We start from the raw sequence: 72,089 nt of genomic DNA, 5'->3' as shown, positions 1-72,089 counted from the left end.
TGCTCTTACCCGAATTTCGTGGTATACTCAAACAACGTTCAAAACTTCTTGATTCTCATCGTTTTCTCCATTATAGATTCCCCTCTTTTTAATACGTATGTTCACTTCTTTTTACTCCTCATTATTTTATTCTTTTCTTTTCTATTTTTTTCATTTGTTTTCTCCCAACAAGAAGTTTGTTCTTGTGCTATACATCGTTAGCACTATGTCCTTGCATTTCATTCTAGCTTTCTCAATTATATTTGTTTACGGGTAAAATCAAGCTCGATATTCGATCGAGCTTCCGAACTCCATAATTAGGCCAGGGTCAAAATATCTGTGATCGGGTTAAGTTGAGCTCGAAGATCGATCTAACACCCCACACGATCGGCCAAAGATCGAAACATAGTAATTAAGATTGAATCCAAAGCATTGTCAAAATTAGCTATCAAAACCATCACATTTGCCCTCGAATTTACCGAAGGAGTAACCGGTCTTGTTTCCAACGGCCTTGAAGAAAGCTTTGCAAAACTCATCCAACAGGGGTCCGTAATTCTCGCCATTAACCAGTCATTATGGCGGTAATCACAGAACGACTCAAAAAGGGAACCAACGGTTAGCAAATCAAGGACGTTTGCCTTTTATAGAACAATAAAATAATACCTTAAAAGGTAGATCTCCCCTAATATATAAAGGGGACTTGACAATTCATTAGGGACATTGTAACATATACTGATAAGCAATACATTCTCTAAGTTCTTACTCTCCGATATTTTTGTGTCAATAAAAGTGTATTCAACTAAAGGGTGGCTTGCTTCCTTACGTTGAAATCATCCAATTCACATGGTTTGCAGTTAATTTATCGTTATTTATTTCAATTGCAATATAATTTATCGCTTTGTATCAAGTTAATCCGTATATCCTTCAAGCCACTAACAAATTCAATTGTTATCCGATTTTGAGGGTAAAACGTTTGGCGCCCACCGTAGGGATAAGGATAATAGTGATTGTTCGATACAAATCTCCATTACACACACTACTTTACGCTTGCTCTTTGAAGTGTCTTTGATTTCATGCTAAAAATGTCAAACTCTCAATTTGCACCCCTACATTTCGATAACGAGTCTGGTCATCAGGGTGAGAATAACAACATGGCGCCCGACAACGTAGGGCCACCCGCTGGTCCCGTTGGGATTCCGAACGCAGATTCGATTGATGCTAATTCACATGTGGCTACCGATGCAAACCTTCCTACCGACCCTGAAAATAGCGTCGGTGGTGGGGCTCGATCGGCAGTTCAAAACACACCAAACAATTAATAAGAAGGAATCAGCCTACAAATGATCTTCGAAATGCTACAAGCTCAACATGTGGCGATAGCTCAGTTGCAGAGCCAAAACCAGGTGCCGAGTAGGGTTGAACCCGATCCTCCCCATGAAGTCACCCGTAGAATGAACCGGTCGTAGAAAGGTTAAATGTACATAAATCGGGTACTAACCCCGAGATTATAAAGATGCTCGAGGAGCTAACAAAGCAGATAGAATCAGGGGAAAGGAAAATCGAAACAAACAACAAAAAGGTGGAAACCTACAATTCTAGGGTAGATCAAATCCCAAGAGCACCTCCAATACTGAAAGGACTAGATTCCAGGAAGTTTGTGCAAAAATCTTTTCCTCCGAGCGCGACTCTGAAGCCAATCCCCAAGAAATTTTGTATGCCCGAAATACCTAAGTATAATGGAACAATTGATCCAAACGAGCATGTAACCTCTAATACAATGCACAATCAAATGGAATGACTTGGAAGATGACGAGATCAAGTCTATTCTACCACTATGAAAATTTGGGGAGACCCTATCAAAGGGAGCAATGATATGGTATCACAACTTACCTCTTAATTCTATCGACTCATTTGCTATGCTTGTAGACTCCTTCGTAAAAACACATGCTGGTGCCATCAAGGTCGAAACCAGGAAATCAGACCTTTTCAAAAATAAACAGAAGGATAACGAGATGCTCAGGGAATTCGTGTCCCATTTTCAAATCGAACGAATGGATCTACCGCCAGTCGCCGATGATTGGGCTGTTCAAGCTTTCACTCAGGGATTCAATATTCGGAGCTCGGTGGCTTCACAGTAACTGAAGTAGAATCTGATAGAATACCCTGCTGTTACTTGGGCCGATGTACATAACCGGTATCAATCGAAAATCTGAGTTGAAGATGACCAACTTGGGACCCCTTCAGAGTCTGTTTATCCCATCAGAATCCTCGACAGAGTCAAGAGAGTCATCGATCATTAACAAAGATCAAACAGGGATCGATATCTACCATATAAAGGAGATCGGAGGAGCAGTGGGTCCGGGCGGAACCCCATAAGAAACGAAAGGAGAAATGACCAAGGTCGATAAAATCAGGGTCTTATGACCAAAAATAGCTTCGACAAGTCCATCGGTCCTAAAGAAGCACCAAGTCTATTGGAATACAACTTTAGTGTCGATGCTGCCAGCTATCGGGCGCATCAATGATACCAAATGGCCTCGACCTCTACAATTCGATCCAGCTCAAAGGGACCCTAATCAGATGTGCAAATATCATGGCACTCACGGTCATAGAAAAGAAATTGTCGACAGCTGAGAGAAGAAGTAGCCCGTTTATTCAAAAATGGGCACCTTCGAGATTTCTTGAGCGATCAGGCCAAGAACCACTTTAGGAACATGGATTCTAACAAACAGACAGAATGAGAGGATACCGAACCGCAACACGTCATAAATATGATAATCGGTGGAATCGGCATCCCATAGGGGCCGATGTTGAAACGCACCAAAGTATCCATCACTAGAGAGAAATGAACTCGAGACTACATACCAGAAGGAATTTTATCTTTCAGCGATGAGGATATAGAAGGGATCGTACAGCCTCATAATGATGCACTGGTAATATCTGTACTCATAAATAAAACTCGAATTAAACATGTGTTGATTGATCCAGGTAGCTCGGCCAACATCATTCGGTCAAGGGTCATGGAGCATCTCGGTCTACAAGATAAAATCGTGCATGCAGTCCGAATTCTAAACGGGTTCAACATGGTATGTGAAACCACTAAGGGGGAGATAACGTTACCGGTCAATATCACCGGAACCATACGAAAGGCCAAGTTTTATGTGATCGAATGAGACATGAGGTACAACGCCCTTCTCGGAAGGCCGTGGATCCACAACATGAGAGTAGTGCCCTCAACTCTTCACCAAGTGTTATAATTCCCAACTCCGGAAGGGATTAAGAGGGGGTTAAGACAATCTATGGGGAACAACCGGCCGTAAAAAAGATGTTTGCAGTCGAAGAAGTGATTCCAATATCAATACTCGCAACATCAAAGGAACCGGATTCGGGCGCAAACCAACAGTCTAAATAGTAATCACCGATACCGGCCACGACCCAACCAGGTAAGCAGGGGACTTATGAAGATGATGATTACGGGGTTCCCCAATCCTTTATAATCCCCGATGACTCCGACGCAACTAAATCGACTGTCGAAGAGCTAGAATAAGTTGTATTGGTCAAACATCTACCCGATCGGAAGGTATACGTGGGCACAGGGTTAACTCCCGAGCTCAGGAAAAAATGTATTCAATTTCTTGTAGCTAACATAGATTGTTTTCCTTTGCCCAACATCTACCGTATGATCGATTCCACGGCCGGCCACGAGATCCTCAGTTTTCTCGATGCCTATTCCGGGTACAACCAAATACGGATGGGCCCGGGTGATCAGGAAAAAACCTCTTTCATCACTAAATACGGCACATACTGTTATAATATAATGTCGTTGGATTAAAAAATGTCGGTGCCACATACCAACGCCTATTAAATCAGATGTTCAAATAATGAATAGGAAAATAAATAGAAATTTACATTGACGATATGTTAGTTAAGTCCCTGCGAGCATAGGACTATTTAAAACATTTACAGGAGACCTTCATCATACAAAAATAGTACAATATGAAGCTGAACCCCGAAAAATATGTGTTTGGAGTTGGGTCGGGTAAGTTACTCGAATTCATGGTATCCAATCGGGGAATCGAGATCAATCCCGATAAGATCAAAGCCATCAAAGATATCACGATCGTGGATAACGTAAAGGCCGTGCAAAGGTTAACCGGGCGAATAACTGTACTGGGATGATTTATTTCGAGGTCGTCCGAGAAGGGACACCGATTCTTTGCTCTGTTAAAGAAAAATAATAATTTCTCGTAGACCCCAGAATTCCAACGAGCTTTGAAGGAACTCAAGAGATACTTATCGTGCCCCCCGCTGCTTCACACACCAAATACAGACGAACGACTGTACTTGTATCTGGCGATCTCGGTAAGTGGAGTCCTAGTTCGGGAAGAACAAGGTACGTAATTCCCAATTTACTATATTAGTAGGACCTTAGGTGAGGCCGAAACTAGGTACCCTCACCTGAAAAAACTGGCCTCTAGGAAGCGAAAACCGTACTTCCAATATCACCCGATATGTGTCATAACTACTTACCCGTTGTGGAATGTTATGCATAAGCCCAAACTCTCGGGCCGATTGGCCAAATGTGCTGTAGAAATAAGTGGTTACGATATCGAGTACCGACCTCGGACCGCCATTAAGTCTCAAATTTTGGCAGAACTTTTGGCAGACTTTATACCGGTCCTAATACCCGATATCGAAAGAGAGTTACTGGTTAACTCCGAAACTTCCCCGGGAATCTGGACCCTATTCACGGACAGCGCCTCAAACGCAAAAGGGTCCGGACTGGGCATTGTGCTAAAGCCACCAATAGGTAATATAATTAGACAATCCATTAAAACTGTGAAATTGACTAACAACGAGGCCTAATATGAGGCCATGATTGCAGGACTTGAAATAGACAAGATCTTGGGGGCAGAGGTGATCGAAGCCAAGAGCGACTCCCTATTTAATGGGACAATCGAGGTCAAAGAAGACCGAATGCAAAGATACTTGGAAAAGTTACAGGTGACATTACATCGGTTCAAAGAATGGACTTTGCAACATGTACCTCAGGATCAAAACAACGAGGCCGATGCCCTCGCTAACATGGGATCGTCTATCGAAGACAACGAGATCAACTCGGGAGAAGTTGTACAACTTATGAGATTGGTGGTGGAAGAAGGCCACGCTGAGATCAACTTGACGAGCCTAACTTGGGACTGGAGGAATAAGTACGTGGAATATCTCAGGACCGGAAAACTTCCCTCGAACCCAAAAGAATCGAGAGCCTTGTGTACGAAGGCAGCCCGATTTAGCTTGGCTGAAGACGGAACCCTGTTCAGTAAAACATTCGATAGCCCACTTGCGATATGTCTAGGGTCGAGGGATACTGAGTACATTTTGATGTTAATCCACGAAGTTACCTTTGGAAATCATTCGAGTGCCAAATCACTGGTTCGTAAAATAATCTGAGCCGGTTACTATTGGATCGACATGGAAAAAGACGCAAAGGAGTTCGTAGGAAAATGTGATGAATGTCAAAGGCATGCTCTGATGATTTATCGAGCCGGAGAACTACTACATTCGGTCTTGTCACCATGGCCTTTCATTAAATGAGGGATGGACATCGTTGGCCCCCTCCCATGGGCACTCGGTAAGGCTCAATTTTTTTTATTCATGACTGATTATTTTTCTAAATGGGTGGAAGCACAGGTATATGAGAAGGTCATAGAAAAAGAAGTCATCAATTTTATCTCGGACCACATCATATGTCGGTTTGGAATACCGGCCGAGATTGTGTGCGACAACGAGAAACAATTTATTGGCAGCAAAGTAAGCAAGTTTCTCGAAGACCATAAGATCAAAAGGATCTTATCCATTCTCTATCACCCTAGTGGGAATGGACAAGCTAAATCTACCAACAAAACCATACTCCAAAGCCTTAAAAAGAAGTTAACTGACGCCAAAGGAAAATGGAAGGACATGCTACCTGAGGTCCTCTGGGCGTACCGTACAACCTCGAAGTCCAGTACTGGGTCCACCCCATTTTCTTTGGTTTATGGAACAGAAGCTTTAATACCAGTCGAGGTCAGAGAACCAAGCATCAGACTCCGATATGCAATGAAGGAATCGAATGACGAAGCTATGAGTATGAGCCTAGAGCTATTAGATGAAAGGCGCGAAGCCGCCCTTGTCCGGCTGGCCGCCCAAAACCAGAGGATCGAAAGGTATTACAATCGAAGGGCCAACCTTTGACACTTCAATTCCGAGGAATTGGTACAATAAAGGTCACGCTAAGCACCCGAAACCCGAACAAAGGGAAATTGGGGCCGAACTGGGAAGGACCGTACCGAATTATCGAGATCACCGGGAAAGGATCCTACAAGCTCGGAAAAATGATCGACGAGCAACTACCAAACAAATGGAATATAACTCACTTAAAGAGATATTATTGTTAAGGTACCAACAAAGGATGATACGAGATCCTAGGTCTGAAAGTATGCATTGCGCTCTTTTTCCCTTGAACCGGCTTCATCCCAAATGGGTTTTCCGGCAAGGTTTTTAACGAGGCAACAAGTAAATCGTGCTAACTTAAAATTGAAGGTCGGCTACGAACCGGTGACAATGATCACAACAACATTCGAGGCCTATCTTCGGTCAGCCCCGAACACTGGGGGGCAATATCGTCGGATATCAAATTTAACAAGGGAAGAAACTTCGTGATTGAAAGGTCTCGATCAATAGGATTTATTATAAGGGACAAATGGTCAAATTAACCGTGCCCGCTCAAATCGCTCGAGCCCTGGCACAAAACATGTATACATGTACAACTATTATGCACAAGAATAAAAAAGAAGACTTTTCTTTACACATAAACATCTTGTCCTAAAAAATGTTTCTTTCATTTCTCAAGGAATTCCCTACACCCGATCCTTAAGGTATCGAGCCCAAGGGCTACCTTAATAAGAGTTCGAACATCCACTCTCACTCAGGGATTGTAGGCATTGCCTAAATTAAAAGGCTAAGGCCATTCCCGGGTCAACAAAACCCGAGAGCACAAAAAGCTTATTTGGCATTTCCCGAATTAAAAGGCTAAGACCATTCCCGGGTCAACAAAACCCGAGGGCACAAAAGTTTATTTGGAATTGCTCGAACTAAAAAGGCTACAACCATATTAACATGGCTCGGAGACATCCGAGAATCGTAGCAAAAATAAGGCCTTCAAAAATTTCTTTTACATAACCGGTTCTAAAGGCCACCCTCGGCAAATCATAAACCTAAACTATTTTGGGAAAGGTTTTGGTAACATTGAATCCCTACGACGCCTAAACACAAAATAATGTTAAAGAAAAGGCTTGTTCAAACCTTAGAACACAACCTAATTATTTCACGCTAAGGCATTTCGACCTTTGCGAATACAAATATAAAAGCAAAGGAAATATTCAAAAGCTGTGAAAAGGGATAAGCCTTAGATATATAACAAAATTTCTTTTTACAACAGTTGAATAGCCCCGATACATATTTTTACAAAGGCCGAACGGCCTCAACAAAAAGATAGTACAAAAAGGCAAAAATGCCTAAAAAGATCCTAAACAGCCTAATCTTCACCGGGGGCCACGTCGTCACCTACGAGGTCTTCGCCACCATCGGACTCACGTGACCTTTCAGACCCCTCGGAGTCTTCCTCGGGATAAGCCAGCTACCTGGCCTTGGCTTCGTATATCTTGGCATTTTTGATTTACGCCAATACGTTAAAGTTCTGAGCATGGACTCTCTCGAGGGCCTCCCTTCGGTATTGCCACCTCGCATGCTTCACCATGTTTCTCTCTTGGTCCTGAATCACCTCGGCATCAGCTTTATGTTGGGCCACCTTATCATCGGCCTCGTACCTGACCACAACAACCTCTGACATGGCCGACTCAAGCTCTTTAGCTAGATTCTCTTGACCAGAGATAGCCGAGTTTAGCTTAGACTGAAGACCATCGATCTTTTTGGCATGCACCAAGTTTTTCTCCCTTGCAGCCCGAAGCTGAACCTCAGCCAAAGCCAACTGAGCCCGAACAGTCTCCTTCTCTGAGGCCAGGCGATCCATGTTCTTCTTCCATTCTTCGACCTTAGCTTTGACCGTATCCACCTCCCCCCGAAGCTACTCGATCTGGTCAAGCTTTTTTTGAACCTGCGGGTTCGGATCGTCAGCCATTGTGCCTGACTCATCATGACTAACTTCCAAAACTCTTCTTACCTGCTTGACCAAGTCGACATGCTCCTTCCGAGCCGCTTCTAGCTCTGCCTGGGATTTCTCACTAAGAAGCTTGTAAGTATCCTTCTTCTGAGTGAGCTCCCGAGTCTCTACCTCTTGACATTTGAACTCTTCCCGGTATTGGAGGAAAGTCTCGTGATGAAGTACCGAGGCCTGCAAGCACAAAGAAAATGTTATGATTATTTAATAAAGCGAAAATGTTACCAAGGCCTGCAAAGTACATAATAAAGGAATATTTGAAGTTACTCGATTCAACGCCTATTGAGCTTCGTTGAAATGGCAGAGTGCATCCATCTCGTTCATCTTAGCTTGATCATCCTCAGTCACCAGGCACCGAAGATAGCTGGCCACCCTTACGGGGGCGAAAAGGACCTGGGCATCCTCAGGAAGGGAAAACAAATGGTGCGTTTCCGATCGGGATATGCACTCGGGGCAGGGAATCGATCGACCAATTTCGGGATCGAGGAAGGCTCACTTGCTTCAGAGGGTGAGATCTTGCTCGGTATCTTTAGATAGCCAAATCCAATGGCATCCTCCGTGGCCGTCAAATACACGTCATCGAAAAAACCACGAAAAGGGTCGTTCGATCTGTGGGCTCCCTCGATGGGGCAGTTTTTTGTTGTTGCTTGGGCCTCGTTAAACATCTACTCTGTGAATGAGGGTGATTCAGCAATCTCTATCGGACCGAGTGCTTCCTGCGAGGCTTTGCCCGTATCTCGGGAAGCCTCAGCTCCTACCTCCACCCCGGACTCATGAAATTCGGCCTCGCCTCCCCCTTGTTCGAAGGCCCCTTACCCTTCGAGCTGCGGCGACATACCTTCCATGAGATCAAAGTCTTCTCCTTCCCCCTCGGACTCATCCCTTAGTCGATAGAGTGAGTCCAGGGATAGTGCTCGACCACTGGTGCTCCAATTGGGTTTACGAGCTAATCTTTTCTTTGGCCTCTTCTTATCAGGGTTCGGGGAACTCAGAGCCTTTTTCCTTTTCTTCTCTTTATCCTATCCAGAGTTAGGGGGCTCGATGAAGATATCATCATCACCGAACACAGGCCTCATCTCAGCATCTTTTGGTAAACCTGCAAAAAAGAAGTAAAAGCAAGTTAGAAGTTGATAATACGAAAGGGAAATTAAAGTAATTTGAGAAAACTATTACCATAGGAACGGGCCTCCCGTCGGCCCTTCGAGAGCTCGCACCCCGAATGCTCGAAATAAGGTCTTTGTTTTACGATGCCTTCGACCCATTCCTTGAGTCGAGGAACCGCATCCGGCATTCGAGCAACAACTACAGAATCGCATAATATAGATAAGAGGGGAGGGAAGATAACATCGAACGAAATCTTAAAAGTAAGATTAGACTTACGCTTCATATTCCACTTCTTAGAAAATGGCATATGCTCAGCTGGGATCAAATCCGAGGTCTTCACTCGGACGAAATGAGCCAACCAACCTCGGTCCTCATCCTCGTCAATTCTTGAAAAAGGGGCCTTAGTGGCCCGACGTGCAAGCTTGATTAATCCTCCTCTGTAGAGCCGGGGGATATACATGCACAGAAGGTGGTCGATAGTGAAGGGACATCCTTTGACCTCGCTCACAAAGAAGCGGAGAAGAATTACTATCCTCCCAAACGAAGGATGGATCTGATCGAGGGTCACCTCGTACCTCTTACAGAAGGCGATAATGACCAGATCTAAAGGACCCAGCTTGAAAGGGTAAGTGTAAACACTTAAAAAAACCTCCACGTGGGTGGTGATCGATTCCTCGGGGGTAGGGACCACTACAAGCTTATCGGCCCAGTTGCAATCCTCCTTGACCTTCTCGAGGACACTATCGGTGATCGAACATATGTACCTCGAGACCGGCTCGCACCGACCCGGTACCGAGAAGGTTTTCTCAACCTTGAAATCGGCTCCGGTTGGACACCCCGCAGGTACGAACATCTTTGGAGGGGGTTCTAGTGTCGGTTCTTCAGTAATAGCATGCGAAACGTTCTCAGACGGTCTCGAGGAAGAGGTATTTTCTTTTTGAGGAATGGATTTTGAAGTCTTTGCCATTGCTTCTAAATAGCGGGGAAAAGAAGGTACTGATAAAAGAGGAGGTGTAAATAGCAGATAGCTTATGAAAGCTTTCAGAAAATCGGAAGGGAAGAAGTTTTAAACTTAACATTTCAGAAAACTAGAAGATGAGAGTGATGAAGCTTTCTTAAAACACAATAGCAAATGTTTGAATGTAAAAGTTCTAATGAATGGATAAAATAGATATTTATAGTTTTCTCAAACGGCGGTTCACATCCTGTAGCGGCCGACCGTTAACTGACACATATTTAATGCCTTAAAAACTGGATCAACTGGACGTTTCAATAATTCTAACCACTTACGTCATGAATTCGTCGTCATGATTTATCGGAGTGAGAATCGGAAGCTCGTATCGTTTCTCGTCATATACTCTCTGAAAAACAAAGGAATATCATGATTGTGTCACTTACGTCATGATATATCGAAATGCGAATCTGAGGATCGTATCATTTCTTGCCATCTACTCTCCGAAAAATGAGGGGACTATCTGTATACGGGTAAAATTGAGCTCGATATTCGATCGAGCTTCCAAACTCCCTGATTAGGCCAGGGTCGAAATATTTGTGATCAGGTTAAGTCTAGCTCGAAGATCGATCTAACGCCCCCACTCATCGGCCAATGATCGAAACATGGCAATTAAGATTGAATCCAAAGCATTATCGAAATTAGCCATCGAAACTATCACATTTGCCCTCGAATTTACCGAAGACGTAACCGGTCATGTTTCCAATGGCCTCGAAGAAAGTTTTGCCAATTCATCCGACAGGTGTCCGTAATTCTTGCCATTAATCAGTCATTATGAAGAAAATCACGGAACGACTCAAAAAGAGAGCCAACGGTTAGCAAATCAAGGACTTTTGCCTTTTATAGAACAATAAAATAATATCTTAAAAGGTAGATCTCCCCTAATATATAAAGGGGACTTGACAATTCATTAGAGACATTGTAACATATACTACTAAGCAATACATTATCTAAGTTCTTACTCTCCGATATTTTTGTGTCAATAAAAGTGTATTCAACTCAAGGGTGGTTTGCTTCCTTATATTGAAATCATCCAATTCACGTGGTTTGCAGTTAATTTATCGTTATTTATTTCAATTGCAATCTAATTTATCGCTTTGTATCAAATTAATCCGCATATCCTTTAAACCACTAACAAATTCAATTATTATCCGATTTTGAGGGTAAACAATACTATTGTTCCTACAAAACGAATTAACTGTATTATGTTTGAAAAATGCATGTAAAATTCAAACGAATGACAAAGCTAATTAATTGTATTGCATATAGTTCTTTCTTGGTTTTTGTTTAATTTTTTTGATCCATTAATTACACATTATTTATTTATTCAAAAACATCATCGCGCGAGAATGTTATTTTCATTTTATTCTACCACATTTTAAGTGACCACATCAACATACAAATTTGTATGGTACAACAACATACACATTAAAAATAAAAATCATATAAATTTGATACATCTACAACAACATATAAACTAAAAATATATTTTATATAATTAATTATATAGTATAAAATTTATTTATAACTTATCTACAACTTTCATACATTATGTTTATCCAGTTAAATACAACTACAACATCATACAATTAAAATATAATTTTCATACAAATTTTGTACAATATGTCTTTTGTATGCATTTTGTTTATGATTTGTATATATTTTGTAAGTGATGTGTTCTTCTTCCTCTTTGCAATTCCAATCAAAACTTCCTCCCTTAAAACAATTTAATACATATCAACAACTTTATGTAAAACGATAGTATATATAACTTAAATACAAATTTCATACAACGATTCATACATTATACAACTATTTTTCAACTTTCATACAATACTCAAATAAAAAAATATATAATTACAACAGAATACAACTTAAGATACAATTTACATACAACTTTATTACAATTTCGTAAGTATATTGTATGTTATGTGTTCTTCGAGTTTTAATTTACAATTCAGCGTAAATCAAGTCTAATCTTAACCAAATACCCTTAAAATTGAGATACAAATAGTCCCAATTATTTTTTCCAACACTCAGTCCAAATAAACAATAGATTTTAAAAATTCAAATTCGAATTTAAAGTGTTAAAACTTTTTAATGGATGTCAATGGTGAAAAATCAAAACACCTTCAAAATTTATTAATTGACAATTTGAATTCGAACACCAATTGTAAAACATGAAAGGAAATTGTTAAGTTAAAACTCTATATTAAAACAAAGGAAATTCATTGATGAATTCCCTAAAAACGAGAGGATAAAATGCATAGAAAAATGAAAGAAGAAAAATTGGGAAAAGAATAGAGGAGAGAAAGAGAGATAGAGAGACGGAGAGAGAGAGCAGAGATGAGAAATAACTGATACCCTAATCAATTCCTAATATAAATGAATACTCAATAATAGTAATTTTTATATAATTGGTAAATTGTATATGCCTATGTAATTAAGTTAAAATTTGATTAGGTAGGGTAATAAAGTTTCGTATGTACTATAAGAAAGTAAAAATTTTATAGCTATTAACGCCGCAGGCCCAGGAGTACAACTTTTAAACAACCCTAGCTGGAATCCTAGTGGGGCCTAACTAATATTTTATTGAGAAATTTACGCGGTATGCCATCGCAAACACCAATTAACTCCATATACATTTATTATATTTATTTTACCTTGTATGCTTACTTTATAAAATTTTATTTACTTTTTAAATCTTTATTCTCATTATATGACATTAAACAAATCCCAACTTTTACGGAACTAGATTATCTCTCTTTAACGTATCCTCAGTCAATATTTTATTAACACCAATTACGAAAATCCATGTTTTGAGAACAAACGTGATTTGCCTTAGTTTTGTCTAACCCAGCCAACAATTTTAATCCTCACTACTGATAGCTGGCTCTTCATAGTTGTTCCAGTTAACCCATCACATCTTTATTTTTATATAGAATAAGTCCTCCTTACTTGAATTCGTCAATGGAATTAGACTCGATGGAACTCAATTGTCACGAAAAGGGTGATGATATATTTGATTTGAGTTTTGTATTCTAAATTAGAATATTGTGAATTTTTTAGAGTTAAATTGTGTATTTCATATTAGAATATTTTAATTTAATATGTTTGTTTTGAATAGTGTATTTAAAATTAGAATATTGTAATTTTTATTTATAGTTGAAGAGTGTATTCTAAATTAGAATATTATGGTATGTTCGATCTGAATAGTGTATTCCAAATTAGAATGTTATGTTTTTATTTAGCTTTGAATAGTATATTTTGTCACGATCCCAATTTTCCTCCGTAGGATGTCGTGATGGCACCTAGTCTCTAAGACTAGGTAAGCCTAACATTCATGTAGAAGTGACAGAAACAATAATTTAAAGTCTCAAAACTTTAACAACAACAACAACAACCCAGTATAATCCCACTAGTGGGGTCTGGAGAGGGTAGTGTGTACGCAGACCTTACCCCTACCCTGGGGTAGAGAGGCTGTTTCCAAATGACCCTCGGCATCCTTCCCTCCAAGAACTCCTCATCTTGCTCTTGGGGTGACTCGAACTCACAACCTCTTGGTTGGAAGTGGAGGGTGCTTACCATCAGAGCAACCCACCTTGTCTAGTCTTAAAACTTTAACAACTATATAAAATAAAATCTGCAACTCAACATGTACAATTTCCAAAACCTGACGAAATATAAGTCACAAACTCTAAGTAATAACACTGAATAATCTTATAGATCAATATCTATAAAAGGGTAATGAAATGAGGAAATCAAGGTAGAAGGGGACTCCAGGACGTTGGCAGGTATACCTTGAAGTCTCTACGCTCGGATTCAAATCATTGATGCCTGGACTGATAGGAGGTACCTCGATCTACATAAAAATATGTGCAGAAGTGTAACATGAGTACACCACAACGGTACCCAATAAATGCCAAGCCTAACCTCGGTAGAGTAGTGACGAGGTCATGTCGGGGCCCTACCGGAATAAATAAAAGACTGAACAAATATAAGGTAGTGTAATAAGGACAGTAATGAAATTGAAACAACAAATAGCATATCAAGGTTAGCTACACGGAACTAAAGCAATTAGTGCAATACGAAGAAAGATAATTAATAATATGCTAAGGAAACAACAACCAAAGACAAGTGCAAAAATGGATAAATTTCAACAAGAATCACTACTGAGGTACCGCCTCGTAGTATCAAATCACAAGAATAAATCACAATCTTTCTTTATATCACCGGGGGAGCCTTTACGTTATGTTTTCAAAATTATTTTCCCAAAATATCATCCCGCGTTTTAGCCCAACTTATCACACCGGATGACTTCTAGTAGTTCCCCTACTAGCCACGTGTATCAGGCCCACCTTATCTCACCGCATGCATTTCAACCCCAAACCTTATACCACCGCATGCATATCAATATCACAATGTATCACAAATCGCACCTAAAGTGCCCAATATCATAACGTGCCAGAGAAACAAAACAATAACACTATTTTCACAGTAAATAGCCCATGGCTAAACCACAATGTACACAAGAGTCTCAACAATAATAACCGGAATGAATAACTCAACAAAATGGTATTTCACAACTTGACACTTTTTCTTAATGTGAATCACATCCTTTATATTTCAATACCAATTTCAACAACAAGATATTCCCCGATTTAACAACTTCAAGTAAAGAGTTAAACGATCAAATAATGAATACGGGATAAAGGAAACAATAACTTCAATTAAATATGTAGAGCAATTAATATGTAAGAGAATATGACAATTAGACATGTGAAAATAGACTAGAAATGATGACTATAACATGTCAAGGTAACTCAATTACGGCATGAAAGGAATCTACATAGCTAAAACCGATAATTTCCATATTTAGCCCGTGTACACACTCGTTACCTTGCGTACACGGCTTTGACATATCACAAATCCTAAGGGGTAATTCCCCCACACAAGATTAGGCAAGTCACTTACCTCGAAATACGCTAACGCAATCCACTAGAAGGCCTTTCCCTCTGTTATACAACTCCAAACGGCTCGAATCTAGCCAAACAACTTCATACTATAAATATAAACTATAGGAAACTAATTCAAACAATGAAATTACGATCTTTGCAAAGAATTAAAAAGTCAACCCCAAAAGTCAACCCGGGATTGCACCTCAGAACCCGACCAAAATTAAAATATTCAAACACTCATTCGATAACGAGTCCAACCATACAAGAGTTACCCAAATCCGACCTCAAATCGCCTTTCAAATCCTCAATTTTTCGCCTAAGAAGTTTCACAATTTTTTCCCAAATTTCCAAATTGAAAACACTAATTAAAATGATGAAAACAATAATAGATTCGTATAATTTAACCAAAACCGAGTTAGAAATTCTTACCCCAATGATCTCTTTGAATATCTCCCGAATATACGCCTCACACCAAACTCTCTAAGTCCAAAAATGGATTATGAATCAAACCCTCAAAACTTCTCATTTTCTGCCTAGCGAATCCGCTTCTGCAAGCCTGGGGTCGTACCTGCGGGAAAATCATTGCAGGTGCGGACTCCACTTAAATACAGGAGTTCCGCTTCTGCGGACCATGGCTCGCACTTGCGAGCCTGCTTCTGCGGAGAAGGAGACTGCACCTGCGGTCGTTCCCAAAGCCCCCTCCTCCAATTCCGCTTCTTCGGAAGAAATGTTCGCGCCTGTGGAGGCGCACCTGCGCCCAGATGTCCGCACCTACGAGCCCAGCCTTGGGATCTCCTTTTTTGCTTCTGCCCCCCGCGATTCTGCACCTGCGGTCAATCGCTCCGCAGGTGCGATGACACCAGCAAGCCTAGGACTTCAACAATGAAGCTAAGTCCCAAATTGATCTGAATTCAATCCGAACCATACCCGGGGACCATGTCCAAATATACCAACAAGTCCCAAACTACATAACAGACCTAATCGATTCCAAAACAATAGAAAGAACGGCTGACCAATCTATCGAGCATTTGATCTAAGAAAGGAAGTGGAAAGTGATCATTCCTTTTGACTTTCTTGAGCTTGCGATAGTCCATACACCACCCTCAAACCAGTCACTGTTCTTGTAGGAATCAATTCATTCTTGTCACTGGTGACTACCGTCAAGCCCACCTTCTTTGGGGCGCATTGAACCGGAGAGTTCCATGAACTATCAGAGATAGGGTAGACAATCCTGGCATCCTACCACTTGATAATCTTCTTCTTGACAACTTCTTGCATAGCCTCATTGAGTCTTCTTTGATGTTCAATAGATGGTTTTGCTTCATCCTCCAACTTGATCTTATACATGTAAAAGGTGGGGCTTATCCCCCAAATATCGGCCAAGGTCCACCCAATAGCCTTCTTCCTCTTTTGTAGCACCGCTAATGTGGAATCTACCTGCACGTTAGTCAAACAAGAGGAAAGAATAACCGGTAAAGTAGAACAAGGACCAAGAAATTCTTGCATCACTTGATCGTCATCAAAAAGGAGCCTTCCACTTGAAGTGGGTAAATTCCCGCCTCTTCCACTTCTTGTGATAACTGCCATGGCGTGCTCCATATTATTACCACCCTTTGGGTTTACCACCGTGTCACTTGGTAGTGCCCCCTTAGGATGAGAATTTAGAGCTTGAGAGATTTGCCCCATTTGAACTTTTAGGTTGCGGATTGATGTATTGTGTGAGGCATGTTTGGCATCTGAATCGGCATTCTTTTCCATCATTCGCTTGAACATACTTTCAATATGCCCCATATTATTTTTTGAAGAACTTGCACCATGGAAAGGATAAGGAGTTGGGTTTCTCGGTTGTCGGTACATCAGGAACCTTTGAAAACCCGACCCCCGGTTGCCTTTATTATTACTCCATCCACCTTGATTGTTGCCTCCAAAGTTTCCATGGTTGTTTCCAGTCTAATTTCCTTGATTGTTTGAGTTCCAACTGCCATGATTGTTTTGTGGTCTCCGTTGTTATTGGCTTGGGTCTTCTTTGCCCTTGAAAATTATTCACATATTGCACTTCCTCTTCTTATTTATTATAGGAATCATCTTGCTCAAAACCACCATCATCTTGCACATAGTTCTCCACTCGAGTTTACACTTGTGGACCCTTGGTCCTGCTTTTGTTCACCATCATGTTTACTCTCTCCATAGCATTGACTTGCGTAGGAGCTTGCACTTGATTTAGTTGGGCCTTTGCTAATTGAGTCATGGTAGTTGTCAATTCGGAAATGGCTTGCCCATGGTCTTGAAACTCTTTATGAAGGTGAATCATATTCGGATCACCTTGTGGAACATTGGCCCGGGATTGCCAAGACGACGACGTTCTGCCATCTCATCCAAGATTTCACATGCCTCCGCATAAGGTGTAGTCATGATGTTCCCACCGGTTAGGTTATTCACTACACATTGGTTGGTTGTGTTAATCCCACGATAGAAGGTTTGTTGAATCATGTTCTCCGTCATATCTGTAACGACCCAACCGGTTATTTTTTCTTCTAGAATCCCGTTCCCCTAAATATGACTCCCCATATGTTCTTTTACTATTTTATGAGGGATGGTTAGTTCGGGATTTGGAAGGGTTCGGATTGAGATCGGAACACTTGGTTCCTTAGTTTGGCTTTAAAAGGCCAAGTTTGACTTCGTTCAACGTTTTAAGTAAACGACCTCATAATCGGGATTTGATGGTTCCAATAGGTTCGTATGATGATATTGGACTTGGGCGAATGTTCGGACCGAGTTTTGGACAACCCAGGAGCATTTCGGTGCTTAACAATGAAAGTTGACTATTTGAAAGTTTTAAAGTTATTTAAATATAGTTTGGAGTAATCGAGGTCTATTTGAAATTCTGAGCTAGGGAATAGTTTCGTATGGTGATTTAAGACTTGCATGCAAATTTTGGTGATATTCCAAGCAGTTTAAGTATAATTCGGTGCATTCGGAGAAATTTGGAAACTTGAAGTTCATATTCTGATTCAATTCAGCTTTGGGGTGCGATTCTTGGTTGTGTTGTTGATTTATATGTTTTGAGAGTTCGAGTAAGTCTGTATTATGTTTACAGACTTGTTAGTGTATTTATACGGGGTCCTGAGTGGCTCGGGTGAGTTTCGAACCACCCGGAGCTAAGTTGGAAAAACCAGATTTCCAATTCTGGTTTCCTTCTTCGCGAATGCGGAAGGGCTCTCGCGTTCGCGATGAAGGATTTGGGGGAGATGGAAAATTGTTCTTCGCGTTCGTGGATAGGGGGTCGCGTTTGCGAAGCATGGGATCCTAGGCCTACGTGTTCACGAAGGCCATATCGTGTTCGCGAAGAAGGACGAGCCTGGGCGGGGTCAGTACACTTTACCCTTCGCGTTCGCGAGGGAGTGCACGCGTTCGCAAAGGGAAGGCCAAGTAAGGCTTCACGTTCGCGAGGCCCCTGTCGCATTTGCGAAGGTCCTTTTTAAGGCCTGCGGAAATTTTCCTTCGTGAACGCGAGGCACCTGTCGCGTTCGCGAAGAAGGGGTCAGCAGAGCTGGGCAGAATGCCTTAAAAATGGGGCTTAGCCATTTTTGAGCCCATTTCTTCCATTCTTGGGCGATTTTGGAGCTTCTTGAGTGGGGTATTCAACTAGAAACTTGGAGGTAAGTTAATTCTACCCATTGTGAGTTAAATACATAGATTATGAGTAGATTATAACATGTAAATTGTGGAAATAAAGGATTTAGATGAAAAATCTAGGTTTTGACAAAATGAGATTTCAACCACGAAAATTATTATGGAATGATATGAAAATTGTATATTTGAGTTGTTGATATTATGGGAAACTATTTCCTCCGAAAATTTTCGGAATCCAGGCATGTGGGCCCGATGTGAATTTCAGGAATTTTATCAATTTGTGTTGGGAAATTTATCTAATAAACTAATTTCGAATTGTTGAGCATGTATTAATTAAATTATATAACATTTGGCTAGTTTTGGTTTTTTCGGCACCAAATTGAGGCTTTAACGTGAAGTTGTGTTCGGGAAATGAACTTTGAGACGAGGTAAGTCTCTTGTCTAACCTTGTAAGAGGGAATTTACCCCATAGGTATTTCAAATAAATAATTGTCTTTAATTTTGAAGGCTACATACGTACGAGGTGACGAGAGTCTGTGTGTAGCTACTTGCTATTGTCCGGGTAGTGTTTTGGACCCAATTCATGAGTTGTTTGGAATTATTGCATCATACTTGTAAATTTAAAAATGTCTAAATCATATTAGTAATTGTTGGAAAATTTGTGGAAGTTCGCTTATGAAATTAGTATTATTGTTGTATAAAACCCTCTATAATATCCAAGCCAAATGCTTATAAAACATTCTCCTCTTCTTGTGAAGTGGGCCGAATGCCTCGGCAGTAGATAGATGCATCTATGGTTCGTGCCGCTCGACCCTCGGCAGTGTATACATTATTCTGGATCGGTCCGTACGACCTCGGCAGAAATCGTGCTTAGTAATAAAAAAATTTCGGTGCTTTGATATTTATTTTATTGCAGCTTGTGAAGGTAAATGATTATTTGAAAATTTGTCAAATTGTGAAGAATTATTTGTTTCTGCCTGCTAAGGAGAATTTATTATTGATCACATAAATTGTGTTTATTTAAATATTTCTATCTTAATATTATTGACCCATAGTGAGTGTCAAAGTCGACCTCTCGTCACGACTTCTTCGAGATTAGACTTGATACTTACTGGGTATACGTTGTTTACGTACTCATGCTACGCTTGCTGCACTTTTTGTGTAGGATATGAGACAAGTACATCAGGCGGTCCCGCTGGTGCTCATCCCCATTATCCCGAGGCCTAGTGGTGAGTTGCCTTCCCTAAGCCGTTCCACAACACCTAGTGTCTCTTTATATTTGTATTCTGTCTATTTTATGTTCAGACAGTATTTTGGATTTTGTATAATCTACTAGATGCTTATATACTTGTGACACTAGATCTTGGCATGCACTTTAGTAGAATTGTGGGTGGAAATTTTTTTATTTTTGGTTTATTTAGACTTTTTATTTTTCTTAAATCTTGCAATTAAGGAAAGCTTTATTACTTGGAAACTTATTAAAAGAGAAAATAGATGTTTAATCCACTAGTTGGCTTGCCTAACAGTGATGTTGGGTGCCATCACGACCTATAGGTAAAATTAGGTCGTGATAATATCGTTGTTGGATCATTCCTTGATCTTTGTCCTATAATGCTCCCACATCTCGTGTAGTGGTTTATTCAGCTCTTGCTTGATTGCCAAGATCTCATCTCGAAGTCTAGCCATGTGCCCAGGAGAGAAAAACTTAGCAATGAACTTTTCCGCCAACTCATCCCAAATGTGAATTGAATGATTCAGCAATCATTCCAACAAATCTAAAAGTTTTCCCCCATAGAGAGAAGGGAAAAAGCCTTAGCCTCAATGCATCCTCGGAAACATTAGTTTGCTTGCTCACCCAACACGTATCCACAAACCCTTTCAAATGTTTGTAAGCATTTTGTAGTGGAGCACCGGTAAAGAAACCCCGTTGCTTAAGCAAAGTGAGCATCACATTGGTTATTTGGAAGTTTTCCGCCCTAATACGGGGAGGAACTATTGCACTAGCATAACCTTCGTTGGACAATATCCGGTGTGGAGCCGCTCTTGGTGGAGGTGGGAGTGGAACGAGCACATTGTCATGAGGTACCCGGCCTCTCCGATTGGCTTGTGGCTCAGAGGTAACTCCTCTACTTTCTCCTCTTCCCCGTCCAATTCCCCCAAAGGCAAATTTTCGAGCTCATTGTTCGCCATGGTTGTACCTAAGATTTCTGACACAAGTTAGTAACACGGAAGAAAAAGAAGATATTCCAAAAATAATCCCAAATATATAGCTAACACCATTTAACTCCCCGACAACGACGCCAAAAATTGATCCACATTCAATCCGCACTCAATAGTGAGTGGAAACGATCGTTGGAGAATAGTACCTAAGAAGAGTCGGGGTCAATTTTCACAGGGATTTACTATGGGTGTTAGGGGTATATACTTGACAAAAGCAAATGGAACAACTAAATTTCACTTCCAAACAACGGGTTTTAATTTCAAATTCTAATTTTACTCTAACAGTATTAAGCTAAGAGAATAAATTAGAAAGTGAATGGTTGTTTTTGGTGTTTTTCCAAATAGTTAAAAGAGCCTAGGGATGTGACCTTAACCTAGGTATTCGCCTAATGGGTTAAATATGTTAACACTTGTTTTGTTGATTGGGGTGTATTAAAGCTCTCAACTCTATGTTTCCTACTCAATACCTCTCGGTCATAGAGTGATTTTGCCCAATTTGGTTTTTTCAAGACCATATGGGTATCAAGCTAAATAGTTAATATGAATTCAAGTCGGGTTCTCACTCTCTTTAGTTCAAACCCTTTAATTAGGCTAATAAAACTCTTAATTAGCCCAATTTCTTTTTAGCCAAATTTTTCCAAACTAGGTCTCTCTTTCTCAAGCAAAGACCAAGTCAAATAGGCATGAATCAATATTTGCAACCATTAATTCTGAAATTAAAGCATAAACTAGGCTAAATAATCAATACCCAATCATAAACAAGCATTAAATTAAATACACATAAGGTTTATACACTTGGGTTGGGTCATAACCCTAGTAAGAATCTAGCTACTCATAATGAGAAATGAATAAAACAATAAAGAAATACTAATTAAACTCATAATCTAAGATTAAAATGATAAAATATGATGTTTAAATCCTAAAATAGTCACAAACGTTCTAAAATAGCAAAATCCAACGGCTACAGCAGCTCAAACTTCGAAACTTGACCTAAAAATGTGATTCTCGTCTATTTATAGTGGCCCAAAATTCGCTGACGAAAATGCCCCTCGAGAGGTTCTACGGCCGCATAATTCTATGTGCGGTCCGCAGATTTCTTTAGCTTGCAGGGTCTTAGATTCTGCAACCGCACAATTTTGGTCTTTGGCTGCAAAGCATCTTCTGCGGCCGTACAATTCTTGTGCGGTCTACACTTCAGGCAAGGCTTCAAGTCTTGGTCATTTGTACACTCTCTGAACTTTGAATCATTTATCAGTGCAGACCTTGTTATGCGGCCGCACAATTCATGGTGGACCGCAGATCTGCTAAAACTCTATTGGGTTCTTTCACTTGTTCTGAGACCGCAGAGGGAATTCTGCAGTCCGTGCTTTCTTCTGAGGAGCCGCAGAAATTCTTCTGCGGACCGCACTTCTTAAGTTCTGCGTCCCTTCTTTGCCTTGTGAGTCAGAACACTCATTTGTTTAGTCGGATTTCATCATAAGAGCCTAAACATCCAACATTCCTGCAATTTGCATACTTTCATTAGTTTTGGGAACATAAATAAATACTTTCAGACTAAAAACAAAAATCAAAAAGGTGCTAATTAGTGGTCAAATTCCACACTTATCATGTGACAACTACTTAAAAGTCTTTTCCTAAAAGACCCACCACTAGGCAGCAGAAAAGGGTTGCTCTTGACACTCCTTAAAAGGAGAATAAGGAGAAAAAGAAAATAAGAAGACTTGTGAAAAGTAGACGAGTTGATGAGGAGGATCTACCTCCGGCAAATATTGTCGAGGTTGAGGATAAAGAAGTGAATGAGGAACCTGCTTCTCTTATCCGTAAAACCTCTAAGAAGATTGTGTTTGTGAAACAGAAGAAGGTATCATCTGCAAAGGTTGTTGAAACTGGTGGTGAAGAAAGTGTTGAGAAGAAGGAGTCTGGTGAGAATGAGAGTGTGTTGGGAAGGAGAAAAGTGTTGGAAAAAAGAAGTCTCTCAAGGGGAAGCCAAACGGCAGTGAGGAACCAGGTTCCTCAAAGAAGGCTAGAGTTGATGTGTCTAAGATTGAAAGGAAAGCAAAGCTGAAAAAGAAAAAAGTCCTGTGGGGCAGAGTTTTTGACACTGATATTCTTGACAAGTCTGGAATGAGGCAGTTGGTTGAAATTTGCGACTTCCAAAAGTGGACTCATCTCTTTACTGTTCAAAGTCCAAAGGTTTATGAGGAGGAAGTTCACAATTTCTATGTTGATTTGGTCATAGTGGAAGGTGACACCATTTGTTTGAGGCTAAATGGGGAGGACTTTGTGATTGATGAGGTTGTACTCGGGGGCATTCTTGAGGTTCTTGCTGAAGGGCTCTCAATTGTGGAGAGAACCTGTTCCCTAGGTTTTAGGAAGCTTATTTTCAAGCCTCAAGCTGTTCAACAAGGGGAACGAGTGCACAAAAGGCACTGCTTCCAGAATACCAACTCCGTTCGAGTTGGGGAATAAGGTCGTGCTACCAAGAGCTGAAAGGCGATCCATTTCCGCTATAGCAAACTTGATTCTTTTGGAGGCACTGGACGGCTATACTCCCATCAATCTGCCTAGAATTTTGATTTAACACATGAAAAAGGTGGCAGACTTTAAGGATGAAAATCATGGGTTTCCATATGGGTTCCTGCTCATAAATGTCTTTGAACATTTTCAGGTCCCCTTGAGGAGAGCAGTTGTAGAAACTCGTAAGCAAATGTTCTCAATGAACACCTAGGAGGAATGCGAGTGTATTGACCGGGGGGGGGAGGGTAGGCATTAGTTCTACAATCTCTTAACTCATCGATGCTTAGAGTACTGTTAATGAGAAAATCAGGGGAATGAGGGGCCAGAATGCGATTCTTGAGGGTAAGCTCAATTAAGTCAGCAAGAAACCTAGTTCTATTAGTTCTCAGGGTGCAGAAGTGACTCGTTTGACGGCTGAGAATGCAGAGTTGAGAAAACAAGTGGAGAACCTGAAAGAATAACTGATCAATGAGCAGAGAGCTCCTAATGCTCGTGTGGATGGTCTCCTCAAGGCTCTTGCTCCCTCTTCCTTCCTTTCCTCTTCCAGTGCCCCTTAATTTATCCCTTTGTCAGTGCCCCTTTTGTCAGTCCCTGCCAAATACTACAATGTCCTTTTTGTTATATGCCCCCTATGCTTGTGGTACTCTAGTAATATTTAATTTGTGAATCTTTTGTAATTATGGTACTGCTACAATATTTTTTTCTTCCTTAAATTAATGGCCATCTTAGTCCTTTTTAAATGCATGTTATACTTTTGTGTTCTGTTTTTAGCTATGTTGTGTGGACACATGTAGCATGAGTTAACTTTGCTGGACTTATTCTTGCTTTTACTTGTTTAATTCTTTTTATGATGCCAAAAGAGGGGAAAAAATTGAAGGGGATAAACAGGTTCTCAGGGGGAATATGTGCTATTATGGGGAATAATGTGGTGATTTGATTCTGAGGGGGAATATCAATTCTAAATTTGCCATCATCAAACAGGAGAAAATTGATAAGTTATGTGCCTTTTGCTTTGATGATTTAACAAATTTCATATGAGTACCAGATAGAGAACCCGATACAACTAGCATCCTCCGCGTTCAGAACAACAAGTAAAATGTCTGGCACAAATCTTAATGAAATAAGTTAAGGGAACATCAAAGGGAACAAATAGATATCAGTTCATCTGGTTACAGTACAAGTCAACTCTTACAGCTGCACTGCACACACAACAGTACACACAACAGTACATTAGCATTGTTGAAGCATGTTGTGGACCGGGGTGGAGGGAGGTGGGCGGAAGGGGACTATAGCTGAGCTCTCTTCGTTGGAAAAATATATTGTGTATATAAGATCAATTTTTTTCGTGTACATATTTAGATGTTGAATTCCTGTAGCTTCTTCGCGTGTTTGCTTTTTAAATCCTCATGGTGAAGATACTGCTTCCGCTACCAGGTATTACCAGTTAATGGTTTTGAACCGTTGCTTGATTAATAAGATTATATGATGATGAATCAGAACATGATCTCCTAAAAGCTGATTGGACTACAACACTGAGTTTCACATCTTTACGAGCTTGTGCACCTCCTTTTTTCCTTAGCTACGTTTGGATTAATGCCGCTATAGGTACCTGTGGAGTTTCTTTGGGTTAAAAGCACTTGGACAACTACTAGTTGGAGTGCACAGAAAAGAGGTTCAAAACATTGGCACCTCAAACACATTAGTAACATCAGTTAGAGGTCCCTTCAAAGTCACGTCATGACGATCGGCCTTGTTCGTTTGGAGTATTAACAAGAATTCTAGGTTCGATCCTTTTGTTCTTTTCTAAGCAAGTTTGTGTACCTAGTTATGGCTATCATCGATTCTTGCAAGTTTAAGTTTTTTAGTACTCTTTCTACCCAATTTACGTAGTATTTTTTTTCTTTTTAGTCTATCCCAAAAATAATATAGCATTTTTGTATTTAGATAAATTAACTTTAAAATTTTCCCTTTATCCTTAATGAGATGAATTACAACCACACAAATATGTAATGCTTATTTTAGATCACAAATTTTAAAAATTTTCCTTTCTTTTACAAATTTCACGCCTAATTAAACGATGAAACATATATAAATTCTAACGGAGGAGTATTAGTTTCAACAGCATAATGAATGAAAGTTGTGTGCTCCTTTCTCCAGAATTTACATTACTGAGGCTCCAGCCCAATCACATCTCACATGTAGAATTATTAAACTACGGTTAGGAGGTTCAAACCTAATTTCCATTATGTATTACTTCCTCTGATTCATAATAAGTAACCTTTTGACATTTTTATTTTGATCTAAAATAAGTGTCATTTTACCTAATCAAGAAGCAACTAATTTTATTTTTCTAAAATTTACTCTCATTTACATATCCCAACATGTCAAAGTAACAATATGCCAATTTTAATTAAAGGTAATTTAGTCAATATACCTTTTTTCTCTAGAAGTTAGTATTTTGGTAAGAGTTAAAGGCTAAATAATCACTTATTATGAACTAGAGGGAGCATTGTTTTACTTCTAATAATATCAGATAAGATAATTCAAGAAAACAAAGGAACCTCTCAACGAATGACCCATATTATGCACAACAAATGGAACGACTAATAAATAGAAATAGAAATAGAAAATCAATTAAATATCCATTATTGCATTACAAACCTCGTACACAGCGAGAACAAATGAATTGAATATCAAAATGAACCGCTGGCTTGTTTATTTGGACACAAAGCTACACTTGCTTTTGAAATTGGACTCCGTTTGGAGAAGGACAAATTAAGTAGAAAAACATTATAATTAAACTGATAAATTTTAAGGGCATTTGCGGAGTGTTGTTATGAGTAGTAAGGTTGAAATAGCAAGGACAAGCTTCATAATTGCCAGAAGTCCCTGGTGGTACGCAATGACATCTATGGCAGCAGCTTCCACAAGCTCTGTTGCATAGATTTGGCCGAGACGATTTGCTGCACCTATATTCACAGGCTCCTGTGCAATCTGTTTAACCAGCACCCCAACAAAAGGAAAAGAATATAACTGCATCAGAAATTTAAAAACTACATATAGACACTAGATATATATAAAAACATTATACTCCTTAGTTTGTTGTGAAGGAAATGTCACATTACTTAGTGGTTGTGAAACTTGAGGGGCTGGTGTTGGTGCTGATGGCTTGCTGTAGTCAACCTGCGCCAATATTCCACAATAAAAAATGTTACTATTTCAAGATGAAAGAGTTAACAACATGATTGTGCGCTGCTATTTGAGATAAAATTAATTGAAGAGCCTTTTGAAGGGCATTAGTGAAATGGACAAGCACAAAGGAGGCAATAAGCAAAGCAGCAAATGCTTTTTCGAATGCCATTTTTCAGTAACAAAGAAATGGGGTTAGAAGGAGAAAGCTGAGAGCTCGGATATACTGAGCTTGGATGTGAAGCAAAAAGAAGAGTGGTGTATCATGAATTTATAGCACACCGAAAGAAAAAGAAAGCACCCCACCCTATGCTTTCTTGGGGTATATATAGCCGTTTAGGATTTAAAACAATACACGGACAATGTAAAAGTATTATGCTACTGTATTAGTTTAACTAGCTATAGACTATAGCAATAGTAAGTTAGTTATTATTTTTATTAGATTATATTGTAAATAGCTGCAATAATTATGCTCGGAGAAGATTTACGTACTATGCTACTGTATTAGTTAAAAGACTTGCGTAAAAATAACATCAGAGGCGGATTTGTGCTTGGAAAAGAGGGGTCACTAGAACCCGTTATTTTCGGCAAAAATTCTGAATATATAAGTGGCCGCATTTATATATATATATATATATATATATATATATATATATATATATATATATATATATATATATATATATACTTTCTCCGTTCCAATTTATATGAACTTGTTTGACTGGACACGTAGTTTAAGAAAAGAATGAAGACTTTTGGAATTTGTGGTCCTAAACAAGTCAAAAAGGGCCCCATAGTATTTGCGTCATTATAAAAGCTTCTCATTAAAGGTAGAATTGTAAGTTTGAACTAAATTGTTTCCAAATTTAAAAATGGATCATTCTTTTTAGAACGGACAAAAAAGGAAATAGGTTCACATAAACTAAACGGAAGAAGTATAAAACAGTCATATATAGTTTGCTTGAACCCTTAAGTCAAAAGTTCAACCGGGACACTGAATGAGTTGTTTGCTCCCTGATCGCCACTTATAAATTAGTACTTGATTGTGTAAATTTTTTTTTCCGAGTAACTAAAACTTAAACTCTACTCAATATGGCAACGGCGGGAACATACCTACTTGTCCCGTGATGATGCTGGCAAGATATGGGAAGTAGCTAACAAGGTCGCATTGCCAGCCTAACTTCACAGTGTGGTTATGCACGTATTAGTTATATATATATTAGTTATGTATGTATTAGTTATGTCGGAATAAGTAATGTAGAGATTAATTATGCATGAATAAATTATGAAAGATTGAGTTATGTTGGGATTCGTTATGCGGGGATTAGTTATGCGGTAGTTATATAAGGATTAGTAATATAAATGTAATGTGAGTATTATTTATTATTAGCTTACTTTATTTTATTAAAATTGTTAGTATAGTTTAAATATATATTTTTAAATAAAAAAATACAAGTTTGAATAAAGGGTATTCTTGTCATTTTGTGTTTTAATATAAGTATTACTAATACATGTATAAGTTATTCCACCTTATACCCTGCATAAATAATACATAAATTTTCTCATAACTTATACATGTATTAGTTATACGGAAAAGAAAAACATGAACCAAACATTGTATTAGCAATGCTACATTTTATGTGAAAAAGAGAAAAAAATAACAAAAATTGTATAACTTATGCTAGCTTCTATGTGGAGATTATTTTTTCTCCTTCTTTTAACCAAACAATGTATAAAGTTATCATAATTTTAATACATGGATAACTCCTCTCTAACCGACTACCAAATGACCCCAGTTTCTATATTGTGATCTTAGATTACAAGCACATATTTTACGATAGAATCTCCCAAGTTGCACTAAATTATTATTATAAGCTCATAAATTTTGCTAAACGACATATTTATTTACTTAGATCGCTTAAAATTTAGTGATATAAAAGGTCCTTAGCTGAATTTTTGTTTGACTATTCGTTGGCAATTGTCTGACACTGGTTTTATTTGTTTTGACAAATATGTTACAAAGATACGGAACCAAGACGAAAGGCAATAGTAAGCACTAAACCTGTTAAACGGGTCGGGCCAGCCCATTGTCAACCCGGTTCGGCCCCTTTCAACCTGGTCCGCTAAGGGGGTGAGACGAGTTGCTGAGGGTTAGGTGTTTAGCCGGACAGGAGCGGGTTTTTTTTTGTTAACCGATGCCTCGGAACCTGGTAAGCCTAGTAATCTACTATCGGGTTTTTACCGGGCTACAGTCCGATTACCGTTATGCATATTTTTTTTTTGATTGTTGCTAACGGTCAAATTAAAAAATGACCGTTGGGCAACAGTCATTTTTTGCATTTTTGGCCATTTCAACCTACCCCCTTAAGAAAATAGCCTCCCACCCCTAATAATTGATAAGTTACATTTTTAACCTTTTAAAAACTATAAATAACCCCTCCCCCCAATCTTCTTCATTTTTTCTCACAATTTGCTCTCTTACTACGTTCATTCTCTCTCAATTCTCTCTTGATAATATTTCTTATTGCTCTCAAGTTCTCAATTACTTATTATTTCAAGTTTCATAAAATATTTACTTTAGCCACTACAAAATTATAATTATCAAATATCAAGTATTCAGAAGAATACTAGGTAGGTCGTGGTAATACAGGTAGGCCTCCCCTCCCTATTAAGAAGAATCGAGATTAAGAAGTAAGTGTTGGCAATTTTTTGAAAGACCAGAAGAAAATAAAAATTATGTAAAATGTCAAATTTGTAAAGAAGTTTATAAACATGAGACCAGAGGTAAGCAAGGGGAACGTGTCAACTTCGTAGGCACATGGTAGATAACCACTCTATTGCATGGGGTGTTGATGAAGAATCTGGGCAACAAATTCTTCATCCGGGTACTGGCGGTTTAATAGGTAAATACGATATAGTGAAAGACCGAGCATAATTAGCTAAAATGATTGTTTTAGGTTGTTTACCTTTTAGTTTTGTTGCTTCACCATATCTTGTTACTTATATTCAAAGAATTTATAACCATTTGTTTAAATGTATTCCTAGAAGTACTTGTAGAGCTGATATCTTTATGCTTTTTGGACAATATCAGACATATATCCGTTAGTTGTTCGCTAGTCTTTCTTGTAGAGTTTCTCTTTCTTCTGATATTGGTCGTGTTGTTAATGGAAATGATTGTTTGACTATTACATGCCATTGGATAGATGATAAATTTTGTATGCAAAAACGTATTATTGCTTTTAAATATCCATGATGTTACTATATTTTACAATCTTTTAGAAAAAGTTTTGTGTATGTCATTTGATAATGCTTCAAACAATAATTCTACTATTATACTATTAAAATTGCATCTACAGCCACCACTTCCTGAAATATTTCATGTGAGGTATGCATGTCATATTTATAATTTAATTTTTAAGAGTAACCTTGAATTATTCAGAAATGAGATCACTTTAATTAGAAGAGTTGTTGGTGTAATTCAAGAAAATAATAGAAGTGCTAGATTAAATACATTTAAGGATAAATATATACAATATGGACTAAAACCAAGACTCATGCCTGAAGAAATAGTTACTAGGTGAAATTATACATATTTATTTTTAAAATATTGTTATAAATATAAAATGCGTATAATTGAAGTTGCTAATTCTCATTGTACCGATCCTAACCGTTTGTTAACATCTAGAGCTTGGGATGTCATTGAAGATGTTGTAAAAATTTTACAAAATTTTTATGTAGCTACACTTGAGTTTTCTGGAGCTTATTATACTACTATTGTAAATGGTTTAGTACATATAGCTGGAATTTCTCTTTTACTTCATAATTTTAAGAAGAGAGAAGGATATAGTTCTTATTGTTGAATCATTGCTAGATAAATTTAAGAAATATTTCTATCTTATTCCCCTTATTTACCTAATTGGTGCTATGTTAAACCCTTCTATCAAAATGATCACTTGTTCAGGTTATATGTGGGTGTCTTGTCTTAGCCTCGTCACTACTTCGTCGAGGTTAGGTCCGACACTTACCAGTACATGGGGTCGGTTGTACTGATGCTTCACTCTGCACTTTCTATGCAGATTTTGGTAACGGCTCAGGTTGATCGAGATTTGCTACTGGTCTGCTGTTCGGAGATTCAAGGTTGATCCGTCGGCGTCCACAGACGTTGAAGTCCCCGTCTATCCTTTATGTCTTATTGTTTTCTTTTGTTCGGACAGTTGTATTTCTTTCAGACTATTACTTGTTGTAAATTCTAGAATGCTCGTGAATTGTGACTCCAGATCCGGGTGGTAGTAATTAATATAATTTTATGATATTCCGCACTTAATATATTTCATCTTAGTTAATTATTGTTAATTACTGAATGGGAATAAGGAATTGGTTTAATGATTCTCTAACGTTGCCTTGCCTGGAAAGTGAAATGTTAGGCGCCATCACGGTCCAGTCGGTGGGAAATTTTGGGTCGTGACAATTGGTATCAGAGCACTAGGTTGCCTAGGTCTCACGATTCACGGGCAAGTTTAGTACAATCTGGAGGATCGGTACGGAGACGTCTGTGCTTATCTTCCAGAGGCTATGAAGTTTAGGAACAAGTTTCACTTATTTTCTTCTCTGTCATGCGATTTGGCTTTCTCAATACTGATTGAACTCTTCTACTTTTATTCTCTTGTAGATGGCGAGAACACGTAGCGCTTCCTCAACTGAGCAGCAGCCAGAGCCTCCAGTGACAGCTCCTACGCGGGGCAGAGGTCGAGGCTGATGCCGTGCCAGAGGCCGAGTCAGGGGCAGGGCTCAGCCTAGGGCCCGAGCAGCAGCCCCAACAGTAGAGCCTCAGATAGAGCTTGACGAGGAGGTTCCAGCCCAGACTTTTCCTGCCAGACTAGCTCAGGTTCCGGAGGGGTTCATTGCTACCCCAGTACTTCAGGACGCTTTGGTTCGTTTGGTGGGCCTTATGGAGAGTGTGGCCCAGACTGGCGCATTTCCCATGGCACCAGCAGTATCTCAGGCTGGAGGAGGAGCCCAGACTCCTACCACTCCCGCTCTGGAGTAGATAGCTCCCTAGTATCAGGCTCCAGCAGCTTAGCCAATCAGATTAGTTCAGCCGTTTATTGCGGCACAGGTCGGAGATGGGCCAGCTATGTCTTCTGAGTCCTTATGGAGATTAGACAGGTTTATCAAGCTCTTTCCTATTCACTTCAGTGGCACTCATTCAGAGGATCCCCAGGAGTATCTTGACAGCTGTCACAAGGTTTTACGGAACATGGGTATAGTGGAGACCAATTGGGTCGATTTCGCTACATTTCACATGACTGGTTTCGCCAAAAAATGATGGAGAGATTACTTGTTGACCCGACCAGTTGGGTCGCTTGATCTTACTTGGGACCAGTTCTCTCAGCTCTTCATAGAGAAGTTTCTGCCTATCACATTGAGAGAGGAGCATCGCCGTCAGTTTGAGCGTCTCCAGCAGGGCAGTATGACTATTACTCAGTATGAGACCCGTTTTGTGGATTTGGCCCATCATGCCATTCTTCTGTTTCCCACCGAGAGAGAGAGGGTGAGGATGTTTATTAATGGACTTGCTCAGCCTATCAGATTGCAGACGGCTAAGGAGACTGGGAGTGATATTTCTTTTCAGGCTGCTGCTAATGTCGCCAGACGAGTCGAGATGGTTCTTACTCAGGGAGGTCAGGGGTCTGACTAGAGGCCTCGCCATTCCGGTGAGTTCAGCGGTGCCTCACCTAGAGGCAGGAGTACTTTTGGTAGAGGCCATCCTCCCAGGCCATTTCATTCAGCTCTTCAGGTATCTCACGGTGCCTCAGGTGGTCGTAGCCCTCAGATGCATTATTCCGACTAGCTAGCCTACAGTGCACCACCAGCTCCTATTAGTGCACCTCCACTCCAGAGTCATCAGGGTGGTTATTCAGGTCCACAGGGTCAATTTCAAGGTCAGCAGTCACAACAGCCGAAGTTATGTTATACTTATGGTGATTCGAGGCACATTGCTATATTTTGCCCTCGGGCAACGGGCAGCTCACAGCATCAGAGTTCTCGTGCCATGGTTCCGGCACCAGTTGTTGCACCACCTGCTCAGCCGGCCAGAGGCAGGGGTTAGGCAGCCAGAGGTAGAGGCCAGACTATTAGAGGTGGAGGTTAGGCCATTAGAGGTGGAGACCAGCCAGCTAGAGGTCGTCCCAGGGACGTAGTTCAGGGTGGTTGGGCCCAGCCCCAGTGTTATGCTTTCCCATCCAGGCCTGAGGCTGAGTCATCTGACGCTGTTATCACAGGTACTGTTTCAGTTTGCAGTAGAGATGCTTCAGTTCTATTTGATCCGGGATCTACTTACTCCTATGTGTCTTCCTATTTTGCTTCCTATTTGGTTATGCCCCGTGATTCTTTGAGTGCTCCTGTGTATGTGTCCACACCAGTGGGAGATGCTATTGTTGTAGATCGTGCTTATCGTTCGTGTGTGGTCACCATTGGGAGTCTTGAGACTCGTATAGATCTTCTACTTCTCGACATGGTTGATTTTGATGTCATACTGGGCATGGATTGGCCATCACCTTATCATGCTATATTAGATTGTCACACCAAGACAGTGACCTTAGCCTTGCCGGGGTTACCTTGATTAGAGTGGAGAGGAAATCTTGGCCATTCTGCCAGCAGGGTTATCTCTTATATGAAGGCTCGACATATGATCGAGAAGGGGTGTCTAGCTTATTTGGCTTATGTCCGCAATTCTAGTGCGGAGGTTCCTTCCATAGATTCAGTACCGGTTATTTGTGAGTTTCCAGAGGTATTTCCTGCAGACTTGCCGGGGATGCCACCCGACAGGGATATTGATTTCTACATTGATTTGGCTCCGGGCACTCAGCCTATTTCCATTCTGCCATATCGCATGGCCCCGCCAGAGTTGAAAGAATTGAAAGAGCAGTTGCAAGATTTGCTTGATAAGGGCTTCATTAGACCTAGTGTCTCGCCCTGGGGTGCACCTGTGTTGTTTGTGAAGAATAAAGATGGATCGATGAGGATGTGTATATATTATCGGTAGTTGAACAAAGTCACCATCAAGAATAAATATCCATTGCCAAGGATTGATGATTTATTTGATCATCTTCAGGGTGCCAAGGTGTTTTCAAAGATTGATTTGAGATCTGTCTACCATCAGTTGAGGATTAGGGCATCCGATGTTCCTAAGACAGCTTTTCGGACTCGGTATGGGCATTATGAGTTTCTAGTGATGTCATTTGGGCTGATAAATGCCCCAGTAGCATTCATGGATTTGATGAACCGGGTGTTCAAACCCTACCTGGATTCGTTTGTGGTTGTGTTTATTGATGATATCTTGATCTACTCCCACAGCCGAGAGGAGCATGAGCAGCACCTTCAGATCGTTCTTCAGACTCTGAAAGACAGCCAGTTATATGCTAAGTTCTCAAAATGCGAGTTTTGGTTGAGTTCAGTTGCTTTCTTAGGTCACGTTGTATCAGCAGAAGGTATTCAGCTTGATCCTAAGAAGATTGAGGCAGTTCAGGACTGTCCTAGACCTACATCAGCTACAGAGATCCGTAGTTTCCAGGGTTTGGCAGGCTATTACCGTCGATTTATGGAGGGGTATTCATCTATAGCAGCCCCGTTGACCAGATTAACCCAGAAGGGTTCCCCGTTCAGGTGGTCATACGAGTGTGAAGTGAGCTTTCAGAAGCTCAAGACAGCTTTGACTACGACATCGGTATTAGTGTTACCCACAGGTTCAGGATCTTATATAGTATATTGTGACGCATCTCGTATTGGTCTGGGTGCGGTATTGATACAGGGTGGCAAGGTTATTGCATATGCGTCACAACAACTAACGGTTCAAGAGAAGAATTACCCTGTTCATGATCTAGAACTGGCAGCCATTATTCACGCGCTGAAGATTTGGAGGCACTATCTTTACGGTGTGCCATGTGAGGTATTCATGATCATCGGAGCTTGCAGTATTTGTTCAAGCAGTAGGAACTCAATTTGAGGCAGAGGAGGTGGCTCGAGCTATTGAAAGACTATGATATCACTATATTGTATCATCCCGGGAAGGCCAATATCGTGGCCGATGTTTTAAGTAGAAAGTCAGTCAGTATGGGTAGCCTTGCATATATTCCAGTTGGTGAGAGACCGCTTGCATTGGATGTTCAGGCCTTGGCCAACTAGTTCGTGAGGTTAGATGTTTCTGACCCCAACCGTGTTCTAGCTTGTACAGTTGCTCGGTCATATTTATTTGAGCGCATCAGAGATTGGCAAGATGACGATCCTCATTTACTTGTCCTTAGAGACATAGTGTAGCACGGTGATGCCAAGCAGGTTATTGTTGGAGATGACGGAGTTTTGAGGATGCAGGGTCGTATTTGTATGCCTAATGTGGATGGACTTCGTGAGTTAATCCTTGAGGAGTCCCACAGTTCCCGGTATTCTATTCATCCGGGCGCCGCCAAGATGTATCAAGACTTGAGGCAGCGTTATTGGTGGAGGCGAATGAAGAAGGACATAGTTGCCTATGTAGCTCAGGGCCTAAATTGCCAGCAGGTAAAGTGTGAGCATCAGAGACCTGGTGGTTTACTCCAGAGGTTAGATATTCCTGAGTGGAAGTGGGAGCGTATCACTATGGACTTTGTTGTTGGACTCCCACGGACTTAGAGGAAGTTCGATGCAGTTTAGGTTATTGTGGACGGGCTGACTAAGTCAGCGCATTTCATTCCTGTGGCAGTTACCTATTCCTCGGAGTGGTTGGTAGAGATTTATATTCGGGAGATCGTCCGTCTTCACGGTGTGCTCGTGTCTATCATTTCTGATCGAGATACGCAGTTTACCTTGCAACTTTTGGAGGGCAGTCCAGCGTGATTTGGGTACGCGGGTTGAGTTGAGCATATCATTTCATCCTCAGACAGATGGGCAGTCCGAGCATACTATTCAGATCTTGGAGGATATACTTTGCGCCTGTGTTATTGACTTTGGAGGTTCTTGGGATCGGTTTTTGCTGTTAGCGGAGTTTGCCTACAATAACAACTACCAATCGAGCATTCAGATGGCTCCCTATGAGGCATTATATGGTAGACGATGTAGGTCGCCAGTTGGGTGGTTCGAGCCGGGGGAGGCTCGGTTATTGGGTACAGATTTAGTTTAGGAGGCCTTGGACAAGGTCAAGATTATACAGGATCGACTTCGTACAGCTCAGTCCAGGCAAAAGAGTTATGCTGACCGTAAAGTTTGTGATATTGCATTCATGGTAGGAGAAAGAATATTGCTTCGGGTAACGCCCATGAAGGGTGTTATAAGATTTGGGAAGAAGGGCAAGTTGAGCCCTAGGTATATCGGGCCATTTGAGATCCTCGAGACAGTAGGGGAGGTAGCTTATCGACTTGCGTTGCCTCCAGGGTTATTCTCAGTTCATCCGGTATTCCATGTGTCTATACTCTGGAAATATCATAGTGACCCGTCCCATGTGTTAGATTTCAGCTCTGCCCAGTTGGACAAGGATTTGACTTACGAGGAGGAGCCGGTGGCCATTCTAGACCGGCAGGTTCGTCAGTTGAGGTCAAAGAGTTACCTTTTAGTTCGAGTGTAGTGGAGAGGTCAGCCTATTGAGGCAGCTACTTGGGAGTCCGATTCCGATATGCGGAGTAGATATCCCCACCCTTTCACCAGCCCAGGTATTTTTCTATGTCCGTTCGAGGATGAATGGTTATTTTAGAGGTGGAGAATGTGACGACCCAAAAGGTCAACTTATGTTTTAGAACTCGAATCGGTGCTCTTAAGCCTTAAAATATCATTTTTACCCTCCTCGATTTGCATGCGCAGTCCGGGCAGGTTTCCGGAAAGCTTTTATGTTGAAAACTAATGAAAATAAGAATTTTTGCCTTAAAAGTTGATTTTAGTTGACTTTGATCAACCTTTTTGGTAAACGGGCCCGGATCCATGCTTTGACGGTCCTGATAGGTCCATATCGAATAATGAGATCTAGGCGTATGCCCGGTATTGAATTCGGAGGTCCCTAGCTTGAGTTATGAATTTTGTATGAAAAATAAAAGTTTGGAAATTATTTGATTTTAAGAATTGATTGATATCTGGCATTGTTAGTATCGGGTCCGTATTTTGGTTCCGGAGCCCGGTATAGGGTCCTTATTATATTTAAGACTTGTCTGTGAAATTTGGACAGAAGCGGAGTTGATTTGACGAGATTCGGATGTCCAATTGAGAAAATATGAATTTTAAAGTGTTCTTGAGAATTTCATTTGATTTGGTGCTAAATTTGTAGTTCTAGGTGTTAGTTTGGCGATTTGATCGTGCGAGCAAGTTCGTATGATATTTTTAGACTTGTGTGCATGTTTGGTTTGGAGCCCCGAGGGCTCGGGTGAGTTTCGGATAGGCCACGGGATGTTTTGAACTTAGAAATTTTGCTGGTATAACTGAACCAGTTGCAGGCCTCTGATCTCGCAATTGCGAGATCAGGCATCGCAAATGCGAACATAACAGGGTCCGCAATTGCAAGGCTTTCATCGCAATTGCGATCAGAAGTCTGGGCCAGTAGTTCTCGCATTTGCGAAGTTACCTTCGCAATTGCGAAGGGAGTCTGGGAAGGGCAGGTTCGCAAATGCAAACATTTACTCGCATTTGCGAGGTTCAGTGGTCGCAAATGCGACACTTTCCTCGCATTTGAGAAGGCAGCGGGATTGTGAAGGGCATCGCAATTGCGATTGTTCCTTCGCAATTGCGAGCTTCGCATTTGCGAAGCTCAGGTCGCAATTGCGACACCTACAGCTGAGTAAAAGGGGCTTAGACGGGATTTTTCATTCATTCTTCATATTTTCAAAACCCTAAACCTTAAGAGGCGATTTTCCAAAGACCAAATCTTCCCCAAAGTGTTGGTAAGTGATTCTAAACTATTTTCTTTCAATTACCCATTACATTTCTTGAATTTTTAACCAAAACTCTAGAGTTTTTATGGTAGAATTAGGGGTTAGGGTAGAAACTAGGGATTTCGGGAATTTGGGAATTTAGACCTCGATTTGAGGTCGGATTCCACAGCCAATTATATATTCGGGCTCGGGGGTGAGTGGGTAAAAGGATTTTGGTCCGAACCTCGGGTTTTGACCAAGCGGGCCCGGGGTTGATTTTTCAACCTTTTGGAGGAAAATTTGGGAAATTTAATTTATGAAATATAATTGATTCCTTTAGCAATATTTGATGTTATTGAGTCATTTTTAAATAGATACGAGTAGTTTGGAGGTGAATTCCAAAGGAAAAGTTGTGATTGAGAATTTGGTGGTCTTCGGAGCAAGGTAAGTGTTGTGTCTAACTTTGGCTTGAGGGAATAGGTATTGTGTGAGTATTTGCTACGTGTTTTGTTGTTTAATACGACGTATAGTTGAGGTTACAAGCAGATACGTTGTGGTCGAGTCATAGCATGCGAGTGAAATTTCATTTCTTGCTAATTTGTAGTTTTAAATCTGGCTATCCATGCTTATTGTTGTTGTTGAAATATTGGAAGGATTGTATCCGGTGCCACAAGGTCGATAAAATTATGAATATTGATTCGAGGTTGAGATGTTAAATTGTGAAAGTAATCAGTTATGAAATATTGATTTCTTGTGAAACTACTCTCTATCTGTTGTTATTGATTCTGTGAATTGTGAGGAGGAGAGTAAAAGCATGATGGGTGATGCTGTGCATAATTTAATTATATTGTGAGGAAGAGTGTAAAGCATGAAGGGTGATGTCGTGCATAATTTCTTTATATTGTGAGGAAGAGAGTAAAAGCACGAAGGGTGAATTAATTTGATTCCGAAATAAAATGGTACAGTTAAATTTATACGTGGTTTCTAGATAAGTGAATTAATTTGATTCCGAAATAAATAAATAAATAATCAAAGAATTACACAATACTTTGCCTTAGGATATAGACGAAGTAGCAGAAGCAACAATTTCGGGAACATGGTTTTCGGTCTCAATAACAAAAAAAATCAAGAAATAAGGAGATAAGATTGGATTGAGTTTTGTATAGAGTATAGCATAAGTTTGCTGGAAAATTCTTCCCCCTTTGTAATGGCAACTGAGCTCACTATTTATAGCTATGAAGAAGGACATAGGGTCGTGCCCTTCTTTAACGTCAATTATGAGGGGCATTAATGAAGATATAACGGTGAACATAAATGCCAAATTCCTTGTAACGGGTAACTGCTCTTAATGCCATGTAATATTCTCTATTAAATAGTAACGACCCGACTTGTCATTTTAAGAATTTACACCCCATTCAGCGACTTAAGGTCTCGAGCAGCTTCGTAATATGTATTATGACCCGCGTGTGTTGTCGAGTTTGATTTTCGGAAGATTCAGAATTAAATTAAAATAACAATTTTCATTTTTGAAGCTTAAATGAAAATGGTTGATCATAGTTTGACTATTGAGAAAACGACCCCAGAATGGAATTTCGTTGATGTAAATAGCTTCGTATGGTGATTTCAGACATAGGCATGTGTTCGGATTTAGATTTGGAAGTCTGTAGGACAATTCGACGCATTTTGGCGAAAGTTGGAAAATAGAAGATTTTGAAAAGTTCGACCGAAGGTTGAATTTTTGATAACGAGGTCGGATTTCGATTATGGAAATTGGAACAACTCCATTACCTCATTTATGACTTGCGTGCTAAATTTGAAGTCATTCCGGATTGATTTGATACATTTCGGCGCAAATTATAGAAGTTGGAAGATTTGAAAACTCATAATTCGATTCAAGGTGCGATTCGTAATTTCGCTGTTGTTTAACGTGGTTTGAATCCTTGACTAAGTTCGTATTGTATTTTGGGGCATGTTGGTATATTTGGTTAAGGTCCCGAGGGCCTCGGGTGGATTTCAGAAAGTTAGCGGATTGTTTGGAAATTTTTTTGAATGCTGGTTTTTGGCAGCCACTGGTGTCATCGCAGATGAAATTGACCGTAGATGCGCCATTGCAGAAGTGAGGTTGAGGTAGCAGAAGGAAAATGGACAGGTCTGGGCAGTGGTCACAGGTGCGAAGAATTTCCCGGACCTGCGTGATCACATATGTTGTACATGGAGTGCAAAAGTGAGAAGCTTCGCAAATGCGCAATTGGTCATCGCTTCTGCGATTGTGCAGAAGCGAAGAGAACTCCACAGGTGCGAGGGCCTCTGGTCAGTTGACTTCCGCAGAAGCAGATTTTGGTTCGCAAAAGCGGCTCCGCGGATGCGGCAACTCGTCCCCCGGTACGAAACTGGGCACAAACATAAGGATTGAACTTGGTCATTTTACCATTTTCGTTTTGGATTTTTGGAGCTCGGATTTGGGCGATTCTGGATAACCTTTCACAAACTTGGTTGGGGTAAGTGTTCTATATCCTAAAGTGATTATATTTCATGAATCTATGGTTATATTAATCATTTATTTCGGAGTTAAATGGAAGAAATAAAGATTTTTGTAAAACTTTTCAAAAACGGGAATTTAAGATTTGGAGGACGATTTGTTATTGGAATTCGATAAAATTGGTATGGTTGAACTCATATCGGAATGGGTGATCGGATTTCGTGAAAACTATGTTGGGTTCCGAGAGGCGAGCCCTGCGTTGACTTGAATTTTTAATGTAAAATTTTAAGTTGACGTTTTATTATCCGGATTTATTTTCGATGAATTTTAATGAAGTTATACAATTAATTTTAATAGATTTGAGCTGTCCGAAGGTTAATTCAAGCAAGAAGGCGATTTTGAAATATAGACATAACTTCAAAAAAGTAAGTATCTAGCCTAACCTTGAGCGGGGGAATTACTCCTTAAGCATTGAGTTGTATGTGCCATTTGTGTAATGTGAAAGCCGTTTACGCGAGGTGACGAGTATGTACATGGTTTATATGTGCAATTATTATTGGTTGAAATTTGTAGACGCCCTTATGTATTAAATTGGAAAATTGTTGGAACTTAGTAAATCCTTGAATTGTCATGCCATATTCCTTGTTCGTCAAATTTATATTTTATATGATAATTTGATGTTATTTTCACTTGCATTTTTATATGAATTCCGTGTGTAGTTGATTTGATAATTTTCTTGGAATTAAATTCATTATGGAATTTTTATCTGCAAATAATTATTAAATAAGCTTAAAAAGAGGCGTTAATATATTTATCAAAATTTTGGATTAAAGAAGGCGTTGTCCTATGTTGAGTTACTTTTCCATCTCTATTGTTGTTTTGAGGTTTTATATACGTTGTGCTGATCCTTGGGCTATTTGTTGAAAACATTATTGATTTTGCTATATCTTTGGAATTGGTTGTGGTCATTAGGCAAATTGTGATATGAATTGTTTTATTCTGTTGTCACTTAAACACTCTCCTTGATGTTATTTATGCTTCCTACTTTGCTTGTTAATGATATACATGCGCTTGGTAAGGAAGAGTGTAAAGCACGAAGGGTGATGCTATGCCATTTGATTTATGCTGTGTCATTTGAGAGTGTAAAGCACGAAGGGTGATGCCGTGCTATTGAGAGTGTAAAGCACGAAGGGTGATGCCGTGCCATTTCATTTACATTATCAGGTGAGGATGAGAGTAAAAGCACGAAGGGTGATGGCGTACTATTATTTTTATACTATTGTGGCCACCATGCTTTGTTGTCTAGCATGTATGATGACAACGACCGTGGGTGGATGGAATGGTTCATGACAGTTGCCACCAACGACATCATTCCGACAACGGCTTCATCCTTTCCGGCCACTTGGAACCGCACTCGTATGCTCTTTGTTTAGTATTTCCTTTTATTAAATATTTTTCTATAGCGGCATTGATCCTCCATCCTTCATTTGTTTCAGCAACTCGATGGATCACACCGGTGATTGAAGGTTTGGACCGATAGGTACAAAAGATCTTGGACGTTATGATGCCCGAGACTCGCTTGTGGAAATAACTGGCCCCTAAATACGGGTGGAAGGCCAAGAATCATGGTAACTCAAACTCATCTTGTTTTAATTTTTCATGTGAAGAACTCGATTGATCCCTTCTAACCTGTCTATGAAATTAGGTCTACCTGCGGGCTCTGTTGCTATTCTCGAGGAGGATGTCTTGGCTGATCCTACTGATGCAGCGAGGCTACTTTAGGGGGTGCTTACTCGAATAGGTGTCTTCGGGACTACTTCTGGAGCAAATTTTTATTTACGGAGTCCCTAGACGGAAGACAAACAACCAAGGAGAAGACGCTCATCCGCAGCCAGGGAAAAGAATAAGAGGGCGAGGACCGATGCCCCCGAGTCATCTCCGGTAGTGATGGTGACTGGCCCTCCTTTTGGGCAGGTCATAGATACTATAGTTATTGATGATAACAGAGAAGCTAGTGATGAGGTAGCTTCTCTACATAGAAGACAACGATCCTCATCATCTCAACAAGATGCTCAACATGTTTAGAGGGTTACACCAACCAAGGACGATGCCTCGACACTTTGGGAAGAATTTGATTTGGTAGTTAATGTCAACTCCCATTTTCAAGCCCCAACTGCTATGTCCGGCACTACGGGGCTGAGTACCGGGCCCTTGCCGTCTTGGATTGGCGAGCATCCAACAACCAGCAATGCATTTGATGCAGCTGCTTGTCACTCTTGAACTTTATCAGCTTCATCTCCATCTTCTCCAACACCAGCAACTGGTATATCACTTCCATCTTTATCCACTCTTTCACCAGCAATTGCTACATCACCTCCACCGGCCGCACCTGACCAAGAAGAAGGTGTTCCTATTCCACAACCCCCAGTTCATGGGAATTTGGTGCAAAATTACGCAGCCCCTTCTGAAGATCCACAAAGTAGGAGGAACATTATTCTTTCACTCTCTACTAGATGCAACTTGCCATCTCGGCTGATGAAGCTTGCTAATTATCTGAAGCCTTTGGAATCAGATAAAGACTGGGAAAAGGTTCAGGTACTCTCGGGAGAGTGAACATATCCTGAACTTTACCCATCATACTTTGTAGGTAAACTTTCTTTCTTGCGAGGGCCTTTTGAGGTTGATTCGTGAAAAGGAAGAGATTACCTCCGCCCAGGATCAGCTTTTGGCAGAGCAGGAGCAACATGTCGCTCGACTTTCGGAACTGGAAGCCAAAGCCGCTAAGGCTGTTGTACTGGAATATCGTTTGCGGCAAAGTGAGCAAGGAGTGGTAACCCTTAGCCAAGAAATTGGCCCGCTGAGGGTTAGATTTGATGAAGCTAGGGCCAAATGGGTTAAAGTCTACAATGTCATTCTTGCTACAATCGAACGTGAGGCTGCCTCCGCTGAAAGAGTGATTAACATAGAGGCAGCCTTGAACTCCAAAATTGAAAAGCTTGCTGCTGTGGGGGAGAAACACGCCTAGCTGTAAGAGAAGTATAGGAAAATTATCGAGCATAATAGGCTTTTTAGTTCAAATATCCGCGACCTTGATGTTAGCCTCAAATCTGCTAGGTCCGCCCGGGAAAACCTTTCTGTCGAGATAACCTAACTCAAAGAAAAACTCAAGCGTCGAGCGGCTTCCCTAGTTGTTGAGAAAACTTACGCCATGTACAGCATGAGGATAAAAACTTTGGAAGAGGCCAAAGCTGGTGTCATTGATTTTCATGCCGAAATTGCTAAGGCTCGCGAGCTTGAGTTAGCTTTTGATGTACCTTGTCCTTCTGGTTTTGGTTCTGAGTTTTCGGGAACTGAAGAAGAATCAGAGGGTGATGATGCTGAAGGCTAAATTGGCGAAAATGTTGAGCCATCGGTGGGTTTGTCTGCTTATCCCGGGGGCGCGGACACTTCTCTACCTCCTGGTTCTCGGATATACTGCAGTTTACCTTTCCTTTTCTTTTTCCAATTCTCGTACCCGTGCCATTTTTGACATGTAAGTAAATCAAAATATCTTTTGCTCAAGTATTGTTTGATTCTTCTTCTCGTTAGAATATTTATGCAAGTCTTTAATCTTTGCATTTTCTTTAAGAATTTTGCGCAAACTTTTTTGCGTCTTATTATGTGAAACTTTTGGGTGTATTTTCCCCGAAAGTATTTTTGGCTCTAGACATCAACCCTTTTTCGTGAGGGCTTTGATATGTATTTGCGCAAGTTTACTTTTTGCGTCTTTTCATATACGGCTTCAGGTGTATCTTTCCCCCAAGGCTTTTTTGATTCCGGGCATAAATATTTCCGGAACCATCCCTTTAACGTGTGAATTTTTATAAGAGAAGAGCCCTCTTATGTTTACGGTGCTCTTGAAGAGGACGTCTCATGTTCATTATGGCACTAGCATTTGAAGTACTTGTCTAACTTTCAAATGACAAAGTTAATTCATCATTCAAACAAGAAACAAGATAAAAACAAAAGGATTTCATTTTATTCCTTCTATTTTCAAAAAATACATATGCATTTGCTATGCTGAAAAGAAATTGCCATTACTTGTGGCTAATTGGTACAACTTGTTTCTACGGGACTGAAAGAGTGCGAATTGGAACACTGGAAGTCTTGTATCTTCGAACATTCCACTAATGCATTGCTAGATAATCCTTAACTTGGTAACACACTTTACTTCTCCTTAGGAACTTATGATATCGAGCGAAGGACTATCTAACAATCCTCTAGTGGTTTGTGCTTATGAACGATCGGGTAACCTTTGCTCAATAACAAACTTAACTTCCCGATGGGAATCTGCTATAAAGCAAAAGATTATCTAACCATCCCCAAGTAGATCTTTGCTTTTTTGCCTTGCTATTAAAGGTCTTACTGCCGCTATCTTCGTAGTATGCTTTCTGTTGTTACCTCGTTAAAAACCTTGCCCAATTGGGACAAAAACTGAATGAAGGGAAAAATAATGCATCACGTACTTTCTAATCGGATAATGTTCATCAGCAATAATATCTTTTGAGGTGTGACACGTTCCAACTACTGGGCAACTTTTCTCCAGTTTGGTCTTCCAACTCATATGAACATTTTTCGGTGATAGCTGAAACACGGTAGGGGCTTTCCCACGTTGGACCTATCTTCCTCACGTTTATCTCCCGGGAGTTGTGAGTTACTTTCTTTAGGACCAAGTCTCCTACTTTGAAATAGCGGAGGTTGGCTTTTCGATTATAATACCGCTCCATTCTCTGTTTTTGAGCTACCATTCTTACATGCGCCAAGTCTCTGCATTCATCGAGTAGTTATAAGTTGACTAGCATTGCTTCGTTGTTCGATTCTTCATCTATTTGGAAGTATCTCAAGGTGAGTTCCCCTACTTCCACCGGGATCAAAGCTTCTGCACTGTACATGAGGGAAAAAGGAGTTTCCCCTGTGCTCGACTTGGCCGTAGTTCGGTGTGCCCAAAGAACTCCAGGTTATTCCTCGGGCCAGTTTCCTTTAGCTTCTTCTAACCTTTTCTTGGGGTTTTGATTTATCACTTTATTCATTGACTCCGCTTGACCGTTTGCGCTCGTATAATAGGGTGATGATGTGATCCTCTTTATTTTTAAATCTTGGAGGAACTTTGTAATTTTGCGCCGATAAAATATGGCACATTGTCGCATACTATCTCTTTTAGTATTCCGAACCTGCAAATTATATTTTTCCATAAGAAATCCTCCACTTTGCGTTCTCTAATTTTCTGATAAGGACCTGCTTCCACCCACTTAAAAAAATAGTTAGTCAAAATTAAAAGAAATCTTACGTTTTCGGGAGCAGGTGGTAGTGGTCCGACGATGTCCATCCCCTATTTCATGAACGGCCAAGGAGATAGGACCGAATGTAAGGGTTCTACCGGTTGATGCACTAGTGGCGCGTAGCATTGATACTTATCACATTTTTGTACGAAGTCTTTGGCGTTTTGTTCCATATGGGGCCAGTAATATCTTGCCCTTACCAGCTTGAGCACTAAGGAATCTGTGCCCGAGTGGTTGCCGCATATCCCTTCGTGAACCTCTCTCATGACATTGTTAGCTTCAGACACTCCTAATAACCAGGCCAACGGGCCTTGGAATGATTTTCTATACAATTGGCCTCCCTTGAAGCTATATCGTGCTGCTTTGGCATGCAGTGCCTGGGATATTTTGGGGTCTTCAGGTAGTTTCCCATGTTCGAGATAATCAATAATTTCATTTCTCCAGTTCCAGACCAGATTAGTTGAATTTACCTCGTAGTAACCATCTGTATCCAGGACTGAGTTCATCAGTTATACTACCGTCCTGGACTCCGATCCCTTTATTTCTGTTGATGATCTTAGGTTTGCCAATGCGTATGTATTTTCTTCCCTTGGGATATGAGTAATTGACCACTCTTGGAATCGCGCTAGCAGATCTTGAACCTTTACCACATATTTTTGAATGTGCTCCTTTTTAGACTCGAAGATCCCGTAGAGCTGATTTACCACCAGCTCTGAGTCGCATTTGATTTTAATGACCTTAGAGTCAAGTCCCTGGGACAACTCGAGTCCTGCAATCAAAGCGGCATACTCTGCTTCATTGTTAGCTAAATGGACCGTCCTGATGGCTTGCCTTAGGGTTTCCCCCCAAAGGTGTGATTAAGACTATACCGAGCCCGAACCCTTTTACGTTGGAAGCTCCATCCATAAATAAGGTACAAACCCCTAATGTCGATTCCGACACCATTACTGCTTCCTTGGTTGCAAGCGGCAATAATCACAGACTGAAATCGACCACGAAGTTAGACAAGACTTGCGACTTAATTGTATTCCTCGGCTTATACTCTATGTTGAATTCACTCATTTCGATGGCCCATTTAGCTAATCTACCCAAGAGCTCGGGTTTATGGAGGATGTTCCGCAAAGAGAAAGTAGACACCACGACTATCGGGTGGCATTGGAAGTAGGGCCTCAGCTTCCGAGCAGCGACTACATGAGCTAAGGCCAGTTTTTCCAAATGTGGGTAACGTGTTTCCGTTCCCGTTAAAATTTTACTAACATAATAAATGGGAGATTGCGTACCTTCGTCCTCTCGGACTAAAACCGCAACTTCCGAGTACGCGAGGTAAACCAACAACGTTTCCCCTTCTTTCGATTTTGAAAGCAATGAAGGGCTTGCCAAGTACTTCTTTAAATCCCTCAAAGCCTGATGGCACTTCGGGGTCCATTCGGAACTATTTTTATTTTTGAGCAGTGCAAAGAAATGATGACACTTTTCTGACGACCGGGAAATGAATCTGCTCAAAGCTGCCTATCTTCCCATAAGCCTTTGGACTTCCTTAACATTTCATAGTTGGTCCGGGATATCTTCTATGGCCTTGATTGTATTGGGGTTTACGTCAATACCCCTTTGGGATACCAGAAATCTCAGAAACTTACTAGAGTTGACCCCGAACGTGCATTTCTCGGGATTGAGTTTCAAAAGTTTATTGGAGATGTTTAAGATGATCACCTGCATTTGAAGACTTTACGAGCATATCATCTATATAAACTTCCATAGTTTTTCCTATTTGATTTTCAAACATCTTGTTCACGAGCCGCTGATAAGTGGCTCCGGCGTTTTTCAACCCGAAGGGCATCACATTGTAACAATATATACCGAAATTCGTTATAAACGATATTTTTTCCTGATCTTCCGGGTTTATCTTAATTTGGTTGTATCCGGAATAAGCATCGAGAAAATGCATTAATTCGTGTCCGACCGTGACATCAATTATTTGATCGATGTTTGGTAGTGGGAACGAGTCTTTCGGAGATGCCTTGTTAAGATCTTTATAACATATGCGAAACTTATTTTTTTTCTTAGAAACTACAACTACATTAGTTAGCCAATCTGGATATCTTACCTCTAGCACATTTAAAGAAATTACCAGTGAGTCATTGTGTGGTAGCAGTCTGTGTCCTCCTCCGTAAAGTGATATCGTCTTCTCGAAGCCTTTTGCTATGCGTTATCGATACTTTCATCTTCTTTGCTGCTGAAAAGGTGACCCCATTAATCTCACTCCCTCCGAAGATCATGTTGATTTTTTGGTAGTGGATCTTCTCCTGCTTTCGAGGGTTCCGTGTTATCTTGGTTACGACCATAATTGTTCTTAGCTCAGTCACTCAAGAATTCTTTGAGGTGACCATTCATCAGTAATGTCTCCACTTCTTTCCGAAGATGTCGACAGTCCCCTGTCCGGTGGCCAATCGTCATGTGGTATTCACACCACAAGTTGGGATCCCTCTAACTAGAATCATATCTCATTCGTTTTTGGAATCGTGCTTCTTTTATGTTTCTCATGGACGATACCAACTCCACTATACTGATGTTAAAGTTGTATTCTAATAATTTGGGGTAAAAAGGATCACGCGATCCTGCCAATTCCTTATCCTGCAGTGATGGATTGTGCCGACTGTGATCAGTCCTCCTGTCAACAGTGAACCTATCCGCTGTCAGAAAACCTCTGCTGTGGCCTTTGGTTTATCCTGCAGTAGGCTTTCCTTCAATTTCTGGGAAGCATCTAAACTCCTCAGATTCAATCCCTTGGTGAACGCCTCAGCCGCCCATTCATCGGGGATTGCCGGGAGCAACATTCGCTTCTTCTGGAATCGGGTAACAAACTCTCGTAGCAGCTCGGACTCTCCTTGCGCAATCCTGAAAATGTCAACCTTTCGGGCCTGTTCTTTTCTTGCCCCAGCATGAGCCTTGATGAAAGAATCCGCAAGCATTTCAAAGGAATCTATGGAATGCTCAGGTAACAACATATACCATGTCAAGGCTCCACTTGTGAGGGTTTCTCCAAGTTTCTTCAATAGCACAGATTCAATTTCGTGAGGGGATAAATCATTTACCTTTATCGCCATTATGTAGGTGGTAATATTTTCCTGGGGATCTGGAGTTCCGTCATACTTTGGCACTTCAAGAATTTTGAAACGCTTTGGGATTAACTCTGGTGCCGCACTTGGCTTGTACGACAATTGAGTATACTTTTTTGAGTCCGGACCTTTCAGCACTTGTGGGGCGCCCGGGATCTGGTCCATGCGGGCGTTCACTTTCCTTATGAACCGTAAAAGTTCATTCTTGAAAGGATCATTCTCGTTGTTGAGGCCAGATTCATTCCCCCTGCCCCATCGGAGCCAATATCAACCCTGGGAGTGTTGTTGTAGATCCTTCGTGTCGTTTGATTCGTGGGAAGCCCGGGAGGAATCGAATCTCGTCTGTTTGCATTATTTGAAGCTCCCGACAACGCTTGTTTCAACTCTGTCATAACTTTATCCTATCACGTGAGGTGGCCCAGAATGATCGCATGTTGCTCTTGCAAGACCCTTACCGCATCGACGACATGCTCCTCATCAGTGTCATTGGAAGTGGTCCCCTAAAAATGTCGAGGATACTGTCTGTCATGCACTGGTGTAGTTTCATTCCCCTCATTATGGGTGTCACTGATTGAGTACTCAAAATGAGGCCGATCCCCTCGAATCTCGGGGTTGTGCATGTCGTTAACAATATTATCTTCCATGTCTTATGATCTTTTCTAAGACAAAAACAATCAAAACACGTTAGTAAAAAAGGCAAGGATCAATTTAATTAAATGGCTATCTAGGCCCCATGGTGGGCGCCAAATTGTTTACCCGTAAAATGGTACAGTTAAATTTATACGTAGTTTCTAGATAAGTGAATTACTTTGATCATGAGATAAATAAATAAATAAATAATCGAAGAATTACACAATACTTTACCTTAGGATATAGACGAAATAGCACAAGCAACAATTTCGGGAACATGATTTCCGGTCTCAACAACAAAGAAATCAAGAAATAAGGAGATAAGATTGGATTGAGTTTTGTATAGAGTATAGCATAAGTTTGCCAGAAAATTCGTCCCCCTTTACAATGACAACTGAGCTCACTATTTATAGCTATGAAGAAGGTCATAGGGTCGTGCCCTTCTTTAATGTCAATTATGAGGGGCATTGATGAAGAAATAATGGTGAACATAAATGCCAAATTCCTTGTAACGGTTAACTGCTCTTAATGCCGTATAATATTCTCTATTAAATTGTAACAACCCGACTTGTCATTTTAAGAATTTACACCCCGTTCAGTGACTTAAGGTCTCGGGCAGTTTCGTAATATGTATTATGACCGGCGTGTGTGGTCGAGTTTGATTTTCAGAAGATTCAGAATTAAATTAAAAGAACAATTCTCATTTTTGAAGCTTAAATGAAAATGGTTGATCAGAGTTTGACTATTGAGAAAACGACTCCAGAATAGAATTTTGTTGATGTAAATAGCTTCGTATGGTGATTTCAGTCTTAGGCGTGTGTTCGGATTTAGATTTGGAAGTCTGTAGGACAATTCGACGCATTTTGGCAAAAGTTGGAAAATAGAAGATTTTGAAAAGTTCGACTGAAGGTTGAATTTTTGATAACGAGGTCGGATTTTGATTACGAAAATTGGAACGACTCCATTAGGTCATTTATGGCTCGCGCACAAAATTTGAAGACATTCCGGATTGATTTGATACGTTTCGGCGCAAATTATAGAAGTTGGAAAATTTGAAAACTCATAACTCGATTTGAGGCGCGATTCGTATCTTCAGCATTGGTTGACGTGGTTTGAAGCCATGACTAAGTTCGTATTGTATTTTGGGGGCATGTTGGTATATTTGGTTAAGGTTTCGAGGGCCTCGGGTGGATTTCGGAAGGATAGCGGATTGTTTGGAAATTTTTGTGAATGCTGGTTTTTGGGAGCCACTAGTGTCATCGCAGATGAAATTGACCGCATATGCGCCATTGCAGAAGTGAGGTTGAGGTCGCAGTAGAAAAATGGATAGATCTGGGCAGTGGTCGTAGGTGAAAAGAATTTCCCGCACCTGCGTGATCGCAGATGCGGTACATGGAGCGCAAAAGCGAGAAACTTCGCAGATGCGCAGTTGGTCATCACTTCTACGATTGCGCAGAAGCGAAGAGAACTCCGCAGGTGCGAGGGCATCTGGTCAGTGGACTTCTGCAGAAGTGGATTTTGGTTCACAAAAATGGCTCCGCGGATGCGGCAACTTGTCCGCAGGTGCATAAATGGGCAGAAACATAAGGATTGAACTTGGTCATTTTTCCATTTCCATTTTGGATTTTTGGAGCTCGGATTTGGGCAATCAGGGAGGAATTTTTCACAAAGATGGTTGGTTTAAGTGTTCTATATCTTAAAGTGATTATATTTCATGAATCTATGGTTATATTAATCATTTAATTCGGATTTAAATGGAAGAAATCAAGATTTTTGTAAAACTTTTCAAAAACGGGAATTCATGATTTGGAGGACGATTTGTTATTGGAATTCGATAAAATTGGTATGGTTGAACTCGTATCGGAATGGGTGATCGGGTTCCGAGAGGCAAGCCCCGTGTTGACTTGACATTTTAGTGTAAAATTTTAAGTCGACGTTTTATTATCCGGAATTGTTTTCGATGAATTTTAATGAAGTTATACAATTAATTTTAATAGATTTGAGGTGTCCGGAGGTCAATTCAAGCAAGAAGACGATTTTGAAATATAGACATAACTTCAAAAAGGTAAGTATCTTGCCTAACCTTGAGCGGGGGAATTACCCTTTAAGCATTCCATTTGTGCAATGTGAAAGCCGTGTATGCGAGATGACGAGTACGTACATGGATTATATATGCAATTATTATTGGTTGAAATTTGTAGACGCCCTTATGTATTAAATTGAAAAATTGTTGGAACTTAGTAAATCCTTGAATTGTCATGCCATATTCCTTGTTTTTCAAGTTTATATTTTATATGATAATTTGGTGTTATTGTCACTTGCATTTTTATGTGAATTGCGTGTGTAGTTGATTTGATAATTTTCTTGGAATTAAATTCATTATGAAATTCTTATCTGCAAATAATTATTAAATAAGCTTAAAAAGAGGCGTTAATATATTTATCAAAATTTTGGATTAAAGAAGGCGTTGTCCTATGTTGAGTTACTTTTCCATCTATATTGTTGTTTTGAGATTTTATATACGTTGTGCGGATCCTTGGGCTATTTGTTGAAAACATTATTGATTTTGCTATATCTTTGGAATTGGTTGTGGTCATTGGGTAAATTGTGATATGAATTATTTTATTGTGTTGTCACTTAAACACTCTCCTTGATGTTATTTATGCTTCCTACTTTGCTTGTTAATGATATATATGTGCTTGGTAAGGATGAGTGTACAGCACGAAGGGTAATGCCGTGCCATTTGATTTATATTATCATGTGAGGGAGAGTGTAAAGCACGAAGGATGATGCCGTGCCATTAAGAGTGTAAAGCACGAAGGGTGATGCCGTGCCATAGAGAGTGTAAAAGAACGAAGGGTGATGCCATGCCATTTCATTTATATTATCAGGTGAGGATGAGAGTAAAAATACGAAGGGTGATGCTGTGCCATTATTTTTATATTATTATATGTTCATGGCATGAAGGGTGTTTCTGTGCAGGCGAGTATAAGAGACATACATTATATTGTTATATCTTTTCGTTGTGTATTTATTCAGGCCTTTATCTCTAGATGTTATTGTGCACCTAGGTTTTCTATGTGACTTGTAGTCTTTGTTGCTTACTGTGTTCCTCCCACTTTATTTCTTTTATTGTTATTGGCATTTCTCCCACCTAGTTTGTACTATTATATGTATGCACGGTGAGAAAGATATAAATGCACGAAGGGTGTTGCCGTGCCAATTGATTTGATCTACATATATAATTGGGTGAGAATGAGACAAGTGCACGAAGGTATTGCCGTGCCATTTGATGTGATATATTGAATATATTTCTCACACCAGGAAAGTTAAATGGTGTGTCACATGGTGATATTTATTTGAAAGAATTATATTTGAAAGGGATTTATTTGAAAGAATTATATTTGAAAGAGATTTATTTAAAAGAATTATATTTGAAAGAGATTTATTTGAAAGAATTAAATTTGAAAGATATTTATTTGAAGTAATTGTCACGACCCAAAACCCGTTAAAGGTCGCGATGGCGCCTAATACCGCTGTCACGCAAGCCAACAATAATTTGATTAACTTAATTACTAATTTTAGTATTGTTGAAATCATAATTTCCTTCAATTAAAAAATAAGAGATAAAATTTACAGAGTAAATGGAAATGTTTTCACAACTATCATACTGAACAAATCATAAGTACCCCCAAAAACCCAGTGTCACAAGTGCATGAGCATCAACTAGAAAGTAAAATAAAATACAACATCTGTCCGAAATACAAATTAGACAGGAAAAATATAAATAACTCTGAAGGAGACTCTGCTGGCTGCAGATCATAACATAGATTGCAGCTCACCTAAGTCCCCACATTAGCCATGCCTCTGCGCCCACAAGGCCACTAAACATATGTGTGCCTGCACAAAAATATGCAGCAAGTGTATGAGTACGTAAATCAACGCGTACCCAGTAAGTATCTAGTCTAACCTCGAAGAGGTAGTGACGAGGGGTCAACACCGACACTTACTATGGGCAATAAATAAAATAACGATGATATAATTAAGCATGGATTATATAAAACAGCTATAAGCTAAATATCATGAAATGAGTAAACAATTCTTTTGTTAATAAGAAATATCGAAATTTATTATTCATCATTATCATTTTGTAACTCAAGCCAATGCAGCAATATCAATTATTATAGATTCCAAAGCAACCAATTAAATCATGCACAAATTATGCTGAGATCGTACGACCCGATCCAACATAAATATTTAAACTGTGCACTGTCGAGGGTCGAACGACGCGCCGTTCGACCCACTCCACAAAAGAGAAAATACATTTAAAACAACCAATTCAAGATTTATTAAGGGGCAATTATTCAAGGAATTTCCATTTCTCATTAACGGTCGAGAAAATGTAGTTTAACCTTTTACAGTTCCTTTACCAAATTTCAATATGATTTAAGCAATTAAATTAACAAGTAGGTTGCAAACATCGCAAGTATGACATGATTTGGGTCCTAGACTACCCGGATATAAGCATAATAGTATCTACGCACGGTTTCTCGTCACCTCGTGCGTACGTAGCCCCCACAAATAGAAGCACATATTAAATTAATTCACCTATGGGGATAATTCCCTCTTACAAGATTAGAAAGGAGACTTACCTCACTCCGAAATTCCATAACCGGCTCCCAAGTCTTTCCAACGACTCAAACTGATGCCCAACGCTCCAAAACTAGTCAATCAATGTGCAAATCCATAAATACATACTCAAATGCTAATTATAAATCAATTTATAATAGTTTGCAACTCCGCTTAAAGAATCAATAAAGCAACCCTCGGTTCCACGTGCCCGGATTCTGAAAATGTTCGAAGATAACACTAACCATAGCATCAAGAACTCAAATATATAGTTTACTCTCAATTCCATGCCCAAATTCGTGGTCAAATTCCAAAAGTACCAATTTCTAGGTTATTTTTCAAAATCCCAAACTTCTACTAATTTCCATGTTTAAATCCATATATAAACCATGTATTTAACTCACAATATGTGGGAATTACTTACCTCATGAAGGATGACAAAATGGCACTTCACAATCGCACCCAAGGCTTTCTCCATTGAGAGTAAAGAGGTAAAATGAGCCAAAAACTAGATTTGGCTAACTTATGCATTCTGCCCAGGCGACTTTCGCACCTGCGAAGCCAAAGGCCGCTTCTGCGACGTCGCTTCTACGGCATCAAGATCGCTTCTGCAGAAAACACTGGAGGCTGCCCCTTCGCACCTGTGGACAAATGTCCTGCTCCTGCGAAATCGTAGGTGCGCAAATGCACATCGCTCCTGTGCTCCACACCACTTCTGTGCTCCCCGCATCTGCGCCATCGCAGATGCGGAAGATATCTCTCACCTGCGGGCACTGCCTAGCTCGCCCAAAACTGCTTCTGCGACCCTTCTGGCAGCTTTTATGGCTCCGCACTTGCGGCCAAAACCTCGCAGGTGCGGTTACACCAGATACCAGCTGCCTCATCATTCCTTTAGTCCAAAAATTGATCCGTTAACCATCCGGAATCCACCCGAGGCCCTCGGGACCTCAACCAAATATACTAACACGTCCCAAAACACATTACGAACTTAGTCGAGGCCTCAAGTCACGCCCAACAACATCGAAACTACGAATCTCCCTCCAATTCAAACTTAATGAACTTTGAAATTCAAAACTTGTACAATCGATGCCGAAACCTATCAAATCACGTCCGATTGACCTCAAATTTTGCACACTACTCATAATTGACATTACAGACCTACTCCAACTTCCGGAATCGGAATCCGACCCCAATATGAAAAAGTCCACTCCCGGTCAAACTTCTCAAAATCATCCAAATTTTCAACTTTTGCCAATTGACGCCGAAATGACCTACGGACCTCCAAATCCACTTCCGAACGCACTCCTAAGGCCAGAATCATCATACAGAGCTATTCCCAGACTCGGAATCCCAAACCGACATCGATAATATTTAAATGCACTTCAACCCAAATTTATGAAATTCTTTCAAATGCCAACTTTCCATAATAGGCGCGAAAACGCTCCCGGGTCATCCAAAACCCGATTCGGACATACGCCTAAGTCCAAAATCATCATACGAACCTGTTGGAAACTTCAAATCCCGATTTCGAGGTCGCTTACTCAAAATCAACCCTTAGCCAACTCCTCAAAGTTAGATCTTCTGAAATTAGAATTTCCTCTCCAAATCAACTCCGAACTTCCCGAATTTCAATTCCGACCACACGTACAAGTCATAATACCTGAAGTGAAGCTACTCGTGGCCTCAAACCGCCGATTGACGCGCTAGAGCTCAAAACGACTGGTCGGGTCATTACATTCTCTCCCACTTAAACATACGTTCGTCCTCGAACATGCTAAGAATTGCGCTGGAGTTGTCTGAAATCACTATTTAACACCTTGTGCACCTACCCGTGCTACCACAATCCAGTTGAGCACATTAGCTTGCGCCAGTCTGAAGATCCTCCCTTTTATTTAGTCAAACAAGCCTTAGAGGCAAATTCCAACATCCGGAATTCTCCACCAGGCCTGTTTCCAACATACGAACACCGTATCAATCACTACACGATGCACCGATACATGATTGCATACCTTTGCTGAATTCACACTATGAACCGCATAATTCACATGACCATAATAACATCCTCTGATAACAATAGCCGAAATTCAAGGATCCACAATACCCCCTTTTCCCATGACACACAAGAACAACCGTCAAATCTAGTACAAACTTCCACAGTTCACAACCAAATGAATAGAGCGCCTTCTAAGCATAATTTCTCATATTAGCGATAGGACCATAATATTCATACTTGGTTTCACTCTTTAATCAATCAAGTGACTACATGTCATACTTATACAATCTTCCCGCGGAATACGCTCCCCCGACCTTCCGCACCAGATAACAAGTCTGCACATCCATACCACCGGCCATACTTATGTTGTAGAGCAAATAAAAAAATCCACAAATCAGTACACAAAGCCTCTCACGCAGGACACCGATCCCAGGTGACGCTAAAGACGATACCAGCTTACTCTAAATATCTGAATCGTTCCCTGCTCATCCGAGCTCGTGACATCTCTGTCAACACCGAACTGCAACCTTGATTCTCAACTTTCAATTTTCATGCCGCTCACCACACCTATCTTACCAACACGTGAGAGCCCAAGAATTTCATCATAACTCCTGAACCACTAATAGGATACACACTTCATTATATAGAAACCTTTCACTTTACTTGTTTCAGGAGAACCATTACAATGCGTAACTGAATTCTCAAACTGTAGAAAAATACAAACCTCAAGTCGTGATCTAAGCCGCCATAACTCTTCCGAGATCCATTTACACAACGAAGCCATTCGAATCAAATACCTCCCAAATCAACCAAGTGGTGGTGGAGCTCAAGCCCAAGTGTACAACCACAACTATAGGTATAACTTCACGCTAAAGAAATTGATCACTTCCATAATCATGCTGATTCAACCATTACTATCCGCCCTCGTTTCTTCCAATTTATTCTCTACTTGCCTTAGAAATAATAATAATAATAGCTCCATTCAAACATAACGAACCAAATCTGCACCCGTCCTGAGTGACCCTATTTCACGAGACCATATTGTCTCATAACCACGAACCATATCATACCCTCCTTGACCGCACAGTAGCATCGCCAACGGGTACACTCATTCTGCAAGACCTTCCGCAATTTTGAAGCTACTTCTTCCCTTCTTCCAACACTACACCGCATACCCAATGATAACATAGAACATTCCAAGTCTCTTTCATACTCCACTACAATAGCTCGATACTTAACTATACTATGGACTCGAAATCCTTAGACACTGCACTTTAACTTTGAATCCCTATGACCGTTGCTGAGAGCCACCCACTCTGACTTGGTCTCGAATATAATCAAATCCAAGGCTCTGTTAGCACATGAACGTCCTCTCAAAGAAGCACCTAGCTGAATCACCTCTCTTGCAAATCACATCTACACGAAGCATAAATCTTGTGTCTTCCCAAAGCCAGAACATGTATTGATAAGGACAATTATAGCACACATTTCTCAAATTCTTTGCTCAATTCACAACTGATTTCTCTTTCCTTAGTCGTAATAACCCACAAATATGTCGATAACTAGAAACCTCATAAGTAGACAACCATGCAATCCAATCGTAGGCGGTGGGGCTCTTCCACTTAGCTTGAAGCTACCATTACATAACCCTGGAACCTACCAAGATTCCTTCTTCTTTACTGACATGACCTCGCGCAATCGACCCGCCAAATTCCTCTAAGTCTTCCTGTTAACCATTTCATGAACGCTCTGAATCACTAGCCATATTCACATGTTCGACCTCTCACCGGGTAGCCAGTAGAATTCTTCGCAGAAGTTTCGTCAACACCACGCAACCTCTAAACAGCTCACCGGAGATAACCCACCTGTGAAAATTCCATACCGACACCTTCCAACAACGTTGCACCAAGTAAAATTACCACGAACCCAATAAACCATCCTATGATTGTGCTCATTCACCAGCTGTACAAGTTCGTTCACTCGTCATGGACCTCAACTAAAGGTGCGACCATACATTCCAATCCAAAGTCATGTTGTATCCTTCTTCATATCAAGCAACTCCTTTCCGTCGTATCCAACCTTTCTCCGCATAGCAGCCAATATTCCAAATTAAGTTCGGAGACTTAGTCAACGTCCACCATGAGTTCCAAATCACTCTAAACTTTCCTCAACGCGTGTAGCTATCCTACCACAGAACCCATATGCTACCCGACCACTCTCTCACTTTGGTCAAACTCTTTCCTTTAAGCAACTACTCGACTTTTGTTTTCTTACACTTGGCCTTTTAGAAGTTTAACCACCACAAGACAGCTTCCATATGTCCTTCCTCATCCTTCGTTGCCTAGTTGTTGCCTTAAATAAAAATCCATCTCTGTAGCACCTGAACCAACAGACTGCCGCCAACTCTAAACCTCTCTGAAGATCACCTTCCTTGAGCCATCAACATTAGGATCACCGATTCGATTTTGAACCATAGCACACTGCGACCTCTGACAGCCGCTTTCCTGGCACCATCCAAAATACCCTAGCCCAAAGGCGATTTGAAGAAGGCCATAATACCGGCAAACTTAACACATTCAATCTAGGAAGACGACACCACTTCATGGATGGGGATTCCACCACGCTCGAAAATACCCAGTCTCGTTACTCCATCAACCCAAACCTAAACATTCTTAGTATGATTGCCTTTCCTCCATTGGACATAAAACACTGAATCTCTAATTCATGCATTGAGGAAAAATCTCCTTTCAAATCATTCACGGCCCCGTCGGGTAGACATGTATCCTACCATTACATCAATATTGTGCGATAACAACTCATGAACATCATAGCAATTGGTGCATAGTCCCAAAACCATCAGAAATATACCTACTAAGCTGAAATGACAGAGCATCCTTTCGCAAGGCGACGACATTAGCCCAATCGAATATGCAGGGAGAAACATCCTGCACAGCATCCGTAGTGCCATTAAAATTTCTCGATTCCCAATTTAACAAGCGCTTTACGTCGCATAAGATTGAATAGGAAGGGAATGAAAGCATAAGCCTCAAAGGAATCAAATAGTATGATGAGGAATCAAGAAGGGAAGTGCTCCTAGCAGCCCTATAGCCTCTCGAATATAAGTACAGACGTATCCGAACCGATCCGCAAGACTCTACTAGACTCGCTCATGACTCGTGAGACCTAAGTGAACTTAGTGCTCTAATACCATGTTGTCACGACCCAAAACCCATTAAAGGCCGTGATGGCGCCTAACACTGCTGTCAAGCAAGCCAACAATAATTTGATTAACTTAATTACTCATTTTAGTATTGTTGAAATCATAATTTCCTTCAATTAAACAATAAGAGATAAAATTTACAGAGTAAATGGAAATATTTTCACAACTACCATACTGAACAACCCAAAAGTACCCCCAAAACCCGGTGTCACAAGTGCATGAGCATCAACTAGGAACTAAAATAAAATATAGCATCTGTCTGGAATACAAATTAGACAGGAAAAATATAAATAACACTGAAGGAAACTCTGCTGGCTGCGGATCGTAACATAGATTGTAGCTCACCTAACTCCCCGTATTAACCATGCCTCTGCGCCCACAAGGCTACTAAACATATATGTGCCTGCACAAAGATGTGCATCAAGTGTAGTATGAGTACGTAAATCAACGCGTACCCAGTAAGTATCTAGTCTAACCTCGAAGAGGTAGTGACGAGCGGTCAACTCCAACACTTACTATGGGCAAAAAATAAAATAACGATGATATAATTAAGCATGGATTACATAGAACAGCTGTAAGCTAAATATCATGAAATGAGTAAACAATTCTTTTGTTAATAAGAAATATCCAAATTTATTTTTCATCATTATCATTTTGTAACTCAGGCCAATGCAGCAATATCAATTATTATAAATTCCAAAGCAACCAAATAAATCATGCGCAAATCATGTCGAGGTCGTACGACCCGATCCAACATAAATATTTAAAATGTGCAATGCCGAGGGTCGAACGACGCGAACCATAGATGCATTTATGTGCTACCGAGGCATTCGACCCGCTCCACAAAAGAGAAAATACATTTAAAACAATCAATTCAAGATTTATTAAAGGGCAATTATTCGAGGAATTTCCAATTCTCATTAACGGTTGAGAAAATGTAGTTTAACCTTTTGTAGTTCCTTTACCAAGTTTGAATATGGTTTAAGCAATTAACTTAACAAGTAGGTTGCAACCATCGCAAGTATAACATTGAAATGCACTTCAACCCAAATTTATGAAATTCTTCCGAATACCAACTTTCCACAATAGGCGCCGAAACGCTCTCGGGTTATCCAAAAACCGATACGGACATACGCCCAAGTCCAAAAGCATCATACGCACCTGTTGGAACCTTGAAATCCCGATTCCGAGGTCTTTTGCTCAAAATCAACCCTTAGCCAACTCCTCCAACTTAGAGCTTCTGAAATTAGATTTTCCTCTCCAAATCAACTTTGAACTTCCCGAATTTCAATTCCGACCACACGTACAAGTCATAATACCTGAAGTGAAGCTACTCATGGCCTCAAACTGCCGAATGATGCGCTAGAGCTCAAAACGACTGGTCGGGTCGTTACATTCTCTCCTACTTAAACATACGTTCGTCCTCGAACGTGCTAAGAACTGTTCTGGAGTTGTCCGAAATTACTGTTTAACACCTCGTGGACCTACCCATGCTACTGCAACCCAGTTGAGCACATTAGCTTGAGCCAGTCTGAAGATCCTCCCTTTTATTTAGTCAAACAAGCCTTAGAGCCAAATTCCAACATCCGGAATTCACCACCATGCATGTTTCCAACATACGAACACCGTATCAATCACTACACACTGCACCAATACATGATTGCATACCTTTGCTAAATTCACATCATGCACCGCATAATTCATATGACCATAATAACATCCTCCAATAATAATAGCCGAAATTCCACGAATCCGATGCCCACAACACACCTCATGACACATATAAGTCCTGTTCCAACTCTTGTAATGCTTCCACGACGGAAGAGATATGTAGAAATTCATAACCAACTTTCGGGTCAACAAATCATTGAGTTTCTCTTCTCGATAAGAATCATTTTCTCATTATGAACCAAATAACGATATTTGCTATTTAATATGCTTCATATAAATCTGGTCGCACTAATCCCAGGTCCAATAATCTCGTCTCACCTAGTATAAACTGCTTAGGAAATAAGCCACATCAGATACTGCCCAAAATCTCATATGATGCCACAATGTGCCCACAAGCTACCAACTTGAATGTGATACATAAGGAAAACGAACTCTGGAAAGAATTACTCAACCCACATAACTAATTTAAACAACTGAAAAGATGTTATGAACCTTTCTCAGAAAATGAGAAGCAAAACACACAATAATAGATATGGGAAACGGTGCCTAACATCACACTGTTGCGGCGTGCAACCCGATCCAACCATGATACCATTGCGGCGTGCAACCCGATCCAAACAATATACCCGTGGCGGCATGCCACCTGATCCACACATAATAATTTATAACGAAGTACTTATAGAGCTAATATGTTCATACCTACGAAATACCTGAATATCAACCACTAGCATGCAAAGTGCATAATAAAAATCCTTGGGGAGACAGATGGCGCTATACGCTACAAAACTCGAGCACAACTAAGGTGCAATAAATGACTTGTATCTCGAGTGCCATCATGCTCATATAATACCGCAAGCTACACGGGACCACGACACATATGAGAATAATCAAGTCGTCTCACAACCCACATGGCACAATAAAGTATTACATGGAATAGCTGATGATAGAAATAGCATCCAGGGCCGGAGAACTCCTCCGTAAACAATGCTATGCTGAAATGAACACATCCGGCCTGATATAGAGCTCACATTCACATTTAGGTCCATCCACGGACCTCAAGCCCATTCTGATCGCACCGAACTGGACTAATAACCTTTCAAGTATCCAAATACCCCCTTTTCCCATGACACACAAGAACAACCATCAAATCTGGAACAAACTTTCACAGTTCACAGCCAAATGAATAGAGCGCCTTCCAGGCATAATTTCTCACATTAGCGATAGGACCATAATCTCCATACTTGGTTTCAATCTTTAATCAATCAAGTGACTACATGTCACACTTATACAATCTTCCCGCAGAATATGCTCCCCCGACCTTCCGCACCAAGTAACAAGTCTGCATATCCATATCACCGGCCATACTAATGCTGTAGAGAAAATCAAAAATCCACAAATTAGTACACAAAGCCTCTCACGCGGGACACCGATCCCAGGTGACGCTAAAGACGATACCAGCTTACTCTAAACATTTGAATCCTTCCCTGCTCATCCGAGCTAGTGATATCTCTGTCAACACCGAACTGCAACCTTGATTCTCAACTTTCAATTTTCATGCCGCTCACTGCACCTATCTTACCAACACGCGAGAGCCCAAGAATTTCATCATAACTCTTGAACCACTAATAGGATACACACTTCATCATATAGAAACCTTTCACTTTACTCGTTTCAAGAGAAACATTACAATGCGTAACTGAATTCTCAAACCGTAGAAAATACTAATCTCAAGTCGTGATCTAAGTTGCCATAACTCTTACAGGATCCATTTACACAATGAAGCTATTCGAATCAAATACCTCCCAAATCAATCAAGTGGTGGTGGCGCTCAAGCCCAAGTGTACAACCACAACTACAGGTATAACTTCACGCTAAAGAAATTGATCACTGCCATAATCATGCTGATTCAACCATTACTAACCGACCTCGTTTCTTCAAATTTATTCTCTACTTGCCGTAGAAATAATAATAATAATAGCTCCATTCAAACGTAATGAACCAAATCCGCACCCGTCCCGAGTGACCCCATTTCATGAGACCACATTGTCTCATAACCCGCGAAACATATCGTACCTTCTTTGAGCGCACAGTAGTATCGCCAACGGGTACACTTGTTCTGCAAGACCTTCCGCGAATCCGAAACTACTTCTTCCTTTCCTCCAATACTGCACTGCATACCCAATGATAACATATAACATTCCAAGTCTCTTTCATGCTCCACTACAACAGCTCGATACTTAACTATACTATGGACTAGAAATCCTTAGACATCACACTTTAACTTTGAATCCCTAGGACCATTGTTGAGAGCCACCCACTTTGACTTGGTCCCGAATATAATCAACTCCAAGGCTCTGTTATTACATGAACGCCCTCTCAAAGAAGCACATGGCTGAATCACATCTCTTGCACATCACATCTACATGAAGCATAAATCTTGAGTCTTCCCAAAGCCTGAACGTGTAATGATAAGGACAATTATATCACACACTCCTGAAATGCTTTGATCAATTCACCACTGATGTTCTCTTTCCTTAGCCGTAATAACCCACCAATATGCCGATAACCAAAAAGTTCACAAGTAGACAACCATGCAATCTAATCATAGGTGGTGGGGCTCTCCTACTTAGCTTGAAGCTACCATTACATAACCTTGGAACCTACCAAGATTCCTTCTTCCTTACTGACATGACCTCGCACAATTGACCCGTAAATTCCTTGAAGTCTTCCCGTTAACCATTTCATGAACGCTCTGAATCACTAGCCACATTCACATGTTCGACCTCTCACCGGGTAGCCAGTAGAATTCTTCGCAGAAGTTTCATCAACACCACCTAACCGTTAATCTGCTCACCGGAGATAACCCACATGTGTAAATTCCATGCTGACACCTTCCAACAACGATGCACCGAGTATAATTACCACAAACCCAATAAACTATCATGTGCTCGTGCTCATTCACCAGCTGTACAAGTCTGTTCACTCCTCATGGACCTCAACTAAAGGTACGACCATACATTCCAATCCAAAGTCATGTTGTATCCTTCTTCATATCAAGCAACTCCTTTCCGTCGTATCCAACCTTTCTCCGTATACCAACCAATATTCCAAATTAAGTTCAGAGACTTAGTCAATGTCCACCATGAGTTCCTAATCAGTCTAAACTTTCCTCAACGCGTGTAGCTATTCTACCACAGAACCCATATGCTACCCAGCCACTCTCCTACTTTGGTCAAACCCTCTTCTTTATGCAACTACTCGACTTCTGTTTTCTTACACTTGGCCTTCTAGAAGTTTAACCACCGCAAGACACCTTCCACATGTCCTTCCTCATCCTTCTCTGCCCAGTTGTTTCCTTAAATAAAAATTCATCTCTATAGCACCTGAACCAACAGACCGCCGCCAACTCTAAACCTCTCTGAAGATCACCTTCCTTGAGCCATCAACATTAGGATCAGCGATTCGATTTTGAACCATAGCACACTGCGACCTCTGGCAGCCGCTTTCCTGGCACCATTCACAATACCATTCCCTAAAGGCGATTTGAAAAAGGCCATAACACCGACAAACTTAACACATTCAATCAAGGATGACGACACCATTTCACGGATGAAGATTCCACCACGCTCGAAAATACCAAGTCTTGTTACTCCATCAACCCAAACCTGAACATTCTTAGTCAGATTGCCTTTCCTCCGTTGTACATTAAACTTTGAACCTCTGAATCATGCATTGAGGAAAAACCTACTTTCAAATCATTCACTGCCCCGACGTGCAGATAAGTATCCTACCATTACATCAATACTATGCGATAACAACTCATGAACATCATAGCAATTGGTGCATAGTCCCAAAACCATCAGAAATACTGCTACTAAGCTGAAATGACAGAACATCCTTCCACAACGTGATGACATTAGCCCAATCGAATATGCAAGGAGAAACATCCTGCACAACATCCGTAGTGCCATTAAAATTTCTCGATTCCCAGTATAACAAGCACTTTACGTCGCATAAGATTGAATAGGAAGGGAATGAAGGCATAAGCCTCAAAGGAATCAAATAGCACGATGAGGAATCAAGAAAGGAAGTGCTCCTTACGGTCCAATAGCCTCTCGAAGATAGGTACAGACGTCTCCGTACCGAACTGCAAGACTCTACTAGACTCGCTCATGACTCGTGAGACCTAAGTGAACCTAGTGCTCTGATACCATGTTGTCACAACCCAAAACCCATTAAAGGCTGTGATGGCGCCTAACACCACTGTCAGGCAAGCCAACAATAATTTGATTAACTTAATTACTCATTTTAGTATTGTTGAAATCATAATTTCCTTCAATTAAACAATAAGAGATAAAATTTACATACTAAATGGAAATGTTTTCAAAACTACCATACTGAACAACCCATAAATACCCCCAAAACCCGGTGTCACAAGTGCTTGAGCATCAACTAGGAACTAAAATAAAATACAGCATCTGTCCGGAATACAAATTAGATAGGATAAATATAAATAACTCTGAAGGAGACTCTGCTGGCTGCGGATCGTAACATAGATTGCAGCTCACCTAAATCCCAGCATTAACCACGCCTCTGCGCCCACAAGGCCACTAAACATATATGTGCTTGCATAAAAATGTGCAGCAGGTATAGTATGAGTACGTAAATCAGCGTGTACCCAGTAAGTATCCAGTATAACCTCGAAGCGGTAGTGACGAGGGGTCGATTCCAACACTTACTATGGGCTATAAATAAAATACTGATATTATAATTAAGCATGAATTACATAGAACAACTGCAAGCTAAATATCATGAAATGAGTAAACAATTCTTTTGTTAATATGAAATATCCAAATATATTTTTCATCAATATCATTTTGTAACTCAGGCCAATGCAGTAATATCAATTATTATAAATTCCAAAGCAACCAATTAAATCATGCGCAAATTATGTCGTGGTCGTACGGCTCAATCCAACATAAATAATTAAATTATGAACTGCCGAGGGTCGGACGGCGCGAACCATAGATGCATCTATCTGCTACCGAGGCATTCGGCCCGCTCCACAAAAAAAGAAAATACATTTAAAACAACCAATTCAAGATTTATTAAGGTGCAATTATTTAAGGAATTTCCAATTCTCATTAACGGTAGAGAAAATGAAGTTTAACCTTTTACAGTTCCTTTACCAAGTTTCAATATGATTTAAGCAATTAAATTAACAAGTAGGTTGCAAACATCGCAAGTATGACATGATTTGGGTCCTAGACTACCCGGACATGAGCATAATAGTAGCTACGCACGGACTCTCGTCACCCCGTGTGTACGTAGCCACCACAAATAAAAGAATATATTAAATTAATTCACCTATGGGGTTAATTCTTTCTTACAAGGTTAGAATGGAGATTTACCTCGCTCCGAAATTCCATAACCAGCTCCCAAGCCTTTCCAACAACTCAAACCGATGCCCAACGCTCCAAAAATAGTCAATCAATGTGCAAATCCATAAATATATACTCAAATGCTAATTATAAATCAATTTATAACAATTTCCAACTCCGCTCGAAGAATCAATAAAGTAACCCTCAGGCCCACGTGCCTGGATTCCGAAGATTTTCAAAGATAACACTACCCATAGCATCAAGAACTCAAATATGTAATTTACTCTCAATTCCATGCCCAAATTCTTGGTCAAATTCCAAAAATACCAATTTCTAGGTTTTTCTTCAAAATCCCAAATTTCTACTAATTTCCATGTTTAAACCCATATATAAACCATGCATTTAACTTACAATATGTGGGAATTACTTACCTCATGAAGGATGACAAAATGACACTTCACAATCGCACCCAAGGCTGGCTTTATTGAGAGAAAAGAGGTAAAATGAGCCAAAAACCCGATTTGGCTAACTTATTCGTTAACCATCCGGAATCCACTCGAGGCCCTCAGAACCTCAACCAAATAGACCAACGCATCCCAAAACACATTACGAACATAGTTGAGGCCTCATATCACGCCCAACAACATCAAAACTCTGAATTACCCTCCAATTCAAACTTAATGAACTTTGAAATTCCACACTTCTACAATCGATGTCGAAACCAATCAAATCACGTACGATTGACCTCAAATTTTGCACAAAAGTCAGAATTGACATTACATACCTACTCCAACTTCCGAAATCGGAATCCAACCCCGATATCAAAAAGTCCACTCCCGGTTAAACTTCTCAAAATCATCCAAATTTCCAACTTTTGCCAATTGACGCCGAAATGACCTACGGACCTCCAAATCCACTTCCGAATGCACTCCTAAGGGAATAATCATCATACGGAGCTATTCCAGACTCGGAATCCCAAACGGACATTGATAACATTGAAATGCACTTCAACCCAAATTTATGAAATTCTTCCAAATGCCAACTTTCCACAATAGGCGCCGAAATGCTCCCGGGTCATCCAAAACCCGATCCGGACATACGCCCAAGTCTAAAATTATCATACGAACTGTTGGAATATTCAAATCCCGATTCCGAGGTCGTTTACTCAAAATCAACCCTTAGCCAACTCTTCCAACTTAGAGCTTCTGAAATTAGAATTTCCTCTCCAAATCAACTCCGAACTTACCAAATTTCAATTCCGACCACACGTACAAGTCATAATACCTAAAGTGAAGCTACTCATGGCCTCAAACCGCCGAATGACGTGCTAGAGCTCAAAACGACCGGTCGGATCGTTACAGTAATTATATTTGAAAGAGATTTATTGGAAAGTACTATATCTTAAAGATTATTATTTGGAAAGCATATAGGCAAAAGATTTATATTTGAAGGACTTGATTAATTGGTTGTACTTGTATTCGTTATTTGTTGAGCAATATTAATGGTGTTCTTGTTGCCGTGCTGTGTATATCACTGGTTGGTTAGTGTTGCCATCATTGTTATTTGTTTCCTAATATTTTTGTGTACTATATTGACATGTTATTATACTAGTGAGTGTCTTGACTATACCTCGTCACTACTCTACTGAGGTTAGTCTTGATACTTACTGGGCATCGACTGTGGTGTACTCAAACTACACTTTTGCACATTTTTATGTAGAGCCAGGTATTGGAGATATTGGATTCGGACAGAGATTAGAGTATGATCGCAAGGATTCAAGGTAGGATTGCTTGGTCATCGCAGTCCCTTGGAGTCTTCCCATTTTATTGTACTGTTAATTATTAATCAAACAGTATTGAGTATTCGATCCTTAAGATCATTTCATGTATTCAGTTACAATTTGTGACTCAGTATTACCAGTCTTGGGAGGTTGTTTGTTGAATATTTCCTCTGTTAGTGTTAAAACTTGTATTGAATAAAAAGAATGACTTGAATTGTTATTAAAATCGGCTTATCTAGTCTTAGAGACTAAGTGCCATCACGACGCCTGTGGTGGGATTTTGGGTCGTGACATAAATGATACCAGGAGAAGAGCATTTATCACATCTTTATGAGCGTTATTCTTTCCGGTGACAAACAAAACAATTGTCTTCGGTCTTTAGCCATCCCCTGTCTTGGGTTCCACGTGTCCCTTTCTCGGACGGCCATGTTGTAATGACCCGGTCGGTCGTTTTAAACATTTAAGTCCCGTTTGGCGGCATAAGGCCCTAAGCAACTTCGTATTATGTGTATTGACTTGCATGCGTGGTTTGATTCAGTTACCGGATGATTCGGAGCGATTTGGGACACTTGATCCCTAAAATAGAAGAATAAGTCTTAGGATTTTGACCGTAGCTAGAACTGTGTGAAGATGACTCTTGAATGGAGTTTTGTCGGTTCCGTTAGATCCGTTCGGTGATTTTGGACTTAGGAGCATGTCTGGACTGTGAATTTGAGGTTTGTAGCTGATTTAGACTTGAAATGGAAAAAGTTGAAGTCTTGGAGATTTGGACCGGAAGTGAACTTTTTGATATCGGGGTCGGAATGTGATTCCGAGAGTTAGAACAACTCCGTTATGTTATTTGGGACTTGCCTGCAAAATTTGATGTCATTTCGGGTTGGTTAGATTGGTTTCGGCACGAGTTTTCGAAGTTGGAAGTTATGGAAGTTCATAAGTTCGATTCGTGGTGCAATTTGTATTTTCGGCATTGTTTGATGTGATTTGAGACTTCGAGGGAGTTCGTGTTAGGTTATGGAACCTATTGGTATGTTTAGACGGTGTCCCGGGGGGCCTCAGGTGTGTTTTGGATGGGCTACGGGTCATTTCCTTCTATTTTTGAACTGCTATTTCCTATTATCTGGTTTCCTTAATCGCATTCCCGTCCCTTCCTTCGCGTTCGAAAAGAGTAATTTTGGAGGAGGAATTCATTGTTCTTTGCGTTCGCATGATCACGTTCGCGATCACGAAAGTCTTCTTTCTCCTTCTTCGCGTTTGCATATGTTCCCTCGCATTCTCATAGTAGAAATTGGGAGTTGGGGGTTGTTGGCTATTTCTTCTTCGCGTCCTGTCATTCTTCCCGCATTCGTGTAAGTTCTGTTTCTTACCCTTTGCGTCTGCACCCCTTAGCTCGTGTTTGTGTAGGGTTATCCTGGCAACCTACATTTTTCTTCTTCGCGAACGTGATCCTTTATCCGCGTTCACAATGCTTTAACACCTGGGCAGAATATAAGATCTTCAAATCGAGGGTTAGGCCATTTTTTTCTTATCTTGACTTGTAGTGCTCGATTTTGAGCGATTCCTTGTGGGTTTTTCAAGAAAATCAATTGGTTATTTTGTTTAGATTTGAGCCGCCCGGAGGTCATTTCACCCGAGAAATTCATTTTGAGTATTCGGTCTATCTTCTTTGAGGTAAGTATCTTGCCTAACTTCATGTGGGGGAACTACCCCTTAGGACTAGAGTCTTCTATGCTAATTGTAGTCCATGTATGCGTGGTGACGAGTACGTGCCCGGACTTATTTGTGGAAAATTGGCCTTTTTGGGATTCTTAGGTCCTTGTATCCACTGAATATGCAGTTGTCCTCGTTATGATTATGTTCTAAATTTCGAGTTTCACTTCTACCTGCTTTAATTGGAATTTATTGCTTCATGATCTACTCTTGTTGTTCATTTGATTCATATGTGCCTTAACTGAAATTTGTTAACTCTTCTATTATCGTGCTGTCTTTTCCCTAACTACTTATCTTTATCTGAAATTATAATTATCTCTTCTGTAATTGTTCATCCTTAATTTAGGCAAATGATTATCCTTATATTGCTTATCTTTAATTGGAGTTGTTGTATCTCTCTCTTAATTGCCCAACCTTAAAAGATGTTAGATATCCTATATTTTAGTTGACTTGTCCTTATTTGGAATTATTCGTCTTGTGTTAGCTCCCTCGTTGTCGAACTGTACATTGTGGACCATTGTTACATGATATTTCCTTTCTTGTTGAGTTGTTCTTCTTATGACTAGCGTTCTCTATTGTGGCTACTCCTTGTGAATTAGTTCCTCCATTTCCTTGCGTTCTGGAATTTTTGAGTTAATGTATTTGTCGTATCCTTGTATTATTGTCATTGTTGTTGTTGTCCTTATTGTAGTGATGCACGGGGTTTATGCCGTGCGGTTATTGTTATTGTGATACATGAGGTTTCTGCCGTGCAGTTGTGGTTATTGTGATGCACGAGGTTTCTGCCGTGCGGTTGTTGTTATGGGGTTGCACGAGGTTTCTGCCGTGCTATTGTTATTATTGATATTTGCACATGCGGTGTGACAAGGCGGGATATATATATATATATATATATATATATATATATATATATATATGGGTTGCGCATGTGGCGAGACAAGGTGGGAACATTGTTATGCACGTGTGGCGAGACAAGGCGGGTAACATTGTTATGCACGTGTGGAGAGACAAGGCGGGCACTTAATTTATTATTGCACACGTGGAGAGACAAGGTGGGCTGTGTCAGGGATTGATTTGTGATGATTCGTGATGGCCTGGGGGCATTCTTATTGTTGATATTTTGTAGTGGTACACTTACCTGTGTGAGCTTTATCTTGTGAAAGCTGTGAGAAAATATTCTACGTGATGTCCGTTCTTGTTTTTCCTTATGCTTATTTGTTGGTATGGACAATGTTAGGACACTTGCACGAGCATACACGTAGTTAAGCACTCTTATCGGATAAGAGGTGTTCTTGATATTGTTGAGCATAGATGCTCACCCTTGTTTACTTGCCTTCTATGTGAGAATGGCTCTATTGGCACGTGAGTCGTTAGTGCAGTTATGAGGTGTTATGAGTGCACAGGATGCCAAGTGTTAGGGTTCAGGTATTGAGACCCGTGAGTTGTGATTTGTCCGAGGTTCGGTACCTCGTGGTGTTTGTTGACTAAAACCTGATGTAAAAGCGGTTGTAGTTGCTGAGTTATTACTTGTCCCTGGTGTATTTGTGACTCCGGATTTAGGTTGTGTTCCATTCACTTTTCTATGTCATTTTTATGGCATTCTGCTGATACTTGTTATTTTCTTTCTTATTGACATTACTATATTGTGAGCCATATTGCACAGTCTTTATGTAGATGCCATATTTCTGCTGTTCATATACTTATACTTGTTCAGTTTATTAGACCAGTGGGTGTCTTGACTGTTCCTCGTCATTACTCCACCAAGGTTAGTCCAGATACTTATTGGGCACCGCTGTGGTGTGCTCATTCTACACTTCTGCACATTTTTGTGGAACTCCAGGTATTTGTTCGTTAGTAGCTATGCAGGTCATTTCTGTGGAGACTCAAGGTAAACCTGCTGCAGCGTTCGTAGGCTTCTCGTCACCTTCAAGTTTTCATTTTGCACTGTTTATTATTATTTATGGACAGTTGTATTTAGAAGTTTTCTAGCAAACACTCTATAGAGCTTATGACTTGTACTACCGGTTTTGGGAATTGTAAATTTTATGAGAATTCTATTTCAAATTGGCAGATGTTATTTAAATAATATTGTTGTTTCAATTAATGTTAGGCTTACCTAGTCCCTAAGACTAGGTGCCATCACAATACCCAAACAGAGGGGAAATTGGGTCGTGACAAGTTGGTATCAGAGCTCTAGGTTCATAGGTGCTACGAGTCATAAGCGAGTTTAGTAGAGTCTTGCGGATCAGTATGAAGACGTCTGTACTTATCTTCGAGAGGCTACAGAACTATTAGAACAATTTCACTTCCTTCATTCCTATAATGCGAGTTCATTGGTCTCGAAGTTTGAACTTTTATCATTATATTCTCTCATAGATGGTAAGGACACGAGCTACAGTTGCTGATGACATTACCCCTAGAGCAGATGTCGCTAGGGGCAGAGGCTGACGAGGAGCATGTGCCACAGCTA

This window comes from Nicotiana tabacum, chromosome 17 (genome assembly GCF_000715075.1).
Source record: "Nicotiana tabacum cultivar K326 chromosome 17, ASM71507v2, whole genome shotgun sequence".
NCBI lineage: Eukaryota > Viridiplantae > Streptophyta > Magnoliopsida > Solanales > Solanaceae > Nicotiana > Nicotiana tabacum.
Note: the sequence above shows the minus strand (reverse complement) of the source record.